The sequence below is a fragment of the Physella acuta genome, unplaced genomic scaffold, assembly GCF_028476545.2.
Source record: "Physella acuta isolate Inbredline_101_S28 unplaced genomic scaffold, ASM2847654v3 ptg000180l, whole genome shotgun sequence".
NCBI lineage: Eukaryota > Metazoa > Mollusca > Gastropoda > Physidae > Physella > Physella acuta.
The window spans coordinates 434,541-489,800 of NW_026731699.1; the positions used below are offsets into that span (position 1 = coordinate 434,541).

General features: G+C 37.6%; 5 protein-coding genes across 10 annotated transcripts; all 5 read right to left on the minus strand.

Annotated features, from left to right (window-relative positions):
- Positions 1 to 323: 323 nt before the first annotated feature.
- On the minus strand, positions 324 to 3,444 carry LOC131936569 (ganglioside GM2 activator-like). Its single transcript, XM_059293618.1, has 4 exons — positions 3,201 to 3,444; positions 2,087 to 2,254; positions 1,149 to 1,316; positions 324 to 691 (listed from the first exon to the last, which is right to left on the minus strand). The coding sequence occupies exons 1-4, from the start codon at positions 3,357 to 3,359 to the stop codon at positions 554 to 556; spliced, it is 633 nt and encodes a 210-aa protein (XP_059149601.1). The 5' UTR covers positions 3,360 to 3,444; the 3' UTR covers positions 324 to 553.
- A 7,127-nt stretch (positions 3,445 to 10,571) lies between these two features.
- LOC131936560 (ganglioside GM2 activator-like) lies at positions 10,572 to 16,150 on the minus strand. Its single transcript, XM_059293598.1, has 5 exons — positions 16,046 to 16,150; positions 14,193 to 14,319; positions 13,629 to 13,793; positions 13,208 to 13,381; positions 10,572 to 10,751 (listed from the first exon to the last, which is right to left on the minus strand). Exons 1-5 carry the CDS (start codon positions 16,051 to 16,053, stop codon positions 10,608 to 10,610), a joined length of 618 nt encoding a protein of 205 aa, XP_059149581.1. The 5' UTR covers positions 16,054 to 16,150; the 3' UTR covers positions 10,572 to 10,607.
- A 1,451-nt stretch (positions 16,151 to 17,601) lies between these two features.
- On the minus strand, positions 17,602 to 32,471 carry LOC131936558 (ganglioside GM2 activator). Of its 5 annotated transcripts, none has more exons than XM_059293597.1 (5): positions 32,352 to 32,430; positions 20,030 to 20,156; positions 19,195 to 19,359; positions 18,555 to 18,728; positions 17,602 to 17,947 (listed from the first exon to the last, which is right to left on the minus strand). In XM_059293597.1, the coding sequence occupies exons 1-5, from the start codon at positions 32,357 to 32,359 to the stop codon at positions 17,804 to 17,806; spliced, it is 618 nt and encodes a 205-aa protein (XP_059149580.1). In that variant the 5' UTR covers positions 32,360 to 32,430; the 3' UTR covers positions 17,602 to 17,803. The 5 variants fall into 5 exon arrangements, with proteins under 5 accessions (XP_059149580.1, XP_059149576.1, XP_059149577.1 ...); XM_059293593.1 differs by lacking the exon at positions 32,352 to 32,430 and adding an exon at positions 20,839 to 20,964; XM_059293594.1 differs by lacking the exons at positions 17,602 to 17,947; positions 18,555 to 18,728; positions 19,195 to 19,359; positions 20,030 to 20,156 and adding exons at positions 22,548 to 22,721; positions 23,331 to 23,504; positions 24,217 to 24,381; positions 25,056 to 25,182 and having other exon boundaries at positions 32,352 to 32,471.
- A 2,586-nt stretch (positions 32,472 to 35,057) lies between these two features.
- LOC131936557 (ganglioside GM2 activator-like) lies at positions 35,058 to 38,191 on the minus strand. 2 transcript variants are annotated; one of them, XM_059293592.1, is made up of 5 exons: positions 37,801 to 38,191; positions 37,405 to 37,575; positions 36,048 to 36,218; positions 35,508 to 35,680; positions 35,060 to 35,329 (listed from the first exon to the last, which is right to left on the minus strand). In XM_059293592.1, the coding sequence occupies exons 1-4, from the start codon at positions 37,984 to 37,986 to the stop codon at positions 35,537 to 35,539; spliced, it is 672 nt and encodes a 223-aa protein (XP_059149575.1). In that variant the 5' UTR covers positions 37,987 to 38,191; the 3' UTR covers positions 35,060 to 35,329; positions 35,508 to 35,536. The 2 variants fall into 2 exon arrangements, with proteins under 2 accessions (XP_059149574.1, XP_059149575.1); XM_059293591.1 differs by having other exon boundaries at positions 35,058 to 35,680.
- A 4,373-nt stretch (positions 38,192 to 42,564) lies between these two features.
- LOC131936544 (fatty acid hydroxylase domain-containing protein 2-like) lies at positions 42,565 to 51,227 on the minus strand. The gene is made up of 6 exons (XM_059293575.1): positions 51,096 to 51,227; positions 50,295 to 50,398; positions 49,240 to 49,361; positions 45,537 to 45,745; positions 43,724 to 43,996; positions 42,565 to 42,838 (listed from the first exon to the last, which is right to left on the minus strand). The coding sequence occupies exons 1-6, from the start codon at positions 51,200 to 51,202 to the stop codon at positions 42,697 to 42,699; spliced, it is 957 nt and encodes a 318-aa protein (XP_059149558.1). The 5' UTR covers positions 51,203 to 51,227; the 3' UTR covers positions 42,565 to 42,696.
- Positions 51,228 to 55,260: the final 4,033 nt, after the last annotated feature.

Here is a 55,260-nt window from a genome sequence, read left to right on the forward strand (position 1 = left end):
AGACTTATGAGATTAGCCGAGCGATACTTTATCTGAGGTAGAGTCAGTTTACCATCACTGCTGGGTGGAGGCAGGACACTGGATGGTAATCATTTGTCCAGACACTGGACAGCATCCTACCATTAGCTGTTTACATTTTATGCATTCTGCTTTCCTGCTACGGGGGGCATCAGAATGGCGCCAGCCACCCAGTGCGGTTCGAACCCCAGCCCTGTGACACTACTGAGCACTGGCCCCCATGTTTTCAAAGCACGACAAAACACACATGACTCTTTTGAACCTGATGGTCCAAACCTTTCACAAAACAAACAAATTTATTTGAATGCCACAATTAAAAGCTTTATTTTTAAAACCTATATTGAACTGCAAATTCTATACAATCATAGAGGGCTACTTATTAAAAAAGTTATTGTAACAGGTAAAATGTAATACTTTTGTAAATGAAAGCGTTTCTCAACACACAAAATCACGCACAAATGTACGTCTTGTTTCTAATTTTGTATGCTGTTATTCTGTGTGAGGCTGCCCAAACTAAATGTGTCCACAAGTCGAGCTATTCAACATCGAATTCCATCTCTGCGCATGTCACAACGTCGCCATTGTAGCTTATCGTTGCTTTTATCTTGAACTCGCCAGTCACGGGCAGCGATTGGCCGATCTCTATATCAAGTGCTGATATCTTGAAATCGCCCTGAAATAGAATGGTATTTTGTTTTCATTTTTGACAGTTAAAAACAAAGAGCCGAGCAAACTAAAGAGGAAGTAACAAATTTAAATGAAAAGCTGAAGACACTGATAAGAAGGAGACGAAGGACAGGTTAAATGGACTGCTAAACAGAGGCGTAGCGAGGGGGGGGGGGGCATATGTCCCCGGGCGCCGACCTTAGGGGAGGGGCGCGCCAAAATGGGTTGGAAAAACAAATTGAAAGTTTGAGGGGGTGCAAATCAAAAGTTCGAGGGGGGTGCAAATCAAAAGTTCGAGGAGAGGGGTGCAAATCGAAAGTATGAGGGGGGTGCAAATCAAAAGTTCGAGTGGGGTGCAAATCGAAAGTTTGTCCCCGGGAAGGGTCGCTACGCTTCTGCTGCTAAAAGCTGAAGACACTCACTGATTGCAAAGAGGACACGGAAAATAAAAGTGAAAAACTCACCGATGGGAACGGACAATGACAGTCAAGCCCAAGCTTCTTTAAATCCTCTGGGCAGGTTTTGATATTGATCTTGCTGCACAGGTCGTCGTACGTGCATGATCCGACGTCATGGATACATGGGACTGGCATCCAGATGAAGCCAAATTTCTTGGAGACCTCTAGTTGAGCCTGGGGCGCAGAGAGTCAGTTTATTTTTAGTTTAGTTCTATCAGGGGGTCGTCCATAAATGACATGACCCTTTTTATTTTTTTACTATTGTTACTTCCCCAACCCTCATCGTCACACATAGTTACAAAAAGCCAGAAGCCCACTCCTAAAATTACATCACACCTTAGTCTATAGCACCTCCCTCAAAAATATAATTTTCTTTTAATACATCGATTTCGTTATAACATCATTTGATCGATTTCTATTACAATTGCCAAAAACAGCCTTTATAAAACACAAAATAATGGCAAAAATTCCGTTTATAACATTAATTTTCGTCACACAATTCCACCCCCCCCCCTCCCCAGATGTGTGATGTCGTTTATATGACAAACCAGTAGACAACTAACGGGATGCGAACAAACGCAGAGGTAACCAGAAGTATTGTTTTTGTAGTGGAGAGTTCTGCTGTATTCAACTAGCATTAAAACGGAAAAAGTTTCAGTTTTATGACATTTCATGACAAGTGGCATGGAGACTCATTAGGTGACGTAATGGACACAACACAATATTCAAAATTAGATTTCTAAGTACATTTACATGTTCACATTCTAAATAGGAAATTTTTGTTTTTATTATGAGCAGGCCTACTAAAATATACGACATTTCAATTTATTATTTTTATTATGAGTAGGCCTACTAAAATATACGACGTTTCAATTTTTTTTATTATTATCACGAGTAGGCCTACTACAAAGTAAAATGTACGACATTTCACTTTTTGTTTTTACCTTCAACGGAGCTCCAAATTTGGACTTAATGTCCATGTTCCCAGAGAAAGTCAGCTTCCCAGGCAGGTGTATGGGGTCAGGGGACAGCTGCACATCTGAAAACGTGGCTATCTCACTCCCTGGGTCGGCGCAGTTGCTGAACGAGAAAGATTTCAACTTGGAAGATTTCTGTGGAAGAAGTGCGGGTGTTGAAAGTATCGGTATACAGTGTAACAGGTTTAAACTTATAATTGGATGGAAAAATCTAGCTTAGTTTATGCATTTTACAATCTTTTACTTAAAGCACAGATTTTCTTTCTTTAGATATAACGGTAAAATCGGGGGGGGGGGGGGATGATTTATTCTTTTTCAACCAACACTTTGACTAATACGAGCGCATATATTTGTAAAGATCAGATGTGTATATTTTCTTAGCTTTCACCATCTTTTCACGTTCGTACCCAAGACACATGGGCAGGTGAAGGAGAGTTCATCTGTTTCAGGGACCTCGGCATATTATGAAGAGATAGTGTAGTCAGCACTATGCTAAGCCGCCTTTGATTTCCCTAATGAGAGTTAGCTACCCATTAGAGCTGGGTGGACACAGCGACATTCTACTGATTTGAACCCGTATTACAACTCGGGACTCTCGAATTAACTGCTTAGCTCTCTACCGTCCGCTTTCTTAGCTTTACAATTCTTATTCACGTAGTAAGTGCCTATGCGATTTTTTGTGCGTTGCTAGCTACGATAAGGAAAAAGGAAATCCTTTGGGAGGGGGGGGGGGGTTAAAAAGATTTAGAAATATTCGTTAAAGTAGAAAATAAAATAAGCACTGAAAAAAAATTTCTTATTCTAAGATGCATATTTATGGATTATGATAGCTATTCTATAGAGTGAAAAAAAAAGACAAAACATTATGAAGATTAATAATTGATACAAGAAACGAAAAAAGAAATGTACACAACATCATGAAGTTGGTAAAAAAAATATCAATTACTATGTTTTTATTAAAGTAAATAATAGATAGTTTAAAAATTCTCTTTAATTTCACAACAAAAACTGCATAGCGTTTGATTAATACAGAATACATGACGTGAATTGCTCTGCCTTAAACCACATTAAACATGCGTACCTTAGCCTTGACGTCCAGAAAGTGAGTACTGTTGCGTAAAAACTCAGAGAGGAGCTTGACTTCTTCGTAAGCCTCAACCTTGAACTGGTCCATGATCTCCACATAGTTCCCGCATGCTGGCGCCACTAGTAGCACAGCCAGAACAAAACACAAGTACATCTTGTTTCGAGATACGAAGACAGCAACTTGTGTTAGAGATACGAGGGTTTTGTTGTAACACTGAGCAGTTTATACGCCAGGATGTTCTGAAATGTTGCTTGAAGGTCCTGCCTTTTATAATCCCCGGCAGAAATACAGAGGGAGGCAGTGGCGTCGCTTGGTCGGGTGCGGCACCTCATGGTGTCACCCCACCCTCCACAGCAATAGCTTAATTTAGCATTGTTTTCAATATAGTAGCCAGGTGTTGTTTTTTTTTCGGGATCGTCAATTTGTAGTTAAAAGATTTTTTAAAATCTAAAATTAATCATAAATTGAACTTCAAAGAGCCTTTTCATCAACATATTTTGCAATTTTTAGTCTTGGTGTCACCCCCCCCCCCCCTTTGGTGTCATCCAGGGGGGGGGGGGATCGCACGGAGCTAGCTTGATATTAACTCTTTTCACTTTGTTAGATATTAGGTCTTGCCAGTGTGTTTTAGATCATGTCAGTGTGTTGGATATAACAGTGTAACGTTGTTGAATTTTAGGTCTTATCATATTTGTTGAATATTAAATCTTGCCATTTTTATTTTGTTAGATATTTTTTATCATATGTTAACATTTGTCATTTAACTGAATACTGATATTAAATCTTTTTTATTTTGTTGGATATTTTTAATTATTTGTTAACATTTATTGTCACGTAACTGAATATTACGTCATGTAACTGTTGGATATTAAATCTCAATATACAATCTCTAATCAACTGAATTTAGCTATTGATTAAGTATTTTTCTCTATATTAGAAAGTATTTACATCTCGGGACCCCCCCCCCTTCGGGTCTCATGCAGTTGACGCCTATGGTGATGACGGTGTCAACTGAGAATAGGAAATCCCTGTATGTTTTCTAACTTACCTCCCTGTCTTTAGAACGGTAACGCAACACGGCGACAACATGACTGTTATATAATACGAGCCGACCCGCTGCGTATCATACGCTGCTATTTAGTTTTTTTTTCTACTTTTCAGTAATTTATAATTTGTGAATTTGACAGTACCAATGCTGCCACTGAAAATATTTGCTTAAAAACACTAACCCCCCCCCCCCCCCCCCCACGTGAAAGCAGCCTCCTCTTAGTTACCTCCTCAAAATCGTTTCAAACTAAATTATCTGCCCCTAATATCCAAACCCGTCTCTATGATTGTAAAATGTAAACAGCATGAACCACAACTCACCAGACCATGTGAGGGGGTGGGGGGTGGTAGCGATAGAGAAGAAGAGAGGGGACTGTAAGGCGCGCTTGCAGCTTGTTTTCTAACGGCTCCCAGAAGAGAATTATATATATAGATTATATACAGTATACAACATACAACCTACAAAAAAGCGGGCGTGGAGATCACGATTTCACCATACCAGGATACAGGATGGCCTTGCTGTTAGTATCGCGTCTATAAAATAGAAAGGGGGGGGGGGTAAGATCAGTAGCGTACGCAGGGGGGGAGCAGGGGGAGCGGCCGCTCCCCCTCTGGCCATTTTCAACAAAGTGGCGCCTTTTTGGAAACTTTTTAAACTCAAAGTTTTAAACAATGATATTTGTTAAAAAATATTTTTGGTCGGCACATCTATGTAAATCACAAGATACCTCTACGGTAGTACCACTTGGCAAGAAGGGTGTTAAGTTTAAGGTAACTGTATAATGTATTTGCTTACGAATAACTGAATTAGAAAATTATACATAAAACCTCACATATAATTACTTTAAATATACAGTTTGAATCGTGTGATTGATTTTTAAAAAATTACAATACAGAAACAAATACAACTGATGTGGCACCTCTATTTAAATTTACTTATGAGCAAACTGCGTAGTGTTGGGGAAATTTTGACAACGTCAACAACGTCATCATGATGAAGTAGTAGATCTAGTATTCTTACAGTTTGGGCGATAGTGATTACGATTACAAAATATATGAAACAGTTACAACCCCCCTCCCCCATGGACCCCTCTGTAAAAAAAATATTGTTATAATACCACCGCTACTTATTTAAATCTATTTCTATAATATATATTTGTGTAATATATATGGGCCTATGTATGTTTAGAACAGTCATCTAAAAACTGACGCTATGTTTACTTTGAGTTGGTTATCTCCCCCCCCCCCCCCAACACTCACACACACACACACACACCTCACCACCACACTTGTGTAGAGCGACATTAATGTCACACCTAGGTATACACTGGGTTGGATAATTAACCTAAAGTGAACGGACAGTGGTGAATGAAGTTGAACTCACCACCCCCCCCCCCCAACCCAACCCAAGCTGATCTGTTAAGTACATGTAGAAAAACGCGTAATGATGTACCAAAGTACCATGCCGCCAGAAAATTAGCTTTTCAAACGTAAAAAGTTTTGAATATTGTTTTTGCAATTACCAGTAAAAAGGTATGTGATCAATACAAACTAAATTATCTGCCCCTAATTGTCCTCACCAAACCCGGCTCTGTTTGTAAACATTTAGAGTGAACCACAGCTCACCAGACCATGTAGGGGTGGGGTTGGTAGGGAGCGCGTTTACAGCTTGTTTTCTAGCGTCTCCCAGAAGAGAATTATATATATAGATGCTGTTATTCCGAATGTTTTTCAATTACATCGAAAAGCGTGGTTTTATACCAACTCTGATTAAAAAAACTTTCATTATGCTGTAATACTTTAGCATTTATGATGACGATATATTAAATTCTGATTATAGACAAAAACGTTTTATTAACACGAATAGTGTTAAACAATTTCATTATATTCTAAAGTAATTATTTATTTGTTTTGACATTTATAATTAAATGTGTAGATATATACACATTTATATTAAGAGCGTGATTATTTCCCCTATTTCACTTGTCTTAAATAATTTCCCAGGAATTATTATGTAAGAATTTTTTTAACAAGAATTACAAAACAGATTGTGTTACGTTCATTGTTTTTAGTTGTAGTGTGTGTATATTTTTTTTTGTTTAGATTGATACAATTTTTGTTTTGTCGGCCAACATTGTGTGTTTTTTTCTTATTTCTTCAGAGTGCTACTTTCAATTTATTTTACAGTAATGACATACAGCTAGTAATTATATATATATATATATATATATATATATATATATATATATATATATATATATATATAATAAAATACACGTAGGCCTATATAGAACGTGTTACAAATTCGGCGCCTTTTTTTGCTCTTTTCGCTCCCCCTACAACGAAAACCTGGATACGCCTCTGGGTAAGATTAAAAAAAACCCTGATAAAACCAAGCACTTTCAGTTTCGATGACGTCACTCTTTGTATTTTAAACTGTCATGGGAGAGATTTGGGGGGGGGGGGGTTATTTCCCATTATTTCCCACAGAGTAGGGGTCCCAACTAGTTTGGTGGTTGTTGCCAACATAATTGGGGCTGTGTCCGATTAATTAGGTTGTGTACAAAGTTGCTCGTGCATAAATCTTTGTTAGAATTGATTAAAATCTTTAATTAAAATTAGTTACTGCAAACGTTGTTTTTAAATGTTTTCATCTAATTGTTTGTAAGTGATCTAACTGTAACAGGAAAGTGTCGCAAGTGATCCAGTCAACAGGAAACAGCTGTCCTTTAGGATTCCCGGCGTACGAGAATAATCTGAATAGCCTCAAAGAAACAACGCTATTCAATGGCTTCTCACATCACTGACGCTTTAGTTGCATTTTACTTCTCAGTACATACATTTTATAAATAGCTTTGAAAATAATATTCACAAAGAAGCGCGTGTTGTGGCAATCATCTAAGAAATTAATTACACTTCCCCTTTTACAGTAAGAAGTGATAGATTTAATTTAAATGGTGTCTCGGCATTTTATAATCATGTTTTATAGGAATCATTTAGAAAATTAAATACACTTCCTCTTTTACAGTAAGAAGTGAGAGATTTAATTCAAATTGTGACTCAGCATTTTAAAATCAATTTAGAAACGCACGTACTTTGCTTCACTTTGAATTTTACTTACCAATAAAGGAAGGTTATTGATTTGTTTCTATGTAACATGTTATATTTTCAGTTTTATTGACATATATTTACCCAATTCTCACATACTTATCTGGCATGATTACTCATATCTGGCAATGGTAAAACAACGTAAGCAATGTTGACCATTATTTTGTCCAAAATTAGAAAAACCAGAAACATTGCCATTACTCAGTTTAAGAGGTCATAAAATAATTATATTTTATTTTGTTGTATTTTTGTTTTTTTGGAATATATTTTCAGATACAGATAGTTTTATTGTATTAGGGAGATTTTTCCATATATTTGCACCAGAATAGACGAAGTTGTCTTCGGAGAAAAAAATATAAAAAGATGGGTAAACACATTCGACGTTTCAATTTTGTGTTGTAAGAAAATATGTAAGTTGAATAAGGAAGGGCTGATTTGTGAAATAGTTTATACAAAAAAATTTCTTTAGTATATATATATATATATATATATATATATATATATATATATATATATATATATATATATATATATATATATATATATATATATAGGTACTCTAGAATGTACAAGAATCATTTAAAACTAATCTCCTCTTAAACTAACACGATTTTGATCCAAGCTAGTTAGAAAGTAACTTTTAAAAAGGTCATTTTAGAAGATGAATACAATTATGCCTAGTCGGATCATTGTCTAACCCTAGATGTTAGTAATTGAAGATTTTATTTTCTATTTTAATAAGCAATGAAGTTGTTGTCGTTTTGAGGTGTAGTAATGAGCATTGGGTTTTTTCGGGGCGAAGCTGCAGTTTGTTGACGTTTGCCCAGTTGACCAGTTGTAGCACTCACTCAAGTGTGTGAAGAATGCTGTCCACCCAGTTGACCAGTTGTAGCACACACTCAAGTGTGTGAAGAATGCTGTCCACCCAGTTGACCAGTTGTAGCACACACTCAAGTGTGTGAAGAATGCTGTCCACCCAGTTGTAGCACACACTCAAGTGTGTGAAGAATGCTGTCCACCCAGTTGACCAGTTGTAGCACTCACTCAAGTGTGTGAAGAATGCTGTCCACCCAGTTGTAGCACCCACTCAAGTGTGTGAAGAATGCTGTCCACCCAGTTGACCAGTTGTAGCACTCACTCAAGTGTGTGAAGAATGCTGTCCACCCAGTTGTAGCACCCACTCAAGTGTGTGAAGAATGCTGTCCACCCAGTTGACCAGTTGTAGCACTCACTCAAGTGTGTGAAGAATGCTGTCCACCCAGTTGACCAGTTGTAGCACACACTCAAGTGTGTGAAGAATACTGTCCACACAGTTGACCAGTTGTAGCACCCACTCAAGTGTGTGAAGAATGTTGTCCACCCAGTTGTAGCACCCACTCAAGTGTGTGAAGAACGCTGTCCACCCAGTTGACCAGTTGTAGCACACACTGTGTGAAGAATACTGTCCACCCAGTTGACCAGTTGTAGCACCCAGTTGACCAGTTGTAGCACACACTGTGTGAAGAATACTGTCCACCCAGTTGACCAGTTGTAGCACACACTGTGTGAAGAATACTGTCCAGCCAGTTGATCAGTTGTAGCACTCAGTTGACCAGTTGTAGCACTCACTTAAGTGTGTGAAGAATGCTGTCTACAATGATGTGCAAAGATGTATTGCCAGATAACATCTCGTACTGTTCAGCGTATGTTATGGAGTAATGGAAGATAGTTTATTTATACAAACGAAAAGAAATGGAGCTAAGATAGAACCTCGGGGAAACTCCCATGGTGCCCCTTTTTGAGGATATGGCATTTAGGTTAACTTTCTAAACCCATAGCGATTGAAGTTGACAAAATAATGCTATTCTATGCAGCCTATTTAAATATATAAATGTTCATAGTTTGGAAAAGAAAGACAATATAGCAATTGTCCTGCATTTATTTGGGTCATCAATGCTACCTAGTGTGGCGATCTTTTGTATGTTTAAAATGCTATTTTTTTGGTTATGCAAAGATTATAGAAATAAGTCAATACTTCAGAAATTATGTACATAAAATCTTTATTGAATATTTCATTGAGTGAAAGTGTTAAAGGTTTTAGAGATCTGGGGCTATGATAAACTTCGCGAGCAACGATGAGTAGAATTACAGAAACGTAACTATGGACTGGTTGTTGGCCACTACATATGTTATAAAGTGGTTGTTGAATAGATTCACAGATATCCTACTGTATATAGCAGTTGGAGTTGTATTGTTTTTCTGATTATATGGGTTATAGCCGTCCATAAGGAGTTAAGTTTGAAAGTAATGTATTACTCTTTCTTGTTGTGTATATGTGTTTGTGTTGGTGGAAACTGCAGAGTACACCAGAGGGGAAAGAGAAAATGTGTCCTTCGCGAGTTCTGCCAACAATTTTCCGTTTCCATTCTGGCTTATTCGACCCAGGTCGACAAAAACTATGTGTCTCTTACTGGTGAAGAACGAGACACAATCAAGCTACAAACTTCTAAAAAGTTGAACGATTAGGTTGAAATAAATCATAACTGCCATCCGGACTAAAGGGGCGAGTTGTTAACTGTAACTTGTGTCGGATATATGTTGCGCGAAAAAAAGCGTGGTCGAGTCGGTAAAGCTCATGGTTGCTAAACCGAAAAGCCTCGAGTTCGAACGCTCGGGCAGATGAGGCTCGTTAGCTGGGGACAGCCACTCTTCTAGGAGAGACAACTCCAAAATCAAACAACTGCTGCCTTGTAGTTTGTTCTTGGTTGGACAAAGGCTATGGAAGCAAATCCAAAAAGAAAAGCAGGCTGAAATCGGAGTCAATGGCCTCAATGGCGCATAACCAGTTGACACGTAAAGCTTAATTGTGTTGGAGGCGTGGTCGAGTCGGCAAAAAAAGCTCATGGTTGACAAATTCGAACAAAGTCTCGAGTTCAAACCCACTGGCAGATAAATCTCGATCCCCTTCAACACTAATAATTAAGAACGAAGAAGAAGAAGAAAGGTTGCCTTTTTTACTATAGACATTTTCACATTCATTTTACATTGAAAAAACAAGCAACCACAAAACATTTTTAAAAGATTTCTATATGGTCCATTTATTATTTCTCGAATGCAAAAGAAAATGAATATATGTAGTCTTAGTATTTAATTATATATATATATATATATATATATATATATATATATATATATATATATATATATATATATATATATATATAAAACATTTATTTAGACCTATGTCTAGTCTAGGTAGTGTTGCAGCTAGTCGACGATATTGATATCAACTTGGGCGCAAGTTACCAGTTTACCATCAGACGTCACCGTTGCCATGATCTTAAATTCACCATTGACAGGTTCAGAGAATTTTCCTAGTGGGATCTCTAGCTGCGGGATCGTGAAATTGCCCTGAAAAAAAATATTGAAAAAAAAAACATTTTTTGTTGAGGAACACATTTTTCTACTAAACTTAAACTTGAGAGAACGATACACAAACACCAACTACTATGCCTTCTTGCTGTTGACAGTTTTTAAAAATGTTATTCTCGTTTTCAGAAGTTTATTGTGTTTGTTAAATGTTTGCATAGCTCCTGAACTTATGGGCAACACATTAGACTGTATTTAATTAGGCAACTTAATCTTGGTTGAGCCTAATTTTCTTTTGCCACTATAGACCCCCTCCTCCACAAACACACACACACACACACATACTCACACACACACACACACACACACGCACGCGCGCTCACACACACACACACAATTGCTATCATATTAGCTAAGTAAACAAAAGAAAAATTACATTATCTGATGTAGAAATGGAAAAAAATTAATAAAAACAACTGGCCACCATTTAAATTTTTAGCTAATTTAACTTATAAAAAAACCTAATCGGAATGTCTGAACGTTAGTAACAGTATAGTGGAGACAATTCTTAAAATAATAGCTACATAACTGAGACTCAGGTTAGCTAAGCTATTAAAAAAATGTATCTAATATATAAAGCTCAATTCTGTCGTGGGTCTTCGATGGATTTAAGTGTTAGATAATTAAAGTCCTTATGGTCTAAATTTATGAGTTAAAAAATTAATATTGAAAGTTATGGGAAATAATTTTCATTTATCAAACTGAAAGTAATAATTTTCGGCATGTTCATTAAACACAAGTTTTAAAAAAATATCATCTTTTACAAAAATTCTAATTATGTCTTTATTTAGTCCTATAGCACTTTCTTCCCTTTGATAAATTAGGAAAACACAATTACTTCCCTTTATAAAAACCATTGCATTAGTGGAAAAGAATTTACTTTTTTTTTAACACGTTTTTATTAACTCAGCTTCGCGTGGATGTGTTTGTTGTTAAAATTGACATCGAAAATTAGCCCACTTCTGATTGCTCTATAGATCTGAAATTTGGCATGCAGGTTACTTTCGCCTAACAATTTCAGATGCAATCATAAAAACTAGCAATTAGAGACAGTAATTAGCTTAATTTAATTACGCCCAAAGGACCATAAAATTGAGGACATGATTTCTAAAGATACCGACAAGACTGGAGGCTTGTTGACACAGTTACTTCGGCCCCAATCGATGTGAGCGCGCTGGCCGTGATCGTATAGTGGTTAGTACTTCGCGTTGTGGCCGCGACAACCCAGGTTCGAATCCTGGGCGCTCAAGATTTTTTTAGTCCGTGTATTTATAAACACTTAGTCAATTCATACTTAATCAAGTCATTAGATAAAGTAGAAAATAAACTATATAAAAAACTTTTTTAAAAAACACGTTTTTCATGTGTAGCAACGGACTAAAAAGGAGAAAATAAAATACTTAAAAAAAACTTTTTAAAAAACCACGTTTTTCTTGTGGACTAAAAAGTAGAAAATAACTATTTACATACATTTGATGACAAAAAACGTGGGTCGGGCAGATGGGTCGGGAAATTTGATGGTGAACGTACCCACGTTTTTTGTCATCAAATGTATGTAAATAGTTATTTTCTACTTTTTAGTCCACAAGAAAAACGTGGTTTTTTAAAAAGTTTTTTTTAAGTATTTTATTATTACTTTGTTTTGGTGTTGGGAAAAAAAATAATTACATAATTAGCGGGGATCGATCAAGTGCAAATGTTGTAGGTATTTTACGGATAAGCTTGGAGTATTATAATTGTTCATTAAATTGAAACAGGCGCGTTCGTTTAAGTGAGTGCAAAAGACTATGAATAAGTTGGGGTACTATAGTCGTTTATTAAGCTAAAACAGGCGATTCCGCCCCGGGCTAGACTGTGAGCACTTTGCGTTTATTTTCGCGTTAGTGTTTTCTTTGTGTTTAGGTTGGGTTTGCGTTAGTGGTTGCGGTTTGATTTGGTTCGTTTTTGTTCTTTCTTTTTTCGTTTTTGTTTGTCTTTTTTTTGGGTTTGTATTTGTGTTTTTGGTTGGTTTTGCGTTTGGATTTGGTTTGTTTTTCGTTTGCTTTTTCGTTTTTTGTGTGTTGTTATTGGTTGGTATTGGTGTTTGTGGTTGTGGTTGGGTTTGTTGTTAGGTTTTTGTTTTCGTTTGCTTTTTTGTTTGTTTTTTCTTTGTGTTTGTATTGGTGTTTGTGGTTGTGGTTGGGTTTGTTGTTAGGTTTTTGTTTTCGTTTGTATTTGTAATTGTGTTAGCGTTATGTTTGCGTTTTGTTGTTTTGGTTTTGGTTGGTTGTGGTTTGGGTGGGCAATGCCGGGTTTATGATGATTACTAAACACACATGTCTTTAACAGAAAGGTTTTTCACAGAAGCCAGAGCAGGGCCTGGCCGGGACGGCTAGTAAAAATATATATTTCAAATTTGAAAGTTCTCTCCCGCCTAGAGTGAGAATAAAATCACTCACCGCTGGGAAAGGACATTTACAATTGAAGCCGAGTTTCTTCAGAGCATCTGGGCAATCGATCTCCGCCATTAAGGTGCACAGGCCTGAGTAGCTGCATGAGCCCAGGGATCCAAAGCATTTGAGGTGGTGCCAAGACTTAGTTTTTTGGTTCTTCTCCCACACGTTCAGCTTAGCCTGGGGGAAAGAGACAAAAACAAGTACAGTTTTAGGAAACCGTTGTGATGTGAGATTAGCATCTGGCCAACTGACGCTGGAATGTAGGATTAGCGTCTGACCAACTGTCGAGTGACCATTTGCAGTGGTCACTGACCTCCCCATTTGACCACTAGCTCGCCAATTCAGACATTCCCAAGTACCCCCACTACTTAACATTGCTTTCGTTCTTTATAATCAATTTTAATTAAATCTACATTTTTTTTACCTGTAAGGGAGCTCCAAACTGGGATTTGATGGCAATATTTCCGGAGACTTTTGCTACTCCTGGCAGTTTGATCGGATCAGGGGAGATATGTACATTACTCAGTGGAGCGATTTCGGCTTTTGGGTCGGCGCAGTTGTTAAAGGAAAAATTAACCAACTGAGTTTTCTGGGGAAGGTAACCAAACAGTTCTTGAATGATGAAGTAATTGTTCGCAGCTAATTAAAATAATTTTATTATAATCAAGTCTGTAAACTAGTTCTAGTCACTCGTAGATTAAACACTCAAACATCAGTGAAAGATCAGCTCTATAGAATTGAATATTTGAAGTCACTTTAGTCACGCTCAATAAAATCTAACGCTAAATAAAACAAGTAGACTCTTCTATCTCACGCTAAATAAAATCTCACGCTAAATAAAATCTCACGCTCAATAAAATCTCACGCTAAATAAAACAAGTAGACTCTTCTATCTCACGCTAAATAAAACAGGTAGATCATCGTAACAGGTAGCCAACTTTACCTCATGTTTAATAAAAAAAGCAAATTTAAGAAACAGGGTGCTTACCTTGGCCCCGACATTTTGATTTCCGTTGCTCATAAATTTCAGGATCGAATCGGAGCGTGTCTCCATCTCGTCTGTGTCCAAATGGTACCCAGAGGCATATGCCACTAGTGCCAGGACAAAACATAACCTGTTCAAAATGTATTCAAACTTTTTTAACGTTGCCATTTAAAGTAGTATTCAAATACAGGGCTCACGATATGCAGTGTTTCTTCCAGACTTTTTTCTCTGGGGGTGAACTTAAAATTTCAGGGGGGGGGGGGGGCGGACATCAATTTCCGGGGGGGGGGGGGGCGGACACTGTCAAAAGTATATATTTTCTATATAAATACCATTTCGTTCGGGGGGGGGGGGGCGGTAGACTTTCTTCGGAGATGCCTGGAAGAAACTCTGACGATATGGTTTAATGAGCCTACAATGGTAATAATCAGGTCTCCGTCAAAACCAGATTAAACTTTCAACACTTTTTTTTGTCGCCCAAACATCGCGCAGCATATACTATATATATATAGTTATATATATGTATGTGTGTCTAGAATATCCACGCATATATAGGCAGTATTCAGATAATCATCTTCAATTACATATAACCATGATAGAAGTTCTTTTAAGTATGCAGTCGCGAAAATCGTTAGTAGGAAAAATCAACGTGAGAAAATAAGCTGACATATTGTAACACTATAATATAGCCAAATCTCTGACTTGATACTTTCTTGCTTCTACTAATGCTAGTCAAAGTCTCTAAACTTATTATTTTAAGATTCAACACTTTTATACTCAGACAGGGGTTGTAAACTTCTAATAAAACACTAAAAACAAAATATTGCAACAAAACATCAATTCGCTACTACACCTATAAAACAATGACCAACAAACTACTGAAACAAAACATCAACTAACTACCACACCTATAAAACAACGACCAACAAACTACTAAAACAAAACATCAACTTGCTACTACACCTATAAAACAATGACCAACAAAATACTCAAACAAAACAAACAAAACATCAACTCACTACTACACCTATAAAACAATGACCAACAAAATACTCAAACAAAACAAACAAAACATCAACTCACTACTACACCTATAAAACAATGACCAACAAACTACTGAAACAAAACATCAATTACGCCTATAAAACAATGACCAACAAACTATTGAAACAAAACAAACAAAACATCAACTCGCCACTACACATATAAAACAATGACCAACAAACTATTGAAACAAAACAAACATCAACTCACTACTGCACCTATAAAACAATGACCGACAAACTATTGAAACAAAACATCAACTACGCCTATAAAACAATGACCAACTAACTACTGAAACAAAACATCTACTCACTACTACACCTATAAAACAATGACCAACAAACTATTGAAACAAAACATTAACTCACTAGTACACCTATAAAACAATGACCAACAAACTATTGAAACAAAACATTAACTCACTAGTACACCTATAAAACAATGACCAACAAACTACTGAAACAAAACATCAACTACGCCAATAAAACAATGACCAACTAACTACTGAAACAAAACAAACAAAACATCAACTCACTACTGCACCTATAAAACAATGACCAACAAACTATTGAAACAAAACATCAACTTGCTACTACACCTATAAAACAATGACCAACAAACTACTGAAACAAAACATCAACTACGCCAATAAAACAATGACCAACTAACTACTGAAACAAAACAAACAAAACATAAACTCACTACTGCACCTATAAAACAATGACCAACAAACTATTGAAACAAAACATCAACTTGCTACTACACCTATAAAACAATGACCAACAAATTACTGAAACAAAACATCAACTCACGTGAACATGGTGTCAGTTGTAGACTATGAAGAAAACTAGATAACTTGTAGGCTCGATCTTTAGCGTTAGCTGTACAATAGTCTCGCACTTAACTCTTTTTTAGCCGTCCCGATATCTTTTAATCAAGATCCGGCTTTAAAACACAAACCATGATCTCCAGACTGTAGACATTTTAATTATTCTAACTCGCTGCAGCCGTCTTAATTAAGCTTTTTAAAATAGGTTGTAAGTCCAAGTCTAAGAAAAAGTTAGAATTCCACGTAGAGCCTAGATATTCATGAAGAATGCAGGTAGGTGAGCAAGTCAGCTCAGTTAAGATTCGTTCATTAAGGTTGTAGGAAAAAGTAAATTTATCACCTAACTCGAAAGTTGAAAAATAAAGCAAATACAAATTTATAAATTTTGTATCAAGTATACAAATATATTAACTTTGAATCGGAACAGTACTGTTCAAAATTTAAGCTTTCATATTTCATTATGTTAATTTTGTGTCTCTTTGCGTTAGAAAATTTGAATATGTCCTCAAATTTCATTACATGCAATAAGTCATTTTCAACAGAACGTAATGCAAGATATGACAGTCGTGCTTCTACCATTGTTGATTCCAGATCAATTTTAATGCGTCTCAGTTCATGTTAAACATTTTACCACAATACAGTTTTCATGTTTATTTCTGCAATATTTAGTGTGAAAAAGGCTAGAGATTTTTGTACTATCACAAGAGGTAACCATATATTGATACACATGCACAGCGTGTAAACAATGACGTCTTTGACTTAGGAAATCTTAAGGATTTCTCCCGCTTTTGCGAGTTAACTTTGCGGTGCCAAAACGACCCCGACAAAAGAGCCCGGTCAAAAAAAGCCAGCGTTAAATGGACTCCGTCCTATAGTCTCCGAACAAAAGGGCTTCCGTAAAAAAAGCTTCCGACAAACAGGCTTTAGACTCCAGACAAAAGGACCTCATTAAATACGGTTCCCATAAAGACAATAAGTCTCCCGGTGAAAAAAAAAACCCTTCAAAATGACCCTTGCCAGTAGGACCCCTTCATCGATACTCTTCACAATTAGCTTAACCAAAACCATTAGATGTTAAAATGTATGTGGCTCTTTGTCGGCAGCCTTATTTTTACATCGTTTAGTATGAGAAAATTGTGTGTTTTTACATCAAGGGTCATCAGTCATGACGTCCATCAGACGTGTTGGATGACGTCCATCAGACGAAATGGTTGAGGATAGACGTCCATGACGTACATTGTATGTTATCAAAACAGCAATCGTTTCTCCCGTACGCAAATTGTAAATCATACATTTAAATTTAAACTTCTGAGCTCGCGTTTAAACAACAGGTCTTCATGGGTGCTAATAACAGTTAACACATTATAAAAATTTCAAAAATTAGTGGCATTTAGAGGCGTAGCTTGGGGAGGGCGGGTGGGGCGGCCGCCCCTTGCAAGCGCCAAAAAATTATCTAAATAAGTGGTTGCCTTTTTTTTACTATAGACATTTTCAAATTCATTTTACATTGAAAAAACAAGCAAACACAAAACATTTTTTAAAAGATTTCTATATGGTCCATTTATTATTTCTCGAATGCAAAAGAAAATGATTATATGTAGTCTTAATATTTAATTTTTTTTATATATATATATATATATATATATATATATATATATATATATATATATATATATATATATATATATATATATATATATATATATAATTTCTTTAGAACTATGCCTAGGTAGTGTTGCAGCTAGTCGACGATATTGATATCAACTTGGGCGCAAGTCACTAGTTTACCACCAGAGGTCACCGTTGCCTTGATCTTAAATTCACCATTGACAGGTATAGGGAATTTTTCTAGTGGGATCTCTAGCTGCGGGATCGTGAAATTGCCCTGAAAAAAAATATTGATAAAAAATCATCTTGTGTTTAGGAACACTTTTTTCTACTCGGCTTAAACTTGAGAGAACGATACATAAACACCAACTACAATGCCTTCATGCTGTTGGCATTTTTAAAAAAAATGTTATTCTCGTTTTCAGAAGTTAATTGTGTTTGTTAAATGTTTGCATAGCTCCTAAATTTTTGGGCAACACATTAGACTGTATTTAATTAGGCAACTTAATCTTGGTTGAGCCTAATTTTTTTTTGCCACTATAGACCCCTCCTCCACACACACACACACGCACGCACGCGCACACACACACACACAATTGCTATCATATTAGCTAAGTAAACAAAAGAAAAATTACATTATCTGATGTAGAAACGGAAAAAATGAATAAAAACAACTGGCCACCATTTACATTTTTAGCTAATTTAACTTTAAAAAAAAACCTAATCGGAATGTCTGAACGTTAGTGACAGTATAGTGGAGACAATTCTTAAAATAATAGCTACATAACTGAGACTCAGGTTAGCTAAGCTATTAAAAAAAATATATATATATGTTTCAAATTCGAAAGTTCTCTCCCGCATAGAGCGAGAAGAAAATCACTCACCGCTGGGAAAGGACATATACAATTGAAGCCGAGTTTCTTCAGAGCATCTGGGCAATCGATCTCCGCCATTAAGGTGCACAGGCCTGAGTAGCTGCATGAGCCCAGGGATCCACGGCATTCGATGTAGTCCCAAGACTTAGTTTCTTGGTTCTTCTCCCACACGTCCAGCTTAGCCTGGGAGAAGGAGACAAAAACAAGTATAGTTTTAGGAAACCATTGGAATGTAGGGTTAGCGTCTGGCCAACTGAAGTTGGAATGTAGGATTAGCATCTGAACAACTAAAGTTGGAATGTAAGATTAGCATATGAACAACTGACGCCAAAACCTTTGTAGGATTAGCCCCTGAGCAATTTATTTGTGAACCGTTGGAATGTAGGGTTAGCGTCTGGACAACTGACGCTGGAATGTAGGATTAGCATCTGGCCAACTGTCGTTGGAATGTAGGATTAGCATCCGGCCAACTGACGCTGGAATGTAGGATTAGCGTCTGACCAACTGTCGAGTGACCCATTGCAGTGGTCACTGACCTCCCCATGTGACCACTAGCTCGCCAATCCAGACATTCCCAAGTACCCCCACTACTTAACATTGGTTTTGTTCTTTATAATCAATTTTAATTAAATCTACTTTTTATTTTTACCTGTAAGGGAGCTCCAAACTGGGATTTGATGGCAATATTTCCGGAGACTTTTGCTACTCCTGGCAGTTTGATCGGATCAGGGGAGATCTGGACATTGCTCAGTGGAGCGATTTCGGTTTTTGGGTCTGCGCAGTTGTTAAAGGAAAAATTAACCAACTGAGTTTTCTGGGGAAGGTAACCAAACAGTTCTTGAATGATGAAGTAATTTTTCGCAGCTAATTGAAATAATTTTATTATAATCAAGTCAGTAAACTAGTTCTAGTCATGCATAGATTAAACACTCAAACATCAGTGAAAGATCAGCTCTATAGTATTGAATATTTGAAGTCCGTAATTCCCACAGGACTTCAACATGGAAAATATATAGATCTATCTATTTTTGGGTAAACGTCACGCCTTAGGGTTGCATAAACGTCAGTCATATGTAGCGTTCAAAGAAACATGAAATGTTTTATCTTTTCAAATTGATCGGCACTTTATTCTCCTCTCACGCTAAATAAAATCTCACGCTAAATAAAATCTCACAAATAAAATCTCACGCTAAATAAAATCTCACGCTAAATAAAACAGGTAGATTCTTCTATCTCACGCTAAATAAAATCTCACGCTAAATAAAATCTCACGCTAAATAAAATCTCACGCTCAATAAAATCTCACGCTCAATAAAATCTCACGCTAAATAAAACAAGTAGACTCTTCTATCTCACGCTAAATAAAACAGGTAGACTCTTCTATCTCACGCTAAATAAAACAGGTAGATCAACGTAACAGGTAGCTAACTTTACCTCATGTTTAATAAAATAAAAAAAGCAAATTTAAGACACAGGGTGCTTACCTTGGCCCCGACATTTTGATTTCCGTTGCTCATAAATTTCAGGATCAAATCGGAGTCTGTCCCCATCTCGTCCGTGTCCAAATGGTACCCAGAGGCATATGCCACTAGTGCCAGCACAAAACATAACCTGTTCAAAATGTATTCTAACTTTTTTAACGTTGCCATTAAAAGTGGTATTCAAAGACAAGGCTCATGATATGGTTTAATAAGCCTACGATGGTAATAATCAGGTCTCCGTCAAAACCAAATTAAACTTTCAAAACTTTTTTTTGTCACCCAAACATCGCGCAGCATATATTATATATATATAGTTATATATAATTATGTATGTGTGTCTAGAATATCCACGCATACTTAGGCAGTGTTCAGATGATCATCTACATTTACATAAATCTATTATAGAAGTTCTTTTAAGTATGCAGTCGCGAAAATCGTTAGTAGTAAAAATCAACGTGAGAAGATGAGTTGACATATTGTAGCACTATATAGCTAAATTTCTGACTTGATACTTTCTTGCTTCTACTATTGCTAGTCAGAGTCTCTAAACCTATTATTCAAGATTAAACATTTTTATACTCAGTCAGAGGTTGTAAACTTCTAATAAAACACTAAAAACAATATATTGCAACACAACATCAATTCGCTACTACAACTATAAAACAATGACCAACAAACTATTGCAACAAAACATCAACTTGCTACTACACCTATAAAACAATGACCAACAAACTACTGAAACAAAACTTCAACTTGCTACTGCACCTATAAAACAATGACCAACAAATTATTGAAACAAAACATCAACTCACGTGAACATGGTGTCAGTTGTAGGATGTGAAGAAAACTAGATAACTTTTAGACTGGATCTTTAGCGTTAGCTGTACAATAGTCTCGCACTTAACTCTTTTATAGCTGTCCCGATATCTTTTAATCAAGATCCGGCTTTAAAACACAAACTGTGATCTCCAAACTGTAGACATTTTAATTTTTCTAACTCGCTGCAGCCGTCTTAATTAAGCTTTTTAAAATAGGTTATAAGTCCAAGTCTAAGAAAAAGTTAGAATTCCACGTAGTGCCTAGATATTTATGAAGAATGCAGGTAGATGGGCAAGTCAGCTCAGTTAAGATTCGTTCATTAAGGTTGTAGGAAAAAGTAAATTTATCACCTAACTCGAAAGTTGAAAAATAAAGCAGCTACAAATTTACAAATTTTGTATCAAGTATACAAATATATTAACTTTAAATCGGAACGGTATGGTTCAAAATTTAAGCTTCGCAATTAAATTATGTTACTTTTGTGTTTCTTTGCGTTAGAAAATTCGAATATGTCCTCAAATGTTATTACCCGCAATAAGTCATTTTCAACAGAACGTAATGCAAAATATGATAGTCGTGCTTCTACCATTGTTGATCCCAGATCAATTTTAATGCGTCTCAGTTCATGTTGAACATTTTACCAGAATACAGTATTCATGTTTATTTCTGCAATATTTAGTGTGAAAAATGCTAGAGATTTTTGTACTACCCACAAGAGGTAAACAATGATAGATATTCACAGCGTGTAAACAATGACGTCTTTGACTTAGGAAATCTTAAGGATTTTTCCCGCTTTTGCGAGTTAACCTTGCGGTGCCAAAACGACACCGACAAAAGAGCCCGGTCAAAAAAGGCCAGCGTTAAATGGACTCCGTCCTAATGTCTCCGAACAAAAGGGCGTCCGTAAAAAAAGCTTCCGACAAACAGGCTTAGGACTCCAGACAAAAGGACCTCATTAAATACGGTTCCCATAAAGACAATAAGTCTCCCGGTGAAAAAAAAACCCCTTCAAAATGACCCCTTGCCAGTAGGACCCCTTCATCGATACTCTTCAAAATTAGCTTAACCAAAACCATTAGATGATAAAACGTATGTGGCTCTTTGTCGGCAGGCCTTATTTTTACATCGTTTAGTATGAGAAAATTGTGTGTTTTTACATCAAGGGTCATCAGTCATGACGTCCATCAAACGTGTTGGATGACGTCCATCAGACGAAATGGTTGTGGATAGACGTCCACGCCGTACATTGTATGTTATCAAAACAGCAATCGTTTCTCCCGTACGCAAATTGTAAATCATACATTTAAATTTAAACTTCAGAGCTCGCGTTTAAACAAAACGTTTTCATGGGTGCTAATAACACATTATAAAAATTTCTAAAATTAGTGGCATTTAGAGGGGTAGCTTGGGGAGGGCGGGTGGGGCGGCCGCCCCTTGCCAGCGCCGAAAAATTATCTCAATAAGTAGTTGCCTTTTTTTACTATAGACATTTTCACATTCATTTTACATTGAAAAAACAAGCAAACACAAAACATTTTTAAAAGATTTCTATATGGTCCATTTATTATTTCTCGAATGCAAAAGAAAATGATTATATGTAGTCTTAGTGTTTAATTATATATATATATATATATATATATATATATATATATATATATATATATATATATATATATATATATATATATATATATATAAATTTCTTTAGAACTATGCCTAGGTAGTGTTGCAGCTAGTCGACGATATTGATATCAACTTGGGCGCAAGTCACTAGTTTACCGCCAGAGGTCACCGTTGCCTTGATCTTAAATTCACCATTGACAGGTATAGGGAATTTTTCTAGTGGGACCTCCAGTTGTGGGATCGAGAAATTGCCCTGAAAAAAAATATTGAAAAAAAATCATCTTGTGTTGAGGAACACTTTTTTCTACTCGGCTTAAACTTGAGAGAACGATACATAGACACCAACTACAATGCCTTCATGCTGTTGACAGTTTTTAAAAATGTTATTCTCGTTTTCAGAAGTTAATTGTGTTTGTTAGATGTTTGCATAGCTCCTAAATTTTTGGGCAACACATTAGACTGTATTTAATTAGGCAACTTAATCTTGGTTGAGCCTAATTTTCTTTTGCCACTATAGACCCCCTCCTCCACACACACACACACACACACGTACGCACGCGCACACACACACACACACAATTGCCATCATATTAGCTAAGTAAACAAAAGAAAAATTACATTATCTGATGTAGAAATGGAAAAAAATGAATAAAAACAACTGGCCACCTTTACATTTTTTAGCTAATTTAACTTATAAAAAAACCTAAGCTGAATGTCTGAACGTTAGTGACAGTATAGTGGAGACAATTCTTAAAATAATAGCTACATAACTGAGACTCAGGTTAGCTAAGCTTTTAAAAAAAAATATATATTTCAAATTCGAAAGTTCTCTCCCGCATAGAGCGAGAAGAAAATCACTCACCGCTGGGAAAGGACATTTACAATTGAAGCCGAGTTTCTTCAGAGCATCTGGGCAATCGATCTCCGCCATTAAGGTGCACATGCCTGAGTAGGTGCATGAGCCCAGGGATCCACGGCATTCGATGTAGTCCCAAGACTTATTTACTTGGTTCTTCTCCCACACGTTCAGCTTAGCCTGAGGGAAGGAGACAAAAACAAGTACAGTTTTAGGAAACCGTTGGAATGTAGGATTAGCATCTGGCCAACTGACGCTGGAATGTAGGATAAGCATCTGAACAACTGACCCCTAAACCCTTGTAATGTAGGATTAGCCTCTGAGCAATTTACTTGTGAATCGTTGGAATGTAGGGTTAGATTCTGAACAACTGACCCCTAAACCGTTGGAATGTAGGGTTAGATTTTGAACAACTGACCCCTAAACCACTGGAATGTAGGATTAGCATCTGGCCAACTGACGTTGGAATGTAGGATTAGATTCTGACCAACTGACGTTGGAATGTAGGATTAGCATCTGGCCAACTGAAGCTGGAATGTAGGATTAGCGTCTGACCAACTGACGCCTAAACCGTTGTGATGTGAGATTAGCATCTGGCCAACTGACGTTGGAATGTAGGATTAGCGTCTGACCAACTGACGCCTAAACCGTTGTGATGTGAGATTAGCATCTGGCCAACTGACGTTGGAATGTAGGATTAGCATCTGGCCAACTGACGCTGGAATGTAGGGTTAGCGTCTGACCAACTGTCGAGTGACCATTTGCAGTGGTCACTGACCTCCCCATGTGACCACTAGCTCGCCAATCCAGACATTTCCAAGTACCCCCACTACTTAACATTGGTTTCGTTCTTTATAATCAATTTTAATTAAATCTACTTTTTATTTTTTACCTGTAAGGGAGCTCCAAACTGGGATTTGATGGCAATATTCCCGGAGACTTTTGCTACACCTGGCAATCTGATCGGATCAGGGGAGATCTGGACATTGCTCAGTGGAGCGATTTCGGCTTTTGGGTCGGCGCAGTTGTTAAAGGAAAAATTAACCAACTGAGTTTTCTGGGGAAGGTAACCAAACAGTTCTTGAATGATGAAGTAATTTTTCGCAGCTAATTGAAATAATTTTATTATAATCAAGTCTGTAAACTAGTTCTAGTCACTCGTAGATTAAACACTCAAACATCAGTGAAAGATCAGCTCTATAGTATTGAATATTTGAAGTCACGCTCAATAAAATCTAACGCTAAATAAAACAAGTAGACTCTTCTATCTCACGCTAAATAAAACAAGTAGACTCTTCTATCTCACGCTAAATAAAATCTCACGCTCAATAAAATCTCACGCTAAATAAAACAAGTAGACTCTTCTATCTCACGCTAAATAAAACAAGTAGACTCTTCTATCTCACGCTAAATAAAATATCACGCTCAATAAAATCTCACGCTAAATAAAACAAGTAGACTCTTCTATCTCACGCTAAATAAAACAGGTAGACTCTTCTATCTCACGCTAAATAAAACAGGTAGACTGTTCTATCTTACGCTAAATAAAACAGGTAGATTCTTCTATCTCACGCTAAATAAAACAGGTAGACTCTTCTATCTCACGCTAAATAAAACAGGTAGACTCTTCTATCTCACGCTAAATAAAACAAGTAGATCAACGTAACAGGTCTAACTTTACCTCATGTTTAATAAAATAAAAAAGGCAAATTTAAGAAACAGGGTGCTTACCTTGGCCCCGACATTTTGATTTCCGTTGCTCATAAATTTCAGGATCGAATCGGAGCGTGTCTCCATCTCGTCCGCGCCCAAATGGTACCCATAGGCATATGCCACTAGTGCCAGGACAAAACATAACCTGTTCAAAATTTATTCATCCTTTTTTAACGTTGCCATTAAAAGTGGTATTCAAATACAGGGCTCATGATATGGTTTAATAAGCCTACAATGGTAATAATCAGGTCTCCGTCAAAACCAAATTAAACTTTCAAAACTTTTTTTTGTAACCCAAACATCGCGCAGCATATATTATATATAGTTATATATATGTATGTGTGTCTAGTATATCCACGCATACATAGGCAGTATTCAGATAATCATCTTCAATTACATATATCTATGAAAGAAGTTCTTTTAAGTATGCAGTCGCGAAAATCGTTAGTAGAAAAAAATCAACGTGAGAAAATAAGCTGACATATTGTAACACTATATAGCTACAACTCTGACTTGATACTTACTTGCTTCTACTAATGCTAATCAGAGTCTCTAAACCTATTATTCAAGATCCAACATTTTTATACTCCGAGGTTTTAAACTTTTAATAAAACACTAAAAACAAAATATCAATTCGATACTTCATCTTTAAAACAATGATCAACAAACAATTGAAACAAAACATCCACTTGCTACTACACCTATAAAACAACGACCAACAAACTACTAAAACAAAACATCAACTTTCTACTACACCTATAAAACAATGACCAACAAACTATTGAAACAAAATATCAACTACACCTATAAAACAATGACCAACTAACTACTGAAACAAAACAAACAAAACATCAACTCACTACTGCACCTATAAAACAATGACCAACAAACTATTGAAACAAAATATCAACTACACCTATAAAACAATGACCAACTAACTACTGAAACAAAGCAAACAAAACATCAACTACACCTATAAAACAATGACCAACAAACTATTGAAACAAAACATCAACTTGCTACTACACCTATAAAACAATGACCAACAAATTACTGAAACAAAACATCAACTCACGTGAACATGGTGTCAGTTGTAGGATGTGAAAAAACTAGATAACTTGTAGACTCGATCTTTAGCGTTAGCTGTACAATAGTCTCGCACTTAACTCTTTTATAGCTGTCCCGATATCTTTTAATCAAGATCCGGCTTTAAAACACAAACTATGATCTCCAGACTGTAGACATTTTAATTATTCTAACTCGCTGCATCCGTCTTAATTAAGTTTTTTAAAAATAGGTTGTAAGTCCAAGTCTAAGAAAAAGTTAGAATTCCACGTAGAGCCTAGATATTCATGAAGAATGCAGGTAGATGGGCAAGTCAGCTCAGTTAAGATTCGTTCATTAAGGTTGTAGGAAAAAGTAAATTTATCACCTAACTCGAAAGTTGAAAAATAAAGCAAATACAAATTTATAAATTTTGTATCAAGTATACAAATATATTAACTTTGAATCGGAACAGTACTGTTCAAAATTTAAGCTTTCATATTTCATTAAGTTAATTTTGTGTCTCTTTGCGTTAGAAAATTCGAATATGTCCTCAAATTTCATTACATGCAATAAGTCATTTTCAACAGAACGTAATGCAAGATATGACAGTCGTGCTTCTACCATTGTTGATTCCAGATCAATTTTAATGCGTCTCAGTTCATGTTAAACATTTAACCACAATACAGTTTTCATGTTTATTTCTGCAATATTTAGTGTGAAAAAGGCTAGAGATTTTTGTACTATCACAAGAGGTAAACATAGTGATAGATATTCACAGCGTGTAAACAATGACGTCTTTGACTTAAGAAATCTTAAGGATTTCTCCCGCTTTTGCGAGTTAACCTTACGGTGCCAAAACCACCCCGACAAAAGAGCCCGGTCAAAAAAGGCCAGCGTTAAATGGACTCCGTCCTAAAGTCTCCGAACAAAAGGGCTTCCGTAAAAAAGCTTCCGACAAACAGGCTTTGGACTCCAGACAAAAGGACCTCATTAAATACGGTTCCCATAAAGACAATAAGTCTCCCGGTGAAAAAAAAACCCCTTTCACAATGACCCTTGCCAGTAGGACCCCTTCATCGATACTCTTCAAAATTAGCTTGACCAAAACCATTAGATGATAAAATGTATGTGGCTCTTTGTCGGCAGCCTTATTTTTACATCGTTTAGTATGAGAAAATTGTGTGTTTTTACATCAAGGGTCATCTGTCATGACGTCCATCAAACGTGTTGGATGACGTCCATCGGACGAAATGGTTGTGGATAGACGTCCATGCCGTACATTGTATGTTATCAAAACAGCAATCGTTTCTCCCGTACGCAAATTGTAAATCATACATTTACATTTAAACTTCTGAGCTCGCGTTTAAACATCAGGTCTTCATGGGTGCTAATAACACATTATAAAAATTTCTAAAATTAGTGGCATTTAGAGGCGTAGCTTGGGGAGGGCGGGTGGGGCGGCCGCCCCGTGCCAGCGCCGAAAAATTATCTCAATAAGTGGTTGCCTTTTTTTACTATAGACATTTTCACATTCATTTTACATTGGAAAAACAAGCAAACATTTTTAAAAGATTTCTATATGGTCCATTTATTATTTCTCGAATGCAAAAGAAAATGATTATATGTAGTCTTAATAATATTGTATATATATATATATATATATATATATATATATATATATATATATATATATATATATATATATATATATATATATATATATATATATATATATATATATATATATATATATATATATATATATATTATATATATATATATATATATATATATATATATATATATATATATATATATATATATATATATATATATATATACAATTTCTTTAGAACTATGCCTAGGTAGTGTTGCAGCTAGTCGACGATATTGATATCAACTTGGGCGCAAGTCACTAGTTTATCACCAGAGGTCACCGTTGCCTTGATCTTAAATTCACCATTGACAGGTATAGGGAATTTTTCTAGTGGGACCTCCAGTTGTTGGATCGTGAAATTGCCCTGAAAAAAAAATATTGAAAAAAAAATCAACTTGTGTAGAGGAACACTTTTTTTTACTCGGATTAAACTTGAGAGAACGATACATAAACACCAACTACTATGCCTTCATGCTGTTGGCATTTTAAAAAAAAATGTTATTCTCGTTTTCAGAAGTTAATTGTGTTTGTTAAATGTTTGCATAGCTCCTAAATTTTTGGGCAACACATTAGACTGTATTTAATTAGGCAACATAATCTTGGTTGAGCCTAATTTTCTTTTGCCACTATAGACCAACTCCTCCACACACACACACACACACACACACGCACACACACACACACACACACACACGCACGCACGCACGCACGCACGCACGCACACACACACACACACAATTGTCCACACACACACACACACGCACGCACACACACACACAATTGTCAGCATAATTGCTAAGTAAACAAAAGAAAAATTACATTATCTGATGTAGAAATGGGAAAAAAATGAATAAAAACAACTGGCCACCATTTAAATTTTTAGCTAATTTAACTTATAATAAACCAAAGCTGAATGTCTGAACGTTATTGACAGTATAGTGGAGACAATTCTTAAAATAATAGCTACATAACTGAGACTCAGGTTAACTAAGCTTTTAAAAATATATATATATATATATTTCAAATTCGAAAGTTCTCTCCCGCATAGAGCGAGAAGAAAATCACTCACCGCTGGGAAAGGACATTTACAATTGAAGCCGAGTTTCTTCAGAGCATCTGGGCAATCGATCTCCGCCATTAAGTTGCACAGGCCTGAGTAGGTGCATGAGCCTAGGGATCCACGGCATTCGATGTAGTCCCAAGACTTAGTTTCTTGGTTCTTCTCCCACACGTCCAGCTTAGCCTGAGGGAAGGAGACAAAAACAAATATAGTTTTAGGAAACCGTTGGAATGTAGGGTTAGCGTCTGGCCAACTGAAGTTGGAATGTAGGATTAGCGTCTGGCCAACTGACGTTGGAATGTAGGATTAGCGTCTGACCAACTGACGTTGGAATGTAGAATTAGCGTCTGGCCAACTGACGCTGGAATGTAGGATTAGCGTCTGGCCAACTGACGCTGGAATGTAGGATTAGCGTCTGACCAACTGTCGAGTGACCATTGCAGTGGTCACTGACCTCCCCATTTGACCACTAGCTCGCCAATTCAGACATTCCCAAGTACCCCCACTACTTAACATTGGTTTCGTTCTTTAAAATCAATTTTAATTAAATCTACTTTTTATTTTTTACCTGTAAGGGAGCTCCAAACTGGGATTTGATGGCAATATTTCCGGAGACTTTTGCTACTCCTGGCAGTTTGATCGGATCAGGGGAAATCTGGACATTGCTCAGTGGAGCGATCTCGGTTTTTGGGTCGGCGCAGTTGTTAAAGGAAAAATTAACCAACTGAGTTTTCTGGGGAAGGTAACCAAACAGTTCTTGATTGATGACGTAATTTTTCGCAGCTAGTTAAAATAATTTTATTATAATCAAGTCTGTAAACTAGTTCTAGTCACTCGTATATTAAACACTCAAACATCAGTGAAAGATCAGCTCTATAGAATTGAATATTTGAAGTCCGTAATTTCCACAGGACTTTAACAGGGACAATATATAGCTATTTTTGAGTAAACGTCACGCCTTAGGGTGGGATAACGTAATTCATATGCAGCGTTCAAAGAAACATAAAACGTTTTATCTTTTCAAAATGATCGGCACTCTATTCTCCTCTCACGGTAAATAAAACAAGTAGACTCTTCTATCTCACGCTAAATAAAACAGGTAGACTCTTCTATCTCACGCTGAATAAAATCTCACGCTAAATAAAATCTCACGCTAAATAAATCTCACGCTAAATAAAATCTCACGCTAAACAAAACAGGTAGACTCTTCTATCTCACGCTAAATAAAACAGGTAGACTGTTCTATCTTACGCTAAATAAAACAGGTAGATTCTTCTATCTCACGCTAAATAAAACAGGTAGACTGTTCTATCTTACGCTAAATAAAACAGGTAGATTCTTCTATCTCACGCTTAATAAAACAGGTAGACTCTTCTATCTCACGCTAAATAAAACAGGTAGATTCTTCTATCTCACGCTAAATAAAACAAGTAGACTCTTCTATCTTATGCTAAATAAATCTCACGCTAAATAAAATCTCACGCTAAATAAAACAGGTAGACTCTTCTATCTCACGCTAAATAAAACAGGTAGATTCTTCTATCTCACGCTAAATAAAACAAGTAGACTCATCTATCTCACGCTAAATAAAACAAGTAGACTCTTCTATCTCACGCTAAATAAAATCTCACGCTAAATAAAACAAGTAGACTCATCTATCTCACGCTAAATAAAACAAGTAGACTCTTCTATCTCACGCTAAATAAAATCTCACGCTAAATAAAACAAGTAGACTCATCTATCTCACGCTAAATAAAACAAGTAGACTCTTCTATCTCACGCTAAATAAAATCTCACGCTAAATAAAACAAGTAGATTCATCTATCTCACGCTAAACAAAACAAGTAGACTCTTCTATCTCACGCTAAATAAAATCTCACGCTAAATAAAACAAGTAGACTCATCTATCTCACGCTAAACAAAACAAGTAGACTCTTCTATCTCACGCTAAATAAAATCTCACGCTAAATAAAACAAGTAGACTCATCTATCTCACGCTAAACAAAACAAGTAGACTCTTCTATCTCACGCTAAATAAAATCTCACGCTAAATAAAACAAGTAGACTCATCTATCTCACGCTAAACAAAACAAGTAGACTCTTCTATCTCACGCTAAATAAAATCTCACGCTAAATAAAACAAGTAGACTCATCTATCTCACGCTAAACAAAACAAGTAGACTCTTCTATCTCACGCTAAATAAAACAAGTAGATTTTTCTATCTCACGCTCAATAAAATCTCACGCTAAATAAAACAGGTAGATCAACGTACCAGGTCTAACTTTACCTCATGTTTAATAAAATAAAAAAGGCAAATTTAAGAAACAGGGTGCTTACCTTGGCCCCGACATTTTGATTTCCGTTGCTCATAAATTTCAGGATCGAATCGGAGCGTGTCTCCATCTCGTCCGCGCCCAAATGGTACCCAGAGGCATATGCCACTAGTGCCAGCACAAAACATAACCTGTTCAAAATGTATTCTAACTTTTTTAACGTTGCCATTAAAAGTGGTATTCAAAGACAAGGCTCATGATATGGTTTAATAAGCCTACGATGGTAATAATCAGGTATCCGTCAAAACCAAATTAAACTTTCAATACTTTTTGTCACGGCGCATTCACTTTCAAAAACCCAAACATCGCGGAGCATATATATATATATATATATATATATATATATATATATATATATATATATATATATATATATATATATATATATATATATATATATATATATATGTATATATAAATATAAATATATATATATATATATATATATATATATATATATATATATATATATATATATATATATATATATATATATATATGTATATATATATATATATATATATATATATATATATATATATATGTATATATATATATATATATATATATATATATATATATATATATATATATATATATATATATATATATATATATATATATATATATGTGTGTGTGTGTGTGTGTGTGTGTATGTGTGTGTGTGTTTAAGCGTGTGTATAGAATATCCACGCATACATAGGCAGTATTCAGATGATTATCTACATTTACATAAATCTATTATAGAAGTTCTTTTAAATATGCAGTCGCGAAAATCGTTAGTAAAAATAAATCAATGTGAGAAAATAAGCTGACATATTGTAGCACTATATAGCTAAATTTCTGACTTGATACTTTCTTGCTTCTACTGTTGCTAGTCAGAGTCTCTGAATCTATTATTTTAAGATTCAACATTTTTATACTCAGACAGATGTTGTAAACTTCTAATAAAACACTAAAAACAAAATATTGAAACAAAACATCAATTCGCTACTTCATCTTTAAAAGAATTGCCAACAAACTAGTGAAAAAAACAACTCACTGCTACAATTTTAAAACAATGAACAACAAACTACTGAAAAAAAGCTAACAAAACATCCACTTGCTACTACACCTATAAAACAATGACCAACAAACTATTGAAACAAAACATCAACTTGCTACTACACCTATAAAACAATGACCAACAAGCTACTGAAACAAAACATCAACTCACGTGAACATGTTATCTGTTATAGGATGTGAAGAAAACTGGATAACTTTTAGACTGGATCTATAGCGTTAGCTGTACAATAGTCTCGCACTTAACTCTTTTATAGCTGTCCCGGTATCTTTTAATCAAGATCCGGCTTTAAAACACAAACTATGATCTCCAGACTGTAGACATTTTAATTATTCTAACTCGCTGCAGCCGTCTTAATTAAGCTTTTTTTTAAAAAAAATAGGTTGTAAGTCCAAGTCTAAGAAAAAGTTAGAATTACATGTAGAGCCTAGATATTCACGAAGAATGCATGTAGATGGGCAAGTCAGCTCAGTTCAGATTCGTTCATTAAGGTTGTAGGAAAAAGTAAATTTATCATCTAACTTGAAAGTTGAAAAATAAAGCAACTACAAATTTACAAATTTTGTATCAAGTATACAAATATATTAACTTTGAATCGGAATAGTAATGTTCACATTTTAAAAGGCTTTGCTATTTCATTATGTTAATTTTGTGTCTCATTGCGTTAGAAAGTTCGAATATGTCCTCAAATTTCATTACCTGCAATAAGTCATTTTCAACAGAAAGTAATGCACGGGATGATAGTCTCGCTTCTCCCATTGTTAATTCCAGATCAATTTTAATGCGTCTCAGTTCACGTTTAAATATTTTACCACTTAACAGCTTTTATGTTTATCCCTTAACTATTTAGTGTGAAAAAGGCCACAAGAGGTTAGGGGTCATCCATAAATGACGTCACGTTTTTTTTGACGATTTTACCCCCCCCATCTCCTCCGTCCCACATCGTCACAAAAAGCCAGACCCCCGACCCCACGTCTCACCTAAGCATACAACCCCCCGCCCCCCCCCCCCCCCAAAAAAAATGACAGTTGAATTTTTCTTTAAAAAATTGATAATTTTTCACTGTATTATTAAACCGTATTATTAAATAATGGCAACATGTAAACAATGGCATCTTTGAATTCAGAAATCTTGCGGCACAAATACGATCCCCACAAAAGAACCCCGTCAAATGGGATAGCAACAAATGGACCCCATCTTATAAGCTCCCAACATAAGGACTTTCGTATGTTAAACTCGCGACAAATAGGTTACCGCCATTTGGACTCCCGCCAAAAGGGCCTCAGTCAATTGGGTTCCCGTAGAGACAATGAGTCTCCCAGTGAAACAACCCCATTCAAAATGACCCCTGCCACTAGGACCCCTTCATCGATGATTTTGTCGGCAGGCCTTATTTTTACACACTTTTATCTAGTATGAGAAAATGGTATGTTTTTAAGAGTCGTCTAGTTTTGATTCCATGAAGCGAGTTGGTTACGGGCTGTTCCAACTCAGTGTGTGTGGACCGATGTCCGTGCGGTACATTATAGGTTATCAAAACAGCAAGTTGTTTCTCACATAGGCAAATTGTAAATCATTCATGTAAACTTCTGAGCTCGCGTTTAAAGAATAGGTCTTCATGGTTGTTAATAACACATTATCTACATTTCTAAAATTAGTGGTACTTTGCAGTTAAGAGCTTGATTAGCTTGTGAATTGCTATTGTTTCATGAATTTTTTTTTAAATTTTAGAATTTAAAAGAGATTGTGGTGGCAGTGGATACAATACTAAAGTGTATTATCTTATACTTAGAGTTGTCATAGGATTCATTTGTCTGGAGTCAATATGTCGAGAGTTTTGTGTGCAGTCATTTTTGTCGGGAGCCAATATATTGGAAGTCAATATGACGGGGGTGATTTGAAGGGAGAATATTATGTCGAGGCACTTTTGTCGGAGCTATTAATTATGACTGGGTAGTTTTGCCGGGGGCACTGATATAAATCTTTCATGATCTGGAGAAGGGGTCGCGGCAGTTGTTGCCAGTTTGGCCTACAAATGCAAAAAGTGCCTAGGGTCTACATATTCATTAAAGCTGCCCTGGCCTATCCTACAGGAGGGAGACTATGAGTCCACAGGCATTCAATTAGCCCAGTCAGGCCAGAGTTTACAAGCCACAATCTGATAGGAATGTTGACGAGAAAATTTTACTACTAACTGCAATGTTGTGGTGGGTATAACAGACCACTTTAAACTACCACCAAACAAACCATTTTAAAATACCACCACCAAACAGACCATTTTAAACTAACACCACCAAACAGACCATTTTAAAAACTACCCCAAACAAACAGACCATTTTAAACTACCACCACCAAACAGAGCATTTTTAACTACCACAAACAACAAGACATTTTAATTCATAAGGTACAAACAGACCATTTTAAAATAGTTGCAAAATATATTTTATTACATTTTATAAAAATAAGCATTTTAAAAACAGTTTTTTTCACAATAAGGATATTGCTTTAAAATATAAAAGCAAATAATATATATAATTAACATTAGTAGTTATTTTTAACTTCGCTTAGGTGTAAAAAAAATCGTATTTGCATTAAAAATTGGTGTACCAATTTAAAATCCAACTTGAATTAAAACATAAAATCATAATAAAATATAATATTTTATTTATGTTAATGTTTGAATTATCTAACCATTAGCCCTATATTGCAGACCAGCTAATTAAGGTTTAATTAAGGTTTGATTATGTCATAGGTGTGTTAGCCCACAACATAAAGTTGAACAAAAGTCTTTTTAAAAAAAATAATTTACACACAAAAAGATTTATCACACTGACTACTATAATAGCTACTGCACCATGTCATACAGATGTTTAACAAGAACACTCTCTAATTAACATAAATGGAGGCAAAGTTCACTTTAGTTAATTAAATTAATTTCAGTCCAGATAGTTTCTTGCAGCATTTACATGAATAAATTTAGGCCTAATCTAGTTCAGCACAGGGAAGGAGGTTGTTGTAGTAGGTTGGGTATAAGGAAGGAGGTTGTTGTTGTAAGTTGGGCAGAAGTAAAGAGGTTGTTGTAGATTGGGCACAAGGAAGCAGGTTGTTGTATTAGGTTGGGCAAAAAGGAGGTTGTGGTAGTAGGTTGGGCATAAGGAAGGATGTTGTTGTAGGTTGAGCAAAAAGGAGGTTGTAAGTTGGGCTAAAGAAATGAGGATGTTGTAGGTTGGGAACAATGGATGTTGTTGTAGGTTGGGGTCATGGATAAATTTATGCCAAATCTAGTTCTAGCTCAGAACAGGGAAGGAGGTTGTTGTAGGTTGGTGACTTGAATAAATTTATGCCAAATCTAGTTCTAGCTGAGCACAAGAAAGGAGGTTGTTGTTGTAGGTTGCTGAAATCTTCACTCTAACACCACCTGATATAGGAAAGGGAAGCGACCCAGTGATTGGTATACCGAACGGTGAGATGGCAAAGTTACCCTGAAAATAAAATTAGATCAATTAATTTTATATATATATATATATATATATATATATATATATATATATATATATATATATATATATATATATATATACATATATATATATACATATATATGTGTGTGATTTTCAGAATACATTGTTTACAACATATCTTTAAGTAATAATTTATTAATATAGTACAACGATCTATAAATTATATTTCCCTATTTATAGATAATGAAAACAATATAATTTAATATTTAGTATTGCTGACAATCACTACTTAAAAACTAGAAATTGTGAAATAAAAAAATGCAACAAAAGTGAAAGAAAAGTTGTGAAAAGACTGAACGAGATCACATTCCTGGGCTGGTTGACTTACTGCTGGAAAAGGACACTTGCAAGGGAGCCCAATCTTCTTGAACTCCGGCGGGCAGTCTGTGATGGCAGACAGCATGGTGCACAGGTCTGGGTAGTTGCAGGATCCAATATTGTCAATACAGGGCACCTTGACCCACACACCAAACACTTCCTTATCCACTTCAATGGAGGTCTGTTCAATATACAATTTCACATGTAACATGCATAAAAACACATCCATCTAATGTGTGGTGTCTACACTGAAAATTAGTTCTCAAGCGCAAGCATTCAGACAGCCAGGATTATAGACTAACTCAAAATAACAAGACATTAAAAATTTTGGATTCTTTTTTAGACTTGCCACAATGGCACCTAAAAAAATAATCACACACACACAAAGGATTTTTTTGTAAACCTCAAGTCCAAAAGAGAATGCAAATTTTTTAATGTCTATTTATTTTGATAACCCTTTCAGAAAATTCTTAAAAATAATTTAACAGACATTGCGAGGGAAAAGAGACTTAGTCTAAAAAAAATAAACTTTTGTGTAGAGTCAACACACTAAATATCTGTTTTGCTAATAACAATCTGAAATGGCCATTTGTAGACATGTGTAGTGTACAGCTTTAAAGATAAAGATAATTGAAGTCTTTTTTCAGACTGGCTCATAGTGTAAATCATGAAATGAAATCTTTCTAAGTCACATGACTTGAATAAGGCTAAGTCACATGACTTAAAATCTCTCTCAGAATGGCTTATAGTGTAACACATAAATTGAAGTTTTTCTCAATCTAGGTCACATGACTGAAAAACTTTCTTTGACTGGGTCAAACTGATTTGAATAGATATGGCCGACCTCCAAAAAATCTGACTGCACCATTGATGGTTGAATGTTGAATAGCGTGTAGAGTTCAGTTCAATAAATTATTGATTAAGATATGGTGTGTTGCATAAACACACAAAGCAGATGTCATGCTTGAGTTCACCCACTGTGGTATGGTGTGCTATGTTTAGTGGGGACCCACTGTGGTATGGTGTGCTGTGTTTAGTGGGTACCCACTGTGTTCTGGTGTGCTATGTTTAGTGGGGACCCACTGTGGTATGGTGTGCTATGTTTAGTATGTGTCCACAGTGGTATGGTGTGCTATGTTTAGTGGGGACCCACTGTGGTATGGTGTGCTATGTTTAGTGGGGACCCACTGTGGTATGGTGTGCTATGTTTAGTGGGGACCCACTGTGGTATGGTGTGCTATGTTTAGTGGGGATTCTCTGTGGTATGGTGTGCTATATTTAGTAGAGATCCACTAAGACTATGGTATAGTGTGCTGTGGCTAAGGTGACTGGGTCTGCCCCCAAAGATTCTCCCTTTTACCACACACCTTTAGCTGGGATCCAAATGCTGTCTTGATAAGAAGGTTCCCAGCGATGCTGATGTTCCCTGGGATTTTAATGGGGTCAGGCTTGACAGTTATGCCACTGGGAACCAGAATCTCAGTACTGGGGTCGGCACAATTCTTGAAGGAAAACGACTTGAGTCGACTGGACTTTTTCTGCAGAGATAAAACAAAGTGCACACATTCATAAGTAATTGGACTTATACTACAGAGAACCAATGGACATACTGACTTGAATATTTCAATTTATATTTACAACCTTTCACTAAGAACAAAAATAGATCTATAACTGAAAAGATATGTATCAATATATACTATTAAGGTTTTTAGAATCTTATGCTTACAGGTAAATTGCTTATGATAAAAATTAGGGTCACTTACCTGAATCTTGATGGTATCTGCTAGTTCAGACAACTGTTCAGTGGCCTTGTCTTTAAGGTCAGAAGTGACAAAACTGACCAGTGTTTTGATTTCATTGTGAGCTTTAAGCTCAAGCTCCCCAATAAAAGGCAAGATGTGGACAGAACTGACCGCAGTGGTCAGCAGTAGCAGAAGTAAAACCTTCATCGTGAGCTGATCAGCTGCTGTACGGTGTGTAACTGGTGTAGAGGGTGTGTGTAGGGTTAGACACAGTGTACAGAACGTAACACACACGATGTAGTAGGGCTTGGTCGCCAGTCACGTGATAAGAAATGTAAACACGTGTTGTAGGTAGCCACCAGTGATAAACTAGGTCATGTATACACCGATTCTTCTATGAACTATATTGCTAATATCTAGATCTATATAGATATTCTTGATCTATTGAGATAAACAAGTATGCGGGTCATGCAGCGGTCTACATTCCGAAATATTGTGACGTAGCCTATGTCACAAAATTTTATATTATGTCGGCCAACCCTTATGCTGTTTGTATCAGATTAAATGGAGTATTATAGAAGTAGCGCTGGTAGGGGAACATAAAGATCTGCGGGTGGCGTTGACGATATGTCGCGATCAGTAAACTAAATAAACCACCGTACCGTAAAGCTGAAAGAAAATTTTGTTGATGTCACTGGGCTGAGACCTACTTAAAATAAGACCAATGAAAGAGCTCGTGGATTTAACGACTGTACAAAAAAATAAAAGTCGCAGGAAAAAAGTCACAGAAAAAAAAATCACAAATGTGTGTTTGCATGGAATTTGTTAATACTTATAGGTATTAAATATTCAGAAAGTGTAGGGCCTAAATAAACTTACAATTAATTAAATTTAGGCATATTGTAAATATTTTAGATTTATGTGCGTAGGTTGTATACGTATAGTAATATTTGTAACACATGTAAAAATATTTAGAATAAGTATGCATTCTATTATGCATATAATATTCAATAGAATTCAATAGAATGTTCCAACCATCTCGTTTTTAATCGTGTTTTTAAAGTACTAACTTTTAAATTAGCGTGAAATGACATGAAGACCTTGTCTAGGTGACTGGATGTCTTCAATTCATCGCAACAACAGTTCAATAAAAGTACTGCATTGCCCACTTTTATCACGCTCATTACATCACAAAGCATAGGATTGAGACCAAAAGCCGACAAGGTAATAAGCTCAACATAGATGCAAAACGTCAACAATACACAATATGGTCGGACAAGGCGGAAAGTAAGGATTGAAGAAAAAAAACTCGATAAAAACAAACTGATTAAGTTGGAACATTATATTTTATTATATAAAATGTTACATGTATAACGCAATTCACGCCTATAAACTTGTTATTACTATCAGAAAATATTAGTGTTTATCCCCCCCCCCCCGTCTATAAGCCGCTGTAGTCAAATGTCACTATGTGATCTGTGACTGGAAACAGAGCCCCTTTGACAAAACAATGTGAGAATGTTTGATCTTTGTGTAACGAAGTAGCTAGACAGATTAAAACAACAGACAGGGGCGGTTGTTATCTGTTATTTAAACAAGCGTAATCAACCAATCTAATTAAGTTTTATCATGTGACAGATGTGCACTTTGTGTCGCCGAAAACACACTGTTCGTGTCAAGCTCTAGCATTGATAATATTTTCATCCCCAGTAATGAGCTTATTAATTACCTTTCTGACACTTTGTTAATTAAATTAAATCCAGGAGTCCGAACCCCAACTTAAAAACTTGATTATTTTATCAGGCTTAAAGTCCTGCAATTCTAAAATAAAACAATCTTTCTTTGTAATTTGACTCTGTGCAGCACAGACTGAATTCAGACAGACCTATTTAGTGATAGACACTGATCATTAGTGTAACCTTGAAACTTGTTCACTGTGTCCTAGTGACAGATTAATTACTTGTTTGTTTGTAAGCAAATACTTGATTGACCTGTACGGTAATGTAGGTTAATCAGTCAAACTTCAGCCCATATACACTCAGTCTAGTTGTATTTATGTAGGTTGTGTTTTAATTTTGTAAACACCTAGTTGCTAATCACACACTAGATAAGCTGAGTTGTGTTTATATAGTTGTGTTTATCTAGTAGTGTGTTGTAGGTTTGATTAGCGATAAACACACTGATGCTGAGCCGAAATTTTAGGCACTACAGCTAGCTCAGGTAGATTAGGTCATATGTCACCACCACATGTAGATTAGGTCATGCCACAACCACAGGTAGATTAGGTCAACTGTCACCACCCACCACCACAGGTAGATTCGGTCATTTGTCACCATTACAGGTAGATTAGGTCATATGTCACCACCACAGGTAGATTAGGTCATGTCACCACCACAGGTAGATTAGGTCATGTCACCACCACAGGTAGATTTGGTAATATGTCACCACCACAGGTAGATTTGGTCATCTCACCACCACAGGTAGATTAGGTCATGTCACCACCACAGGTAGATTAGGTCATATGTCACCACCACAGGTAGATTAGGTCATGTCACCACCACAGGGAGATTAGGTCAAATGTCACAACCACAGGTAGATGTCAAAATTACAAATAGATTTTACAGATACAGTTAAATGCAGGCATTAAAGCTGTAAGTCACCACTTCAGGTAAATGTCATCACCACACCAAATGTAGATTTCACATCTGCAGGTAAACTTTGAAAATCTGTAATCTGTTTCCAAAAATAAAGATCTGACTGTTGAGACCATCAGGGTTGAAAAAAAAAGATAAAGGGCAGCGAGTCTATCCATTGATTAAAAAAAATGGTGTCTGTGTGAATCAATCATTTTATCATAGCTCATTCATTTCTTCTTCTTCGTTCTTAATTTTAGTGTTGGAAGGGGTCCCCTCCAGCACAATAAAGGATACGTGTCAACTGGTTATGCGCCATTGACTCCGATTTCAGCCTGCTTTTCTTATTGGATTTGCCTCCATAGCCTTTGTGCAACCAAGGCAGCAGTTGTTTGATTTTGGAGTGGTCTCTCCTAGAAGAGTGGCTGTCCCCAGCTAACGAGCCTCATTTGCCCGAGGGTTCGAACTCGAGACTCATCGGTTTAGCAGCCATGAGCTCTATGACTCGACCATGCCGACCCCTGCTAATTCTTTAAATGTTTTAGAAACAACTAAGGATTACAACCAACCTTATAGCTATATAACAAACACGACTAATTGGAATGTTTAGATAATCCACTAAACGAAGTATAATCCAGCTCATTCGATTTTTAACACAGGGGAAATAACCAGCAAAATTAAAATATACTGCGTTTTGCATGAGTTGTCTACCTGCATCACGAAATTAATTAACGTGTCAACATTTTACTACAGCTTTCCCTCTATTTTGATTTTACAGTTATTGGAATTTAAAAAAAAAAAAGATTTTTACTAACTTCCCTGATTATGCTAACCCGAAAGTCGCGGGTTCGAATCTTCTTGTGTCTGCAGGACCTGTGAGAGTTAAGGGGATCGATAAAACACGGAAGCTCCACCAATTTTGTGAGGGATTACTTGACATGAGTAGACACAAATCAGTCGGTTTTCAGAAGCGAAAACGTCATAACAACACTACTTCCTTATTTCATTCGCAACCACTGACTGACGCCCACACCAACCGCTACACACCTTATTACCCTCCCTCACAACACAGCCGTTGTCACTCGACCAGTCGCTTCCACTGTATGTTACCCATGTTTTTTACCGAACAACGACATACACATCAACAAAACCAGCTAGACTCGACGCACTGGTACACACACACACACACAAACACACACACACACACGCACACACACACAGAGTTTAAGTATACCGTTCCACACAGAGGTGTAGTGAGGGGGGGTGCGGACCGCACCGGGTGACACCATTTAGGGGGGTGACACCAAGGCAAAAATAGCAAAATATATAGAGAAAAATGATAATTCCACTTAATTGAGTGATTAATTCGAGTGTTAAATAGTGTTTCAAGAGGTGCTCATCGAAAGTTTGAGGGGGTGGAGGTGCAAATCGAAAGTTTTAGAGGGTGGGGTGCTAATCGAAAATTGAAAGTTTGTCCCCGGGAAGGGTCGCTAAGACTCTGGGGGGGGGGGGGGGGGGGGGGGTGACACCATTAAGTGCATGCCGCATCGGGTGACACCCGACCTCGCTACGCCACTGGTTCCACATACAAACTTTTCACACATTTGACCCAGCTCAAATGGGTACCTGACTCACTTTGTGGAAAGTAAAGATGGGCGAGTCAGTGCCGATCATTCTATACCTCATACACCGAGTTCAAGAAACTTATGAACTCTACTTCATCTGCCATATAGATCGTTATACCTTAAAGGGGAACTTTATTGTACTGACTATGACCATGTGCTGAGTTCTCTCAAACGTTTTAGTTTGAATCTAGATCTAGATGATTCTGATTTAACTATCTCGCTAGTAAGTTGAGTTGTCTGGCCTCGACTTGTCATGCGCATGCGTGGATGTCTACAATTCTCGTCTAGACAGGCAGTTTATATCTGTATTGTTGGTGATGATGTGGCTGTGGCGGGTGCTGGCGTGTTGTTTATTTGTGGCTCACTGTGGTGGCTAAAACAAAAAGGGGGGGGGGGTGGCTGAGATGATTTATTGAGTATCCAGTAAAACAGTTCTATTTTCTTGACCATGTGTTGTTGGCAGGTCTGTTTAATTAATACAAAAACAGTTTAGTATTTTTAAAGTTAGAAAAATAAAACAAAATCTCGACTGTCAGTAGGCTTACAATGTTCGAGTGTTTTTGTAATATTTTTATTGTGAGCATGGTATTGATTGATACTTTTCGTTGTTTGTTGCAAAGTTTATTTTAAAAAATGTGAAGTCGTTTTTATGGTTTTGGTCAAACAGTTTTACGTTCATCTGCCCTCTGCCCATCTGCCCTCTGCCCATCTGCCCTCTGCCCATCCGTGTATTTCCTAAACAACAAGTCGGTGCCGTGTAGACGATCGAGGATGCCCAGAACACCGTAGTTAACGTTAAACCTGGGGACGGAAAAACACGTGAGGTTAAACCAATGGGCGAGATAAAAACGAGAGGTTAAACCTAGGAACGAGAGAACAAGTTATTATTAAGATACTTTTGTGTCAAATACAACGACACTCTGCTTTAAAGAGAAAGATGTCACAGTTTTCAAGTCAAAAATGACATTCGCGGTCAATTATTCTAGATCAATTTGCTTTGTTATTTAGTAAAGCAAATCTCTGTGCTAAAAACAGCACTGTCACATACACCACAGCGTGACAAGCGATGTGACAAAACATCGTCTAACCGTCTTGCTTTATGCTCACAAAAATAGAATAAATACATGTCACAAATTGTATTTCTCATCTAGGCCTAGATACATTGTATTCTACCACTTCCTGTTTCTCTTCAAAATGTCATTCTCTGGGGCGAAAATAATCTCAAATCGATACAATCGGATAAGAATGAAACCTAAAACACTGAATCTACCTGTCCGGTTTATCTAAGTCCCTGAAGTTTGATTTTTCAATTATAAATTATGGGCTAATGTAGACGGTGATTGCCGAAAGACTGAAAGCCTAAACCTAATTGTATTTAAATTGCTGTATCGATTACAGAAACTACAGACAGACGGCGTTACAGAAAGTGAAAGGAAATAAAAACGTGGGGGCGGGGGGAGGGGGGAGGCATAGAAATAAGAGAGAGAGAGAGAGAGAGAGAGAGAGAGAGAGAGAGAGAGAGACAGAGACAGAGACAGAGGGGGGGGGGGGGTGAAAGCGGGAGAAAGAGGGAAATACTAAAAAAGGTTAAAGGTCACTAAGCTAAGGGGTTACAAAAATAGCATGTGAGAAAAATGTGGGGGAAGTGATTGACAAAATCGATACTGACTTAAAGTCGATACTCACTTAAAGTGATGGAAATCGTGGAAATCGGGCGAGAGGAATATCGGGAATCGATACCCTCCATGGTCTACGGTGGTGGAGACAATAGCGATGCCCCAGAATAGCCAGGCGGTGGAGAGGTGCGAACCCATCAGGATGGGGCCCAGCCCCGGGGGTAGGAGGTTAGCGAAGATGTGCTCGACTGGATGGGCGTAAATGGACACCACCCCCACGGGCGCCGTCCACTCGTGGTGCTTCTTGTGGATGTGCTTGTACAGGCGTGGGTGGTGCAGCAGCCTGGGGGTGGGGTGGGGGGGGGGGCGTAGAACGTTAAAACATTAAAGTCATCATGTAACACATTGGACGTTTACAAAATGAATCTTTTACAGAGGCGTAGCAAGGGGGGCGGGGAGGGGGTACATATGTCTCCGGGCGCCGACCTTAGGGGGCGCCAAAATGGGTTTGAAAAAACAAATTAAAATCTCATTTTAGCTGCAGTTTTGCATTATAAATCTAAAAAATATATCGAGGTGGGGGGGGGGGGGGTGGGGGTGCAAATTGAAAGTTTAAGGGGGGTGCAAATTGAAAATTGAAAGGTTGTTCCCGAGGGGGCGCCAAATTAAAAGTGTGTCCCCCGGCGCCGGGAAGTGTCGCTACGCCTCTGTTCTTTTATACCATAATATAGCCAGGCCAAACCAAAGAAAACACATTGTACGATACAGGCCTATTACATTTTTAAAATTTAAAAAAAATTAAGCTCATATGAAATTTCGGTCTAATAATATCGTGATGTGATAATTAAACAAGGCATTGTGAATATATGCCATCTTTCATTATGGTGAAGTAATTAAATATCTGATCAAATATTCTAAAATATATCCCTGTACAGAAAAATGAGCTGAACTACACAACAAAACTGAAACTGATAGAAATTAATTATAGATAGCTAATGGCATGATGTAATTATTTTAATTACTTTTTAGCATAGAGATCAACACTAAACTAAAAAAAAAAAGAAACTCCGTCAATAATCTGACACAGGAGCACAGAGAACGTGACTGACGAACAAAGTCGTGAAATAAATAATGCATTGCCAGCATGCAGCAAACATCCAACCATCATCCATCAAAAGTGCAACATTCATCCATCGATTCCCCAACATTTTAAAATCAATAGTCCAAAAATGTCGTGAATCAACGGTCCAACATTTGATCCAACATTCGATCCAACATTTGATCCAACATTTGATCCAACATTTGATCCAACATTTGATCCAACATTTGATCCAACATTTGATCCAACATTTGATCCAACATTTGATCCAACATTTGATCCAACAATCCCTCAATATTCATCCCATGAAGTCCAACAATTATTCATGAATTGTTCAAAATTTGATTGACCCATCATTCACTCAACATTTAATTCACACACCATTCATCAACACTCGATTCATCAATTATTGACTAGTTTCATCCAACATTCACTTAACTTTTAATTCATCCATCATTCATCCAACATTTGATTCATCCATAATTCATCCAACATTCGATTTATCCATCATTCATCCAACATTTGATTTATCCATCATTCATCCAACATTTGATTTATCCAACATTCATCCAACATTTAATTTATCCATCATTCATCCAACATTTGATTTATCCATCATTCATCCAACATTTAATTTATCCATCATTCACTCAATATTTGTTCCATCCACCTTTCATCCAACATTTGATCCCTCCACCCTTCACTCAACCTTTAACCAACCCACCAGCCCCCGCCCCCCCCCCCCCCCCCTCATCCCACTGTCCGACACAACATGCCCATCTACCTGTGCGAATAATAAAAGCCGATTTCCTCGACCAAGACAAAGGCGATCAGATGGACTAAAATCTGGCTAGGTGACGGCAAGTCGTCTGCTGACGTCGAGCAGCCGCGCCACGTCATCGTGACGTAGATGAAGTAGAGAAAGGGAATCCCCACGACCGTCTGGTTGAACAGCGCGACCTTCACCGCCCGCTTCAAGTCTGATGGGTTCAGCTGTAACAGGGGGTCATGGGACAAAGGTCAAAGGTCACTTTCTTGAAAATCAAATAATAGAAAAATCAGACGTCACAAAACTGAAAACCAGACGTCACAAAATTGACATTTGGATGTCATAAGCTTGATAAAAACAATGGATGTCATAGTATGAAATCAGATGTCACAAATAGTTCACGTTAGATGTCAAGACAGTTGACAATAATCGTTTATTTTAACGTCCTATAAACGGTTTTAGTCTATAAACAAAGCCCCTAAATCAAATACATCTAAGTAGTAGGTTTAGAATTAACGTGGGATGGTTGGTTTGGGTTAGGTTTAGTTTCAAATAGTGTGATGTCACAGTTTTGCATTTAAAAATAAATGTTAGAAAAACTGAATTTTAACCTTTATTTCGCATTTTAGAAAACAAGATTTAAGAATGTAACAGAAATTGATGAAAATATTCTAAGTTGGCCGAGCTCATTTGACAACATTTTAGGGGGGGGGGGGGGGTTAGGCTGAAGTATGACGTCCTTTTAGGTGGAGGGGTCGGGCTTTTTGTGAAGATGTGTGACGAAGGGAAAGGGGGGAGGTAAAAAATCGTCTTTTATAGATAACACCTTAAGTGAAAGTGTGTATTGTGATCCTGTGTAGTGAGATGGTGAGACTTTTGTACACGTTTTTGTGAACGATTGGTGGGGTGAATGTGTTCAGACACGAGCGAGCGACTAAGTACTCACGACGATGCACATGCATTTAAGAAGGGGAAAGAGAGAGACAAACAGTGTGGACGTGTGGGTGTCCATGTTTTGGAATTCTGGGTAAAACCTACGGCATTGTTGCAACAAAATAATACAATACAAACAAACAAAAGAAACAAAACACACGAAGTCGATCATTACATAAATAACAATACAGCTGTCAGACAATGTTTACTTCGAGGTCGTATCGGCGCCCGCTTAACTTCATGCTTCACTGTAATATGTCAGGTGTGTGTCAGGTGTGTGTCAGGTGTGTGTCAGGTGTGTGTCAGGTGTGTGTCAGGTGTGTGTCAGGTGTGTGTCAGGTGTGTGTCAGGTGTGTGTCAGGTGTGTGTAAGGTGTGTGTCAGGTGTGTGTCAGTTGTGTGTCAGGTGTGTGTCATGTGTGTGTCAGGTGTGTGTCAGGTGTGTGTAAGGTGTGTGTCAGGTGTGTGTCAGTTGTGTGTCAGGTGTGTGTCATGTGTGTGTCAGGTGTGTGTAAGGTGTGTGTCAGGTGTGTGTCAGTTGTGTGTCAGGTGTGTGTCATGTGTGTGTCAGGTGTGTGTCAGTTGTGTGTCAGGTGTGTGTCAGGTGTGTGTCATGTGTGTGTCAGGTGTGTGTCAGTTGTGTGTCAGGTGTGTGTCATGTGTGTGTCATGTGTGTGTCAGGTGTGTGTCAGGTGTGTGTCAGTTGTGTGTCAGGTGTGTGTCATGTGTGTGTCAGGTGTGTGTCAGTTGTGTGTCAGGTGTGTGTCAGGTGTGTGTCATGTGTGTGTAAGGTGAGTGTCAGGTGTGTGTCAGGTGTGTGTGAGGTGAGTGTCAGGTGTGTGTCGGGTGTGTGTCAGGTGTGTGTCAGGTGTGTGTCGGGTGAGTTCCAGTGCCAGTCACGGTCGGTGCATTACACCCCATAATGCCTTGTGTCAGAAAAAGATGGATGTGACATGTTAAACCAACACAGATTTGTATCTTTTTAAACTCTAATGTCAAGTTACCCCTTGTTAACTTTGATTTATACACGTTTTTTTTTTAACTCGCTTCTTGTAGGTTTGGGTGAAATTTTGCAATCCATTTTTACTCAACTACCAAAACCTATTGTTTTCACAATATTTAACATTAGAGTCCGTTGACAATGCTGTTTGTTGTACATCTTGACCTCTTTAAATTGAAACACGATTTTAAAAATGTAATTAAAGAAAGGTATACTCAGAATCGACGGCGTGGCCTAGAGGTAGTGTTACACTAACCGTAAGTCTTTAGTTCAAATCCGGGTTCAAGGCAATAGAACGTCCCTGAGTCAACCCATCTCTAATGGGTACATAACTCACGTTAGGGAAAGTAAAGCCTGGGCAAAGTGCTGGCCACACTACCCCTTCATACGCCGAGGTCACTGAAACAGATGAACTCTACTTCATCTGCCCCATGTGTCTTGAACACGAACAGGAAAAGATAATGATGTTAAACAACATTAAAAAGTAAAAGTTGTCTATGCTTTCTGATTTCGTTTTCGCCAAGTATTTTAGTTTGAAAATTCTTGGTCGTGGTCCTATTTTTTTAAACTAAAAGAAGGGCGAGTAACAGGCTGGTTATGGGTGATTGCTTCCTCAGAGACCTGGTTAATCGGTTATGGGTGACTGCTTCGTCTGTCACTCGACTGGTTATGGGTGAGTAGTTAACCTTTAACCTGACCGGTTATGGGTGAGTGGTTCGTCTGTTACCTGACTGGTTATGGGTGAGTGGTTCGTCTGTTACCTGACTGGTTATGGGTGAGTGGTTCGTCTGTTACCTGACTAGCTATGGGTGAGTGGTTCGTCTGTTACCTGACTGGTTATGGGTGAGTGGTTCGTCTGTTACCTGTCTGGTTATGGGTGAGTGGTTCGTCTGTTACCTGGCCGGTTATGGGTGAGTGGTTCGTCTGTTACCTGACTGGTTATGGGTGAGTGGTTCGTCTGTTACCTGACTGGTTATGGGTGAGTGGTTCGTCTGTTACCTGACTAGCTATGGGTGAGTGGTTCGTCTGTTACCTGACTGGTTATGGGTGAGTGGTTCGTCTGTTACCTGTCTGGTTATGGGTGAGTGGTTCGTCTGTTACCTGGCCGGTTATGGGTGAGTGGTTCGTCGGTTACCTGACTGGTTATTGGTGAGTGGTTCGTCTGTTACCTGGCCGGTTATGGGTGAGTGGTTCGTCTGTTACCTGACTGGTTATGGGTGAGTGGTTCGTCTGTTACCTGTCTGGTTATGGGTGAGTGGTTCGTCTGTTACCTGGCCGGTTATGGGTGAGTGGTTCGTCTGTTACCTGACTGGTTATGGGTGAGTGGTTCGTCTGTTACCTGACTGGTTATGGGTGAGTGGTTCGTCTGTTACCTGACTGGTTATGGGTGAGTGGTTCGTCTGTTACCTGGCCGGTTATGGGTGAGTGGTTCGTCTGTTACCTGACTGGTTATGGGTGAGTGGTTCGTCTGTTACCTGTCTGATTATGGGTGAGTGGTTCGTCTGTCACCTGTCTGGTTATGGGTGAGTGGTTCGTCTGTCACCTGTCTGGTTATGGGTGAGTGGTTCGTCTGTCACCTGTCTGGTTATGGGTGAGTGGTTCGTCTGTCACCTGTCTGGTTATGGGTGAGTGGTTCGTCTGTCACCTGACTGGTTATGGGTGGTTAACCTTTGGCCGGTTATGGGTGAGTGGTTAACCTTTAACCTGGCTGGTTATGGGTGAGTGGTTCGTCTGTCACCTGTCTGGTTATGGGTGAGTGGTTCACCTGTCACCTAACTCTACTTACCGGACAGTTTTTGTCTTTCTGTATTTTATATTTCAAAAAGTAAGATGGCTTCCCTGTGAGGTCAAGGACGATCAGGAACAAGTTCGACAACCAAAACACGCAGAAGGTGAATACAAAGGAACCTGTGTAAGCAGACGATTAGGTAAGTAGTAAACATCCATCTACATTCTACAACATACATGTTAGAAATAAAACAGCCCACCTACAACATACAGGTAAGTAGCAAACATCCATCTACAACATACAGGTAAGAATTAACAGCCCACCTACAACATGCAGGTAAGAACTAAACAGCACTACTAAAACATACAGATAGTAACTAAACAGCCCACCTACAAAATACAGGTAAGAACTAAGCTACAACATACTACAGGTAAGAACTAAACAGCCCACCTACAACATACAGGTAAGAACTAAACAGCCCACCTACAACATACAGGTAAGAACTAAACAGCCGACCTACAACATACAGGTAAGAACTAAAGCAGCCCACCAACAACATACAAGTAAGAACTAAAACAGCCCACCTACAACATACAGGTAAACAGCCCACCTACAACATACAGGTAAGAACTAAACAGCACTACTAAAACATACAGATAGTAACTAAACAGCCCACCTACAAAATACAGGTAAGAACTAAGCTACAACATACTACAGGTAAGAACTAAACAGCCCACCTACAACATACAGGTAAGAACTAAACAGCCGACCTACAACATACAGGTAAGAACTAAAGCAGCCCACCAACAACATACAAGTAAGAACTAAAACAGCCCACCTACAACATACAGGTAAACAGCCCACCTACAACATACAGGTAAGAACTAAAACAGCCCACCTACAACATACAGGTAAACAGCCCACCTACAACATACAGGTAAGAACTAAAACAGCCCACCTACAACATACAGGTAAACAGCCCACCTACAACATACAGGTAAGAACTAAAACAGCCCACCTACAACATACAGGTAAACAGCCCATCTACAACATACAGGCAAGAACTAAAAAAGCCCACCTACAACATACAGGTAAGAACTAAAACAGCCCACCTACAACATACAGGTGAAGGTCACTGTGATTAAAGGTGAGAGTCACCAGCCCCCACAAGTGACGTAGCCAGTCAGCTGACGCAATCCTGAGTTGTTGCACGTGCCTGGCGCGAGAGAAAGTTAAAATTAAACATGACCCGAACACTAATTAGTAATTAATGATCTGACGGCACCGCTCTAGACATTCGGTGGGTGAGCCCCCCCCCCACCTCCCCCCCCCAAGCACCAATGAGAACGGGAGCTACCCAAGCACCAATGAGAACTAACACGGTTTAGTTTGAAATGAATGTATCATTCGATTAGCGCGGGAGTGTTTCACAGGTGCTTGGGCTGTTGCCTACAACTCTCAACCGATATAGCTCTGTTTAACTATCGGCACAGCTGGCTTTAGCTCAGTCTAGCTGATTTAAGCTCAGTCAAGCTGACTCCAGCACAGTCTAGCTGGCTTTAGCTCAGTCTAGCTGGCTTTACCTCAGTCAAGCTGACTACAGCTCAGTCTAGCTGACTTAAGCTCAGTCTAGCTGACTAAATCTCAGTCTAGCTGACTTAAGCTCCGTCTAGCTGGCTTTAGCTCAGTCTAGCTGACTTAATCTCAGTCTAGCTGACTTAAGCTCAGTCTAGCTGACTTAAGCTCAGTCTAGCTGGCTTCAGCTCAGTCTAGCTGACTTAAGCTCAGTCTAGCTGACTTTAGCTCCGTCTAGCTGGCTTTAGCTCAGTCTAGCTGACTTCAGCTCAGTCTACCTGACCTTAGCTCAGTTCAGCTGACTTCAGCTCAGTCTACTCAAGTTAAAATCTTCCTACCTCTCATATACGTTACATATCACCAGGTAAATCACATATCCAACAGCAGAGAGAAGAAAAATGTGTTTTAGTTTGTCTTTCATTTGGTTCAGTCGATCAACAGCCATGGTGAAAGGTTGGACCGGTTGTTGATGCGTTGAAGTGAGTGTTGATACGACCAGTTCTTGATGTGTTCAGATGTTGATACGAACAGTTGTTGATGTGTTCAGGTGTTGATACGAGCAGCTGTTGATATGTTGAAATGTTGAAACGTCCAATTGCTGTTACACACTAAAGTTGATAAGGCCTACTGTTGATACGATCAATTATTGATACAATATCAACACAAAGTTGGTCTTGAGTTGATCAACGTTGATCAAGTGTTGATACAACTGTTGGATGAAATACAATGTGTTGATACAGACAATAAATGCTGCCAACAGGTGTTGGTACGACTAAGTATCGATTGTTTACGTTACATATTGTGTTACAGATCAGTCTGATCGATGTATCGATAACGCCAGACGTACATCTAATATCAGCTGTGTATGTAGGGCGTTAGTTCACCATGTGACGTGATAGATTACGTGTGACACAAAAGATAATTTCTGACATACCAGTACTGTACGTGAGGATTCATCCGTCTTTATATTTGTTCTGCAACTTATCCCAGAAACATGTGCCAGTTAATATTTGTCTTGTTTTAGCTTTTGTTCTTTAACTTATTTTGTTTTCCTAACATGTTCCCTTGTATTTGTTCTGCAACATATCCCAGAAACATGTGCCAGTTAATATTTGTCTTGTTTCAGCTTTTATTACCTAACGTATTTTGTTTTTGTAACATGTTCCCTGTTCAACATGTTGCCGAGTTTGTTCCCTAGCATGTAACTTTGTTTTTCAATATTTGACAAGTAACAGTGCTTGTTTTGCAACATGTGCCTGTTTATGTTGTACCCTTGACAGTGTTATCTACATATAGTATGTGTCAGTTTGAATTGTTTTGAGGCTATCAGATGGCGGTGTAAGAGATTTACAGATATCCCAGTATCTGAGAAATGTACGTAAAGATGGTGAATGCGATAGCTTATAACAGATAAACGTTACCTCCGGATTGTGAAACTATGACGTTTGGTGTATCTGTGAAGTTTTGTAATGTTAACTGTAAAGGTGTAGGGAGGGGGAGAAAATGGGAGTTATCCACGAGAAAAAGTATCGAGATCCCTGGAGCTTCTAACATCTGTAGCGATGTGGATAGCAGGTTATCCAGTGGATGGTTGATAGGGGAGAAGTGGATGTTAAACACACAGTTGCATTAACCTTTGTACATAGAGAGATCTCAGTGTAATCAGATGAGGGGTCGGGGTCTGGGAGCCACAACTCGACTTCACACATCACACATCACACATCACACATCACACACCACACACCACACACCACACATCACACACCACACATCACGCATCACACTTCACGCATCACACATCACACACCACACATCACACATCACACATCACACCACACATCACACATTACACACATCACACCACACATCACACATCACACCACACATCACACATCACACATCACACACCACACATCACACACCACACACCACACATCACACATCACACATCACACACATCACACCACACATCACACCACACATCACACACCACACATCACACATTACACACATCACACCACACATCACACATCACACATCACACACCACACATCACACACCACACATCACACACCACACATCACACACCACACATCACACACCACACCCATTTTTGACATCTCTGGAACTACCACTCTGGTCCCAACAATTCCAGCAACTTTTTAGTTCACCAAGTTTTATTTCTGTTGAGTGTTATTTGTGCGGGTCTTGAGTTGGAGAAGACAAATCTTTTCCATTTTATACACATAGGCCTATAATTTTTATACACATAGGCCTATAATTTTATACACATAGGCCTATAACTTTTATACACATAGGCCTATAATTTTTTTATACACATAGGCCTATAATTTTTATACACATAGGCCTATAATTTTTATACACATAGTCCTATAAGTTGTATACATACAGGCCTATATTTAAAAAAAAAACTATATGAGCATTAATTAAATAACAACAATGATATTTTTTACTTTTGAAATTTTAGAATTCCGCTTTAGTGGAAAGTTAATTTTCGTTGAGTAAAAAATGTAAGCGAAGTGTATACGAATGTAAATGAAGTGTATAAGAATGTAAGCGAAGTGTATAAAAATGTAAGCAAGAGTATAAAAATAAGCGAAGTCTATAAGAATGTAAGTGAAGTGTATAATAATGTAAGCAACCATGCCGGACTTGATAATGTTTACATGTTCTACGAAGGAGTAACGGTATATACATTCTCTATGCCCTATGCCAGGGGTCGGCAACCTGCGGCTCTCCAGCACCTTAAACAAATACTAATAATCTTAATAAAAAAATAAAACATTTGAAATAAAAAAAATGTTAGTGGCTCTTTAAAATCAGGGAAATTTTGAAAATTGTAACTTTTGGCTCTTCCGCTTCAAAAGGTTGCCGACCCCTGCCCTATGCGGTCACATTTAGGACACATTAGGGCGTTTCTTTGTGTTATTTTCCGACATTTATCCTCGGAATAACAATAACATTGGCCGTCCGATCAGATTGGTATACATCAGGGGTCGGCAACCTTTTGAAGCGGATGAGCCAAAAGTTACAATTTTCAAATTTTCCCTGGTTTTAAAGAGCCACTAACATTTTTTTTATTTCAAATATTTTTTTTTTATTAAGATTATTAGTATTTGTTCAAGGAGCTGGAGAGCCGCATCTTGATATCAAAAGAGCCGCATGCGGCTCGCGAGCCGCAGGTTGCCGACCCCTGGTATACATTGATACAATAATTAAAATGAGGTGTATGCTAATTTTTTGTTTAATTTAATATTAGCTTTTTTTAAAAAACAAATCTTATAATGAAGCGCCCCAACCATTATTACATGTGAATACACATTCAAATATATAACAATGACTTATTTAACTTGGCTAATGGTTTTCTACCTAGATTGGAAATAAATGCTAATGTACAGCTTTATAAAGTTTAAAATAAACATAAGTTTGTATTCAACTTTTAAAGAAATTAGTCATATAATGATAGATAATGAGCCACATGTTATATTTTTAACATTAAAATTCTGCTGTTAATCATTTTGGAATAATAGTATTAGGTTTTCTCCCTTGATTGTCTAAAATTATAGATGGGAATTAGCTAACAGGCTAACATTTTTATGGCGGATTTGTTTTATTATAAACACATTCACGAAAACGCACATACACAGACACGTACAGGGCCGGCGCTACCTATAAGGCGAAAGTTTGAGGTGGGGGTTGCAGATCGAAAGTTTGTCCCCGGGGGCGCGAAAAAAATTGCGAGTTGGGGGGGGGGGGGGGGCGCTTTTAATAAGTTTTGCCTAGGGCGCTAAATAACCTGGCGCCGGCATTGGACACATATACAATTATATAGGGCGCGGGTGCGTGTACATTAACTTATATTATGCGTATGCCATTTGCCTATATGTGTGTGTATTCGAACGTGTTTGTATGTGTGTGATTATTTAGCTTTGTTTAAAGAACACCGGGCCCTCCTCAGTAGGATAAAATATTTAATAAAATAAAATCCCCCTCCCCTAGTCACATTGCGGCGCCATTTAAAATCTCAGGGCGGCCAGTTGTCTTTAGTGACGCGTCAGGCTTGTCCATGCAGCTAACTTAAATCACCCCTTAACTAAGACTTGACTACCTAGTTTGACCAGATGCGTAGCGAGAGGGGGGAGCGGGGGTAAATATTTGGGTTGGAAAAACAAATTAAACTCTCATTTTAGCTGCAGTTTTGCATTATAAATATAAAAAAATATAAGGGGGAGGGGAGCGCCAAATTGAAAATTTGTACCAGGGCGCCGGGAAGGGTCGCTACGCCTCTGAGTTTAACTCTACCCATCTCTCGCCGAGATAACAAAACACACCGCCCAGCGCCTAAAGCTCAGCGACTCACCAAAACAAACACAACACGACAGTCGATCTTATCATTTAACTCACTGAGTGATTGCTCGTTTCAGTCTCCGTTGCAGGGGTAGATTACTATCAAGGGGCAGATAACTCACTTTAAAAATGGCA

Excerpts from the sequence above, each read along its gene's own strand:
- LOC131936558 (XM_059293597.1), bottom strand. Across the intron at positions 19,360-20,029 it reads ATCAAAATGTCGGGGCCAAG|AAAACTCAGTTGGTTAATTT; the intron begins GTAAGCACCCTG and ends TACCTTCCCCAG. Across the intron at positions 18,729-19,194 it reads AGTTTGGAGCTCCCTTACAG|GCTAAGCTGGACGTGTGGGA; the intron begins GTAAAAATAAAA and ends TCCTTCTCCCAG.
- LOC131936557 (XM_059293591.1), bottom strand. The coding sequence starts at position 37,986 with ATGAAGGTTTTACTTCTGCTACTGCTGACCACTGCGGTCAGTTCTGTC. Across the intron at positions 36,219-37,404 it reads CATTTGGATCCCAGCTAAAG|ACCTCCATTGAAGTGGATAA; the intron begins GTGTGTGGTAAA and ends TATATTGAACAG. Across the intron at positions 35,681-36,047 it reads GCAAGTGTCCTTTTCCAGCA|GGTAACTTTGCCATCTCACC; the intron begins GTAAGTCAACCA and ends TTTTATTTTCAG.
- LOC131936544 (XM_059293575.1), bottom strand. The coding sequence starts at position 51,202 with ATGGCTGTTGATCGACTGAACCAAATGAAAGACAAACTAAAACACATT. Across the intron at positions 45,746-49,239 it reads AGAAAGACAAAAACTGTCCG|CTGAACCCATCAGACTTGAA; the intron begins GTAAGTAGAGTT and ends CCCCTGTTACAG. Across the intron at positions 43,997-45,536 it reads GGCTTTTATTATTCGCACAG|GCTGCTGCACCACCCACGCC; the intron begins GTAGATGGGCAT and ends CCCCACCCCCAG.
- LOC131936560 (XM_059293598.1), bottom strand. Across the intron at positions 13,794-14,192 it reads ATCAAAATGTCGGGGCCAAG|AAAACTCAGTTGGTTAATTT; the intron begins GTAAGCACCCTG and ends TACCTTCCCCAG. Across the intron at positions 13,382-13,628 it reads AGTTTGGAGCTCCCTTACAG|GCTAAGCTGAACGTGTGGGA; the intron begins GTAAAAAAAATG and ends TCTTTCCCCCAG.
- LOC131936569 (XM_059293618.1), bottom strand. The coding sequence starts at position 3,359 with ATGTACTTGTGTTTTGTTCTGGCTGTGCTACTAGTGGCGCCAGCATGC. Across the intron at positions 2,255-3,200 it reads TTCTGGACGTCAAGGCTAAG|AAATCTTCCAAGTTGAAATC; the intron begins GTACGCATGTTT and ends CTTCTTCCACAG. Across the intron at positions 1,317-2,086 it reads AATTTGGAGCTCCGTTGAAG|GCTCAACTAGAGGTCTCCAA; the intron begins GTAAAAACAAAA and ends TCTGCGCCCCAG.